The 70,706-nt window shown below is 47.6% G+C and overlaps 3 protein-coding genes across 4 annotated transcripts; 2 read left to right on the forward strand and 1 right to left on the reverse strand.

The window, feature by feature from the left end:
• Window positions 1–290: 290 nt before the first annotated feature.
• On the forward strand, window positions 291–32,571 carry LOC144167713 (uncharacterized). Its single transcript, XM_077696901.1, has 15 exons — window positions 291–412; window positions 6,456–6,584; window positions 8,115–8,212; window positions 9,254–9,314; window positions 10,267–10,509; window positions 11,300–11,459; window positions 12,067–12,197; window positions 12,290–12,598; window positions 16,213–16,482; window positions 18,098–18,178; window positions 19,317–19,522; window positions 26,738–26,902; window positions 27,359–27,607; window positions 28,623–28,814; window positions 32,234–32,571. The coding sequence occupies exons 1-15, from the start codon at window positions 296–298 to the stop codon at window positions 32,490–32,492; spliced, it is 2,670 nt and encodes an 889-aa protein (XP_077553027.1). The 5' UTR covers window positions 291–295; the 3' UTR covers window positions 32,493–32,571.
• Window positions 32,572–40,564: 7,993 nt separating this feature from the next.
• Cert (ceramide transfer protein) lies at window positions 40,565–62,744 on the forward strand. Its single transcript, XM_077699925.1, has 11 exons — window positions 40,565–40,967; window positions 43,149–43,265; window positions 44,603–44,792; window positions 45,860–45,961; window positions 49,162–49,304; window positions 50,944–51,042; window positions 51,868–51,957; window positions 53,768–53,842; window positions 57,589–58,017; window positions 59,034–59,160; window positions 60,149–62,744. The coding sequence occupies exons 1-11, from the start codon at window positions 40,740–40,742 to the stop codon at window positions 60,274–60,276; spliced, it is 1,728 nt and encodes a 575-aa protein (XP_077556051.1). The 5' UTR covers window positions 40,565–40,739; the 3' UTR covers window positions 60,277–62,744.
• Window positions 62,745–66,023: 3,279 nt separating this feature from the next.
• Window positions 66,024–70,559, reverse strand: LOC144170254 (uncharacterized). Of its 2 annotated transcripts, none has more exons than XM_077699927.1 (5): window positions 70,052–70,559; window positions 69,688–69,747; window positions 69,008–69,533; window positions 67,552–67,749; window positions 66,024–66,167 (listed from the first exon to the last, which is right to left on the reverse strand). In XM_077699927.1, exons 2-5 carry the CDS (start codon window positions 69,735–69,737, stop codon window positions 66,081–66,083), a joined length of 861 nt encoding a protein of 286 aa, XP_077556053.1. In that variant the 5' UTR covers window positions 69,738–69,747; window positions 70,052–70,559; the 3' UTR covers window positions 66,024–66,080. The 2 variants fall into 2 exon arrangements, with proteins under 2 accessions (XP_077556053.1, XP_077556052.1); XM_077699926.1 differs by having other exon boundaries at window positions 69,008–69,511; window positions 70,052–70,558.
• Between the last annotated feature and the right edge of the window lie 147 nt (window positions 70,560–70,706).

Here is a 70,706-nt window from a genome sequence, read left to right on the forward strand (position 1 = left end):
GTACTCTTTGTCTTAGTCGTTACCATAACAAGTTTTTTTTTAGGGCGCGGAAAGGCGAAAAGAAGCGAAATAGAACCAAAACACTACACGAGCCCCTATCAGTCACGCAGCGCAAATCCCGTCAACGCCGCGGAGAAGCGGCGGCAGGCGGCGCAGCGATCGCGAAGCTCGAGGCGTATGGTGTGTGCGAGGGACACTGGTTGAGCCATGCATGCTGAATCATGGGCTCCTTTCTGCCGGACCCGCTTGTAATCTTTTTCTGCTTATTTTTTGTTGTTCCCCCTCAGCGGCGGAGATGCTGGCCGTACAGATAATGCAGGCGGAAAACGTGCTCAACAACCAGTCCCTCTACTGGGCCTGCAACTCTTTCTCGCCCATTGACGAGGACCGGGTCATACTCGAAAAGACGAAGGTACGTGCCTGACGACCCTGCCGACACCACATCGCCTGCGATTCGGTCGAGTCTCTCTTAGGAGCGAAGCCCCTTGGGGCTCGAGATTTAGGCGTCTTCTGCGTCGTCGTCGTTTCATGTTGCCACGGTACTAAAACACCGGGACGCTCGTTTTCCAACGCCTCGCACTGGAAAGTTTCGTCTCCATGGGCAAAAAACGCGTTCTTAAGGAACCCACCGGGACAGTCGTTTTCCAACGCCTCGCGCTTGAATGCTTCGTGCTTCGATACACAAGACTTTTACAGCACAGATGTATACCTCTACCCCCAACGGTTTCATTAGACAGATTTAGTTGGGCGTTCCGGGCGTTAGCGTATTGGTGGGCGTAAAGCGGAGCGTACGCTCGTCGCGACGCGCCCACGGATAGTTTTAGTACAGCGTTTTTCGTAGCGTGAGCTAACGCTTGTGGCGCAACCTGTTGAACCCAACGCGAAGTACCCATGATGATGATGATGATGATGATCTGTGGTCGTACCCTTTGTATCGGGCGGGCTCCAACATTGGTGCCCAGACCGTATAAACTGTTCACACACAAACCTTAAAAAAACAGCACACAAAAACACTCGAAAGGACAATTTCGGAGAGCTCAGTTTCGTTCTCCGGGGAGCCGGTGCGTACGGTGACGGTCCATCACTCACTATGACTCATGTGCACACACACACTGTCGTTGAGTTCAGGCTGCCTTTGCGGAGCGGTTGCTGCAGGTTCAGTTCAATTACCGGCGCACTATGGTCCACCACTCGCTCAGGCGTTTCTTGGCCACCGTCACCAAGGCCCCCGTGGTTTGCTGTTCCGAGCCGCCGTGAGAGGGGCTGTTCTCCAGTGGCTCAAATCCTAGGAGCTGCGGGAGCGTAGCGCCCTCTGCCAGCGGGGTGAACAGGTTTCGGCAGCAACGCACGACGTGTTCTGTGGTCTCAGCCTCCTCCCCGCAGGCCCGGCAGAGCGTGCTCGTCACTGATGCGTCGAACCGGCTCCGATATTCCAGTGTACGCAGCGCGCCGGCCCGCGCCTCGAAGAGGAGGGCGCTGCCCGTACTGTTGTCGTACAGCCGTTCAACTTTTATGTCCGGTTTGCATCGTCGGTACAGCTGGAGAGTGTCTTTTTTCTCCATCGCCTTTCTCCAGCTTTCCTGTTCCTGCTGTTGTACCTGGGCCCCAACCAGCCTGGCCCACCCGCGTGCAGTGTCTGCACGTACTTCGTTCGCGAAGAAGCCAAACTTATTTCGCAGGTGTTGCACTCGTTTGGTCCAGGCCGTGCGTATGCATTTCTGGTGCACGTATGCAAAGACCCGGCGTGCCCAACGGTGTGGCGCCATTAGGCGGAGCCTGCCATCGTAGGCCAGCTTGCTGTGAGCCTCTCGCGCCTCAAATGTAGACCAACCCAGCTCCCCCTGGATGGCTTCGTTGGCTACGCGCCCGTGGCAGCCGGGGGCCAGGCGCCCGACAGCGCGCTGGCCGCGCTCCAGCCACTCGCGTGTTGGAGACGTCAGGCAAATCACAGCGTTGGCGAAAGTAAGCGCCGGGACGTGCACTGACTTCCATAGCTCCCGCACCATGAGGAAACGATTACATCCCCACAGGCACCGTCGGCGTAGGACGGTGCTGGCTCTCTTGGACGCTTGCCTCAGGTGGTCCTCATGGGCTGTGAGGTACTTCGCTTCCGAATTTAACCTTGCGGCGCCACCTGTTGAACCCAACGCGAAGTACCCAAATTAAACTCTTTTACGTGGCTAACCAAGGCAAACTGTAACTGGACGGCGTTTTTTTTTTTTTTCAATGCGTTAACGCTGGTTTCGATTGTAAAAATCTTGCAAGTACGATAAAATATACCCTCTTACCTTGATTCAGTATTAGGGAAAAATGATACACCCGTCGCATTGTTTTGCTCAACCGCGCGACGCCGAAGTTTTGAAGCAACACGCAGTGCTCGGGATACTCACTTTATTCAGCGATGAAATACGGCAGGACCATGCGACAAATACAACTGAGCATGGCATGCGACGCTAATGCGACGCGCAAAATGAAACAGCGGGTAGGCTGGCACGGCGGTTTAGTGATACACTTCACCCGGGTGTAGCAACTCAATAAGATACACGATGCGTTCCTATTACACACTTCCTCTTATTCGTGGAGTCCAACTACAAATCCTTCACGTTTCACACGGTAGCGCAACGTCCTCGGCTCGCACCCGAGGGCGCGACGACGGCGCAGGCGAAAATTCTCGAATTCCCTAAATGGAGGCCGCCGATCTGCACCAACACTGCGCGCATTCCACCGCCACGACACGCACACAAACACCGCCGCCCGCTTCGGGAGCCATCCAGGTTGTCCTTGGTCGCTCATTTCTGGTCTGCATGCCTGTTGGAACTGAAACGTTGTCGCCTAACGAGAAAAACACGCGACGGTCCGCGTTTTCAGTCGCGGAACCTCCTGCCACGACCGGCCGCCGACATCGCCGAGGCAGCAGCCATCTTGAAAGCAAGGGGCCTCCCAGCAGGTCCGCAGCGCCCCGCAAGCGCCCCGGAGCATACGCTCCCAGCCGTTGCGTGCGTAGCACCGCATCGCCGGGGCGTTTACGTAGCGTAATGCGCATGCGCAGTCGCGAGCCGCCCCGCCGGGGCGTACGCTCGTCCGGAGCGCGCGCCCAACTAAATCTGTCTATTTTCGTGGGCAAAAACGCCAAGGCGCCAAGAATACACTGATACACTGCATGCTTCGCCCATCCTCAGGTTTCACGTAAGTGGAAAGACCCGTTTTTTTTTTTTTTTTTTTTGCACTATACGACATAAATCGAATGCGTTGCTCGGCTTATACAGCAGAAGCATTATGGTGACATACTCGAACCCACATACCGGACTTATTTAAGGGCGAAGCACCTTAGGGGCTCGGGCTGTCGGCGTCTCATGTTGTAACGGCACTAAAACACTGGGACGCTCGTTTTCCAACGTATCGCGCTAGAACGTTTCATCTCCGTGAGCAAAAATGCGTACTAGAAGAGCACACCGGGACACTCGTTTTCCAACGCCTCACGATAGAACGCTTCGCGCTTCAACGACACGAGACTTTCACAGCAAAGCTGTACACCTCTACACCCCAACGGTCTCATCTCCGTGGGCAAAAGCGCGAAGGCGCCAAGCGCTCAGCATCAAAACCGCATTATACACTTCATCATAACTTCGAAATGGCATCATACATCGAAACCGCATCATCTAAACCGCATCATACGCTTATACACTGCATCCTTCGCCCCTCCCAGGGTTTCACGTTAGTGGAGATGGTCCGGTTTTTTTTTTTTTTTAAGTGAATCCGTTAGGTGCCATCACTTGGTAGAGAAAATGTACCGCTGCTGTAATGAGTGTAAACACCCTGTTTGAGTTCGTATGAGAATTGGGCCCGGATAGAGTTACCACCACCTTAGATCAGCCCATTGCCAGCGGCGGAACAAGGCTTAGCTAGTGTCACTACAGATACAGAGTACCGTCACTGCGGCACGCAAGTGAGCGACGGCTGCCATTTTGTTGTTTATCACTGTTGCCAGATTGCCGCTTCTGTTGACTCACCGCTAACTTGTACGTGGTCATTTGTAAACAACACTGCCGGAGACGCAGCAACGCGGTACCTTCGGGCACACTTCTGCAGCTGAAATGCTGCGAAACGCGTTATCTTTGATTCGCATTCGGAACGACGCCTGTCGCGCGTAGCCGCAGAGCAGGGAGGTCAAGCGTAGGCTACCACAGTTGACCGGCATAAAACGCATAAACAAGAAAATGGCGGCACCCAGGAACCGTCGCAGTGTAAACAAGTGTTTCGTGATGCGAACTAAGCAATGATCACGGCGGCACGGAACAACAGGAGAAAAGAGTGCCGATACTCTTTAACCCTATTTAGTGACACTAGGCTTAGCCTAAAACGAGTGGCTCTGACGTTATTTCGAATGGCAGCTGAACGTGACGGCAAGTGTGTAGAACAGGTGCACCTCTGCCACGGAGAACGGTAATTCTCGTAAAGCTGTGGCATGAAAGTCGCCGGTCTGCGAGTAGACGTAATTCGCACCAAAAGACGAAAAACGAGAGCGAAGAAAGAGACGCCGACACGACGTAGCAGCAAACAAGTCTTTAATTAGTAATTACCTTGGGGGAATCATTTGGGCCTTCACGTTGAGAGCACGAAGGAGACCTAGGTCCCCCGATTATTTTTTCACCTGGGACGGTTGAAATTTGTTTCTACGACCTGGAAGCTAGCCCTTATCTCGTAACTAGGTGCAAGCTGTTCAACTTCCCACATAACGTACTCAAAATTACATTTCGCAACACTTCGAATGAGGAAGAGGAAGGCACCATAAGTAACGGTACTTTAATTATAAACTGTAATACATTTGGCTTCCTTTCAGTGCTGGTGTGGTCTCCGTACTACCCACAGCAATCGGGCACTTCAGTAAAATGCCGTCATTAACACCTGAAATCAACATGTCATCAAAGAGTTGGATAACGTTTCGCTGCTTTAGGAGAGACGGGAATTGTGCAGCAACCTAATTTACTGTTCTCGCGCAAATCACTTTACAAATGCATTCTTTTCGCAATCTGTAGAGCGAAAGCTCTACTACGACACAACTTTCGAGGTCATTCATCGCGTCGCAATGACCTTCAGTCGCTGGCACGCAAGCTGCGTCTTCCATCTGCGGAAGCTGCGCCTTTCTTATCACTTTGCTTGCTCGGAGCGTCACTGCTGCGGTATACTGCGTAACTATAAACCTTTTCATCCAATAATCTGTAATAAGATCAGGACATGTACTTGGCCGTGTTGCGCATGCGCAGTTACATTTTCCTGCCCACTGCGCCAATCACAGAGTCGCTACCACCGCCCACTGATAAAATGGCAGCTCCTAGGACGAAGAAATTAAAAATGGTCTATAGGATAGTGCGGAACGCCTGCTTCACGTGTGCCTTATCCTCCAGCGGCTGGGCCGCCTGTACGTGCGGTTCAGTGCAAGCGAACCACGTGTCCAGGGGAGGGTTGAACGACTGATGTACGAAAACACTGCGCTGACTGAGTTTACAGGAAGGAAGAGTGGAGAACACACGATGCACGAACACGAAAGCGCTGCTTGGCGGGCTCCTTTACCTGCCCTGGGTTCCAGTAGATATAGCTAGACGACAGGCTGCGGAATCTCAAGCAAAGGGAAACTTCCATAAAATGGTGCACCCCTCTGTCAAACGACGGCGATGGCTGAACGCGAAGCTATCTCGTGAGATATTCCTCTGTTGATACAAAAAACTAAAGCAGGCTTCACCTGTGAAAGAGTATATTTGAGGCAGACTACGCTTTACAGGTGGTAGTTGGCTTCAACGATTCCAATCACAGGAATCTTTTTTTTTTTCCACTTCACCCACGGTATAATTATCATACGTAGTTCGAGAAAGTTGACTTTCCTGGAGTGGCTTTTGAGGGGGACTACAGACAGACGCCATCAGTGAGACATAAAGCTTCGCTCTAAGAACACTCTGAATATGGCCTTTGCTTTCTCTTTGTGATATCTAGGTTTAGAAGTGTCATACCTGAGCCAATTTTAACACGAAAGTGTTTTATTCCCGGATTCAAGAAGATTTCACTTACGTCATATCCGTCACAGAAATGATGCCAGTACAATGAAGCAAGCGGCCTGTAAAGGGTGCAGCCATTGCAGCCATTCTGCTTTGCCGAAGCGACCCGCCAGCAAGACGTTGCTCGCCAAGCACACCCACAAGGCAGTCGCCGTCCCGCAAATCATGCTCAGCTGCAGATTTCGCTGCACATTTCACTTTCGTTTTTTACCGATTCCTATGACAGATGAATCAACCACAGTTTTTTCTTTCCTTCTCATTGACGCCGTTACCGATTGAGTGTAATGATATTGGGCACACTGCGATTGGTGCGATTAAAACGCGAATGAGTAACGGGCATCATGCCAGTGGGGGATGTGGGCTGCTTCGCGCGGTGGGCAAGGAGCGTGCCCTTCTTCTCCATAGCTCAGGTCCCTCTCGATCCGACGGCTGGAAGAGATCCTGTCCAAGCACTACCAGGCCTGTCCGCTGGTCACGGCCGGCACGGTGCTCGCCATGCAGGGACCCCTCATCGAGGTCGACCACAAGGTGCACGTAAGTGTCTGCCGACTACCGTCTTCCGCTGCTTGAAAACGCGTAGAAATTCTGATAATTGTCGACCATTGTGTAAGCACTCCTAAGCCACTTCCTTATATATAGTCATTTTAAATTTTTTCGCTCTACAAGTAATGTACATTTACACTATTATAAAAATGGAATACGTTAACTTCAGCAATTATACGTTTTTGCGCAAGTGCAGGGCTAATAAACTAATTCTGAATTCTGAATAACGCCATCGGCCGAATTTCGCTATTTTTTATTCGTATTTCGGTTTGTTTTGTCGGTACTATTTATTTTTATCGTCGTTTCGCGAGGACGGTGTATAAAATACATATTTTTTATCTCGTTAGATTTTATATTTTTTTGGTTGTCGTATTTTTTAATCCCCTCTGACCAATTATCTCTATTTACGTCATGATTATCAGCCATGGAGCATTTCTCAGCAAATACAGGATGTTACATGGTTGTTCGGGCGTGGTAGCCGGCAAAGAATGCTTGCGCAATAATATTTGCGTTTGCAAGTTTGTTCCCTCCATCTGGCGGCTAGCGCGAGCAGTTGAACTTTCAGGCCCGGTTGCTTTTCCCTCCGTGGTGCAGCGCTGACGCAATGCTTGCCGAGCCTGCATCTGGTCGCAATCATTCAACTAGGAAGATATCGTGGCGCCACACAAGGGCTAGTGTACGAAAAAACCACCCTTTGCGTGGTTGTCTAGGGCGAAATTCCGAAGCAGGAACGTACGTTCTCAACAGTACACGCGAGTGGCAGGCAACGGTTTCGGGGAATGTTACTGATGAGGAGCTACATAATCAAAAATAGATTGATTAGCTTTATACAAATAAAGTAAATCAACTTCTTGCTTGCAATAATGCAGAGCACACATTGGTTCAGCTAGTCTTGTCGGTTGGATTTGCCCTAGCGAGCCTGAAGTGCCTTCCATTTTAGAGCGCAAACACTTTCGCGGTCACTACTGTGGTTTGGCGGCGGTGATGGCGACAGCTACTACCTCGGCGTTGTAATCAGGTGAGCGATTACTGCGGAAGAAGGTGTGGCGAAAGTGTGAGGGGGAGGACGGCACGCGCTGCTATGGTGTCATCTCTCACTGCCTCCCCCTCACGCTCTCGCGCATCTGCTGTGGTGCGACGACTGCAGGGCAAGCCCCGGCTGGCTTATTTTCACGGCGGACTTTTGCGCATTGCTAAATTATCGGCAGGCGAGCGCCGCGGCCGCCGTAATTCCGATGCCATGGTATACCTGCCGGGGTGCTCTTACCTTTAGACATCGAATGAACTGCTTGTAAAATGACAGTCCCGATTTTACAAGTTCTCAATTTAACGAAATAAGTCACCGTTCCCGGTCTAGATCGGGTTTTAACACTATTCGAAGTACATTTTATGAAACATTTTGCGCGCATGAGCGCGGGTGTGTGCACTCGTGTGTGCGTGCATCCTTGCTCACTAACAATACTATTCGGCGAACCAAAGCGTCAAAGAAACCCCGCATATGTGCTCTTTGCGCTTGTGCAGGAAGCAGCTATCGAAACCCTTCGCAAGAGTGTCCGCGTACTGTCAAGGCTACCGACTAAGATGAGGCGTGAAATGCCTCAGCTTCCGTCCATCATAAGGTTAGCCATTTTTACATTCTGTTCGTTACCATTTGGACAAGTGCAACGTCTTACGGACGATGCACTAATGCGAAAGCATTAAATTCCCCACAAGCCACAAGCCGAAAAACCCTGAGTGGCTGTGACCGTCCACAGCGGATAGTACCAAAAGAGTCGACGGCGCAAAAGGTAAAAAAAAAAAAAAAAACGCCGGAAATGGCTTTGAAAATAAAATTTGGTACACTTCGGTCTGCGTGGGAAATGAACCAGGGCCTCCGGATTGCGAGGTGGACGTGTCATTCGGACGCCACGGCGTCTCCGCGGTTTTGGTAGGCTTAAGATGGGTCTAATGCGTGCGTAACTGGGCACGTGGCGATGCGGCCAATTTCACAGAAAGAGAAGAAGGTCGCCGACGCTCTTAGTACAGCGTTTAATCCCCATAGAAACAGAACAACAACAACAATTAAATTGAGTATGCACTTTCGTCTTTTTGTATGCGTTAATTCCTAGCCATTTCTCAAAGGGTGGGCCACTGCGCAAGGTTTTATAATCAACACAAAACCGCAAAAACATTTTGAAGAACAAAACTTAGTCTTTGGGCACTTCTGAGAATGAATTACACAAACATTTCACAATGTACTCCAGCATGTTTTTGCGGTTTTGTGTTGATTGTAAAACCTTGCCCAGTGGCCCACCCTTTGAGAAATGGCTAGGAATTAACGTATACAAAAAGACGAAAGTGCATACTCAATTTAATTGTTGTTGTTGTTCTGTTTCTATGAAGAATAAACGCTGTACAAAGAGCGCCAGCGACCTTCTCCTCTTTCTGTGAAATTGGCCGCATACGCACGCTACCAGATCCGTGGAGACGCCGTAGAGAACCGTGGAAAGCCATGACGGCTTTCCCATCGGTTGGAACGTGATGTCCCGTAAAATGCAGTCAAGAACTGGAATGAATCGCAATGCTGCGCCAGCGTCAAGTAACCGCCGATGAATTTAGCTGCCCTTCTCCCCTGCCTGCGTCGTTTTCCTCGAAGTGCACCTGTTGCGCTTCTCTTTCAGGTCCGTCTTGAAAGGAGAGGCGCTGCTCCTCGCTCACAGAGGCAACATGGAAACTCGCGAGGTAAGCGGGTAAAGCTCGTACTTTGGGATTTCAGGTTGCCCTTTCCACGAGAGCTCAGTGCGTAACACTGAGCGTTCCGTGCTAGCTCTTGGACCTGTGAAGCACAGAAACGAGCCGATTAGCAGGCGCTCACAGGCCCACGAGCTAGGCAGTCCAAGGGGGCTTCACGTAACCTGAAATTCCATGGTTGTTTCTGCAATTTCAGGTTCCTTGAAGCGCTCCTGGACTGGCAAGCACGGACGGGGGCCCGAGCTAGTGCGCATCGCTCGAGGTAATGCATCCGAAACGCAGTGTCGTCATTGCAGCCTCCTTTGGTTACTGAACTCGAATAAACATAGCACAAAAGCTAAGGATTGCTTTAGTGCTTACATTTCGAGATTTATCATTTGTTATTATCATAAGTATACTGAAAAGTATTTCTCATTCTACTCGAGTACGAATTTCTAAGCAAAGTGGTATTACAATGGACAACACATAGAACTAATTTCCAGCTGTCTGAAATTCTTGATTGAGTCCCATTTGTTGTCTGCCTCCAGCCAATCAGGGCTCACTCCACGTGGACAATTGGAAACAGACAAAATTCAGAATTCTGCCCAATGTGTATACTTCGGCGCGTTAAACCTTGATATACACTTAATACTGATTTTGTTCGGGCTCACTCATTTCTTCGAGTGATACTGTACTATAATCTTCGCTGCTGGCATAATTCGATTCCTGCATGTGTTGCGCGTGTGTGTGTCCCTTCCAGGGACGGTATCTGTATAGAACTTTGTAAGTACAGTCTCCTTGGTCTCCTTTCGTCTTCAGCCCATCTGAACGCTCCTTTTTTGCCACAGAAGTTTCAGACAACTTAATACGGAAAACGTCCTCTCAAAAGCTGCTGCCCATCAGCGAGGTGTACCTCGCCCTGAGTGACGTGAAGGCTGATGTTGCCTGGCGCAAACGTGCGCAGCAAATCTGCGACCTGTCGACGAAAGCCATGGCCGTCATGGACGACACGGTGAACCTGGTTATCCAGACGCAGCAGGGTTCAGGTGGTGGCCGCGCAGTTTACGTGACCGAGGGCATCTCGCTGTGGTACTCGCGCGTTGACGTGGCCCAGCTTCGCCGCAAGAGTCGCCAGTACGTCAAGCCCAGGATCATGCTCTCGTACGACGAGTCGCTCTACACCTATTCCAAGGGCCTCTCGGTCGTCGTAAGTCCCGTTCTCTGATACCTCACCCTTATTGGGATACACGTTTGAGAAATATATACAGGACGACTCCAAACTGCTGTTCCTGTGTCCTGGCGTTCACATTTCCACATCCTAGCCCAGACGCGAGTCAGATCTGACAAAAAAAAGCTGTGAATCCACTATGGTACGATTGTTCACACCGGCGCGACGTCAAGCAGAATGCCTTCACCACCGCGCGGCTGAGCTTGGTTAAAAAAAAAGTAAAGAAAGATTTTCGAAATTTGAGTCAGCCATTCGGATTTCGGGTAAGCATGTATTCGAACTTAAGCTCGTTGTTCAGCATTGGTTATGCATGACTGGTAGGGAAAAGTGCGTATAAGCACTTGAGGTAGCGACGAAGAACAGGGAATTAAAAGAAAGAAGATTTCAGCAAAGTCAGGGGGGAAATAACGAGAAAATTAACCATAACCAGCTAACGCGGCGCACCCCGGACCGGAGTGCCACGATTAGTTCCTCGCAAAGATGGGCCTGTAGTGACAAGAGAGAAGTCATCCCACCATTTGGACCTTCGGCATGGTTATGACTAGGATGGGTTGGGTAATTCTACGAGAACAAGGTCGGTGCTCAATGCGTGACGTGCACTGCTACTGGAAAATATTGCCAAATCTGTATGAAACCTGCATCACAACGATCTAGCAAACTTTACAAAGACGCGGCTGACAAGTGTTGTACCAGAGAATAGTCCTGACTAGAGTGAAATAGAATCAACTTTAGTCCTGACCGTGCGTGAATCTGCGGTCCTGCTCCTCAGGTTGCGGTGTACCAGAAGAACCCGTTCCAGTGCGCCATGAGCGTCGGCCCCATCACCACCGACGTAGTGCGTCCCTACATCCGTGACGAGGCCACAGGCATGAGGATACATGGTCCAGCGAGCAGAGGGCGCACCATGCAGGTCGCTCTTCAGCCGGACGGTAAACACCATGCATGCGGAGTGACAGACGTGGAGCATGCGAGTCCGGCGTCTGGCAGCAAAGCTGTCTTGTGGGGATCTCGGAGATTGTTCTTCTGTTCAGCACATTAAGTGCACATAGCCCTAATAGTGTCGCATGACGTGCTTCAACATGCTGCGTAAAAATGCCAGTGAGCAGAACACCCCACCTGTCACGCGTTATATACGCGCACCTGAAACACGTTTCCCGCGCTTTGTATGTCCAAATGTAGTATCAGTTGTTTCTACCATTGGAATATGACCGTAAGAATTATCTCGGCGGTTCTTGCGTCGCTTTCTCTTCCGTTGCTACACATCTTGTAATACGCTGATAGGTGTAGCTTTTTTAGCTAGCCCTTGGCATAGGTGTGCTCCGACTGCTTGTAGAAAAGTACGAGGAGTGCACTAGATCCGTTCATAGTCGCCAGTAAGGTTTCTCTTCCTCTGTGAAGGACACTAGAAGTCATGGTCGCTTCGCAGCGCCTTTGCGTAAACGATACGCCTGTCAGTCCACTGGTGGACGATATTGCGCAATACATGCATCCTGGTCACTACACAACTCAGTGCAGCGTCTTGACCCATACTTGCAGCCATGCATGGGGAGGACGCAACAGCGCAGCTCACAGCGACCACCATGCTGATCGTGAAGTTTCGGCCCGATAAGAATGATGGTGCCATTGTGGTCAAGATCCACCCAGAATTCGTCAAGTACTTCTTTATGGTACGGGCCGAGCTACGCCCTCTCGCGGGCCTTTGCATCCACAGCAGTGTACTCGTGGGAGCGTTCTGAGTGTTGACGTCGTGTTACCCCAGGCCTTCGTGCACAAGGACTCGGAACCGAGCACCAAGGACCTGACACAGGACCAGATGTACATCCTGCACCCGCTGGCTAGCTTCGTGGTCATCCTGCTCGACGAGTTCCGCGTGCAGGAGGGCAAAGATATCTGGGTCATTTTCGTGCCACTTGTCGAGGCCTCGGTCAAGGCACTGGGCATGAAGAATGTAAAGTACCCGTTTTGGCATCGCAACGACATGAGCGTCTGGTACTCGGTCTCAGTGTACCAGTGGAACTGCGTTAGCAGTTCAGATGGGTCCTCTGTAAGCACAAACGAGGGCTGCGTGGTAAGTTTAAACAGTTTTTTTTTTCTTGAGCAACTCTTCTTTTACCCTTCAGAGGCTTGGCTTACCTGTAATTGTGGCACTCCAAGCTGTGTTAAGTGTAGGTCGAAGTGGCATCAAAGTCAAAAATCACAACAGGAATACCTCAAAAACCTAACAGGACTGCCTGTCCTATGACAAAAAACTTTTTGACAACAGAAGTCCTGTTGTTACGACAAAGCCATCTGTTGTTACGACACACATTTCTGTCGTAACGACAAAGTCAATTTCCTCAACGACAAACACTCTTGCAGTCACGGCAGATCTGCCATTGCCGCTACTCTTCACAATGGGCAATAACATTCTAAACATGTGCAACCTCTGATTGGACATCAGGATCACGACAAGACAGGAATTCGGCACGACGGGACATCAAAATCAGGACAGGAATGCGACACACGACAGAACATTAGAATCACGATGCGACAAAAATACGATAAGACGATAGTACGACACGCAAAAATACGACAAAACTACAGAAATTCTTCTCGTCGTCTTTTCGACTCGGATATGCCGTTCTTGTTTCACATGTACCGTTTCAACAACTCTTCATTGCGATAATCACCTTGATAATGATTGTAAAATACCGCGCTTTACTTTGCTTCAGGTGCTGCGTGGCTGCCTTGTTTGTCAGAACTCTGTCGTCTCTCAGACACCACACTGCAGCACACAGACAAGGTGGTGTGACGAAACCCAAACCCCCCCCCCCCCGAAAAAAAAAACGAAAAACATCAAACAAATCTCAATTGCAGAATGCCAAAACCACAAGACGTTAAAAAGGAAACCACTAAATTATATATATATATATATATATATATATATATATATATATATATATATATATATATATATATATATATATATATATATATATATATATATATATAATGATTAAAATCTAACGTTTGATCAAATATCGTCTGGTTGCGTAAGAGATTCATAGTTAAAAGTCTTTATTCTGCCTTCTTAAAGAAAGTTGAGACAAGCGCGAAAGCTTTCTCACGTCAAAACTGCGCCAAAAGCGGGTCAAAGCCGTCGCTGAAAGTGTGTCCAGTCGATCGTTAAAGACCCAAATCGCAAACGAAGAACGATCCCATACGACGATTTTTCGCTCACTAAGTAAACGCATCCACGCACGATCCGAATGTACACCGATACATGGGTTACGAAACAAAGTTACACCATTGCCCTCCTCCTTTCTTCATGATCAATGCGTGTATTGCCTTATCTAGAACCGTTCCTTTTTAGCGAGTTTCAAGTAACCGTTTTGACGCAATGGAAGCCAGGTTTCACGCATGCGCTGTATGTCACAAAATCTTATCAGAGCTTTTTGGCCGACCAACAGGTCTATGGAGAAATGCATTAGTTTTTTTTACAGGACGCCATCGTTCGCACTAAGAAAGCTTTCGCTTTGAAACTCCTGATTGCCGAACAATGGTACACAAAAGGACGTTTCGGCTTCTATACGGAAGCGTTGTTCACTAAGCTGAAAAGCAGAAGCCCGTAGAAGTAATCCCCCCAGGGGCCCTATTCTCGACGCACTAAATTCACCGTGAACTGCGAATTCGCCGGAAGTCTTTTCTGATTGGCTTTCAGTTTTGGCCACGTGCTTCCGGTTGACAAAGCGGTTGTGTGTGCTGTCATCACTTTGACGTTTCATGACGCTTACTAGAACCAGTTTTGAAGTTTGCCTCATTTCTCTCTACTGGGAGCGCATAATTCTTGGCCAGCAATGAAAAACTAGACGAAATGCAGTGGACATTGCAACGTAGAACTGTCTTTGCTATTCACCAACAACACGGTTTGTATGTCACGCCGTCTCTGTGATGGGCTGAGACGTAATTTAAACAGTCGGCTGGAACGCTTACGCCACACATTGGCAACTTCAGCCTGCGTAAAAGTGATCTGATGTTACGCACCAGCTTGCAAATGGCGGTTGCCGTCGCCGTGAATTATGGCAAAAAATTTCACCGACTCAGGCATCCCCGTGCGTCGGCGGGAGATCGCCGGCATTGTGGCTCAAGGCTTGCTCTGTCGCTTGAATCATCAGGGACGCAAGATATCGGCGTGACAGCCATTTCTTTTCTCTGGCAATAACTGGTGCATCGTCCCAGTCAATTTTAAAAATGTGTTGTGGCTTTGACGTGCTCCGCGAGCGCGTTCGGTGCAATCTTCTTCTTGTTCACTGCCTTCTTGTGTTCGCGCAATAGTCTTTCGAAGTTGCCGCTCTCGCCAATGTAGAAACAGTCGCATTGCGCTAGTATTATTTCGACGCACTTAAAAGCTTAGAGCTTCAGGGCATTTTCACTCAGTGGAAAAGGCTTCCGTATGAAAGCCGAAAGGTGTTTTTACCTTGTTTTAATAAACCTTTGGTCGTTGATCACAAGTTTAACAGCGAAGCTGTTCTTACTCAAGGCTTACATGGGACGAAATATGGTAATGCGGTCGCAGCGATGTGAAGAGGGCATAGCCTACGGAAGAGGAGAGCAAGCGCCCAGCTTCACACGTGCAGCAAATTAAAGGAATGCTTGATCGAGACTCCTAAATGGCAAAGCTTGTCTGAACTACTAAATCTGCAGGTGACAATGTTAATACTTGAAACATTGTTTAGCAAAAAGAACATTAAGAATATTTGAGGCAAGACTTCAATTCATAAGGGATATTTGCGTTGTTATTTTAAAAAAACCTGCTGGAGTTTGTCGATGGCAAATAAATAAAATACGCTGTGAAAAAATAAAAGGCACTCACGGCGCCCTCTCGTGGCAGTGTTCTAAGATCAAAAGTAACGAAAGGTTTCAGTAGATGGCGCGAGCAGTGAAACATGGCAAAATGAATTGGCGCGAACTTGAACCGATCTGCTGGCTTTGAGATGTTCTATAAAGCTTAGCCTTGCGATTAGGGAACGCCAAGCAGCTTCGCTGTTAACATCAGCGTTCGCGGCGTTAAGTTTGTGAAGCTGGCCTAATTTTTAACACAAAAGTGTTTTATTCCCGTATGCACGAAAATTCCGCATACGTCATATCCGTCACAGAAGCGACGCCAGTACAACGAAGCAAGCGGCCTGTAAAGGGTGCACCCCTGCACACAGGATCCTCTTGCGGGGAAGCGACCTTTAGCGCTAAAGAGTACGTTATACTTCGGGTTGATCGTTTTCGGGTTTTATATTTTAACACGAAAGTGTTTATGCTGGGATACACCAAGATTTCATTGACGTCATATCCGTCACGGAAATGGTGCGAGTACACCTTTGCCGAAGTATCTGCCAGCAGGACGTCGCTCGCCAAGCACACCCACAAGGCAGCCGCCATTCCGCAAATTATGCTCAGCTGCAAATTTCGCTGCACATTTCCCTTTCGTGTTTTACCGATTCCTGTGACAGAGTAATCAACCGCAGTTTTTTTTAATTATGAATCCACATCGTGATTTCCCGTAATTATACTTCTCATGGTAGGGAGGATAGAGACACGATAGGGATGATGATTTCGCGATGGTGATGTCATGACGCGCCCGCGCATGAGCGTAAGAGCCAGGCACAGATCATGTTGTATGACAAAACGATACGACGATGTCTGGTGCAGTTCTCCAACGTGAGCCGGCTGGGCGAGATCATGTGCGAGTGCCACCAAAACTCGACGGCCGTCGCGGGCACCTCAAAGAAGTTGGCGTTCAGCACACACCTCAAGCCGCTCGAGAACGTCTCGGCCGAAGACCAAGGCCGCGCTGAGAAGAAAGAATTCAACTTTTACTTCCTCCAGTACCTCATCCCAATCCTGCTGGCGGCCCTGTGGGTCAACTTCGTCGTGCTCTTCTACTGGACGATGAAGATTGCAGAAATCGACGAACAGACGGTACGTTATACCCACGCTTTGGTCTGTCTTGAGAGGTCGCCGCGAGTCGTTCCTTGCGATAAATTGCCGATGATCAAGGCTTACCATCATCACTACCATTTGATTGGCCTCTGTAGGACTAAAACCTCCCTGAATGGCTTGACAATCGTAGAGTAACAGCCGCAGTTTTTAAGCATATTGTGTGACTCACCTGCTCCCGCGGTCGTTCGGGAATTTCGAGTTAACAGACATAACGAGTCCGGTGATGCAATGAGCCAGGAGTTGCCTAAACGAATGTCTCGAATCGTTGGATATCTTAAGCCTTTGCACTCCGCTGACTATGAAGCGTGTTATTTCGTAAAGGCCGCACGAGGTTTCCATAAATGCAGTAATAATGTGTAATGCGAACTTGCCGGAACAAGTTTCAGTGTGTTTGCCAGCCGTAACAAGATAACAAACCTACAAAGTTCCACGATGCTGTTTACCTCAGTAGTAGGTATCAGTGAAACTGTGAAGAGATCATAATTCACAATTTCGTGTCCGCCTGATGACGATCATTACTGCCAGACCACTGAGGTAATCGTGCGACCTGATGTCAACTTGCATAAGAAGCTCCCGGTGCATCGAGAGCAGTAGCCCACTACTCCCTGCTCAGTGTAGGGTGACTCAAGCCGACATTTCCGTAAAAACTATGACCTGCTCCCTTCTGTGTGTAGCTTGCGGCAACATTCCGTCTGTACTGTACGTCAGATGCTATGGGGTCTCGGGGGAACTGCTAGTCATCTCCCGAGACCTCAAGGTCGCGCAGCCGCCACCGCCCTATAAGGGGGAGCTTTTTGGATAAGTTGTTAACACGAAAGCGTTTTATTCCCGGATACACAAAGATTTCGCTGACGTCATATCCGTCATGGAAGTGACGCCAGTACAACGGAGCGAGCGGCCTGTAAAGGGCACACCCCTGCGCACAGGGTCTGCTTGCAAGGAAGCAACCTTTAGTACTAAAGGGTACGTTATATTTAGGGTTGTTCGTTTTCGGGTTTTATATTTTAACACGAAAGTGTTTTATGCCGGCATACACTAAGATTTCACTGACGTCATATCCGTCACGGAAATGACGCCAGTACACCTTTGCAGAAGTGAGCTGGCAGCAGGACGTCGCTCGCCAAGCACACCCACAAGACAGCCGCCTACCCGCAAATCATGCTCAGCTGAAGATTTCGCTGCACATTTCACTTTCGTGTTTTACCGATTCCTATGACAGAGAAATCAACCATAGTTTTCTCTCTCTCTCTCTCTCTCTCTCTCTATCTATCTATCTATCTATCTATCTATCTATCTATCTATCTATCTATCTATCTATCTATCTATCTATCTATCTATCTATCTATCTATCTATCTATCTATCTATCTATCTATCTATCTATCTATCTATCTATCTATCTCTCTCTCTCTCTCTCTTCTGAGATGATACAGTCCTCACCATGCTAACTTATTTGCCCTTTTATGCAGGAGAGTCTGCGAATATCACAGTTGACCAGCTGTTAATGCAGAACTTTGCTTTACTAGGCGAAAAGAGACGCCCACTTTTTTGTTTACTTCGTGAACACATCCAGCGCACTTGGTTGTATCTATGCAGGGAGCCATAGCCATCGCACCTGAAAACAAGCCTAACAGCAAGGAGGTATACACACTTATATTCCAGACGAGTTACGTCCAGGTAAGCACCCATCGTCCATTGATTGCTTCCCCTACAATTCGCGTCGTCTTCAATGAGTCACTGAAAAAGCACGGTTTTTAGGGGCTAAGAACCTTAGGACCTCCCTTTGTCCGTGGCTTGTCCCTTGGCGTCCGTATACACACTGTTGCGCATGCGCGAGGAGCACTGGATTGGATTGGATTGGATTGAATTGTATCGAATCGGATGGGATTGAAATTGTATATACTGTACAACGCGTTGTCACTCATTTACATGCGGGAGTGGGCAATGCCATGGGTGATTTACGGCAAGAACGATCCCCAGTGCTTCGCCCACTGGTCATGATTCACTTCGTGGAGATGCGTGAATTTTTTCCCAATTGCTAAGTGAGCCACGGAGACAACATATAACTTTATTTCGAAAGAACTATTCTTTGGTAGTTTGCTCAATTCCCGCTCCAAAAGAAGATTTTGATTTAACCAACAAAAGGTTCAAAGTATTGACAAATTTTTAAATCTAGAATTACATGAAATCATCAGTGATGTAAACGGGGGGACTACTAACAACTTAAGTGTCAGTGTATTAACTGCAAGTTAAGTGATGCGATCAAACGCAACTAGAAACGCCATTACAATTGCACAGTCAATTTCTTGGCGGTTTCTTTGGTAGGCGACCACCAATTGCACAACCGAGTTCCAGTTTTGTCGTGGTTCTTCAACCAAGCATGGTGTGCGCGGGTTTTACACCATTTTTTAATACTTCTATGGCCAAAAAAATCTACCTAAATTAAGTTCGCTCGTTAAAAGCTGGTTTTGACATTTTCTCGGGAAGTGTAATGCCATAATGAACCTTTATAAGACCAACGTCCATGTAGTGAACTTTCGACGGCAACGGTTTCATGACAGGAGCAGGAAATGACAAACTGCCGAACTGGCAAAAGCGTTTTTTTTTTTTCTTTTCTTCATATCTGCGCTTAATGTGTGAACGCAGGCACGCACGCGCAAGACTTTAAAGTTGAGTTTCACGCTGTTAAAAACATTTCCTGCCGCTGCAAGATGAGGTCAGTTTTCGCTGCCTCTCGAAGTGCTTCGGTTTCCGTTCAAACGTTCTAGCGACCGGAGCGTGGCCATTGAGGTGGTCGTCGTATGCCCCGCTGCAGTACGCCGAGACGACGGCCAAGATTCAGGTGGAGCTTCACGGCACCGAGGGCACGTCCGGGAAGTTCACGCTGCGCGACCCCAGGTGCAACCCGTACTTCCTACTCGCCGGAAGCACCAACGGCCTGCTCCTCACGACACCGGCCACGCTGGGCAACATCATCGTGCTCAGCATCTTCTCCGACAGCGAGGGCACGAGGCCCAGCTGGTCAGTGGTGTATGAGTCATTGCAGTCTGTGAACGTGGATGACGGGCGGAGCTCTTAAGAGCATGGCTGAGAGGTCAAGCGGAATTTGGTCTGAAAGTATAGGCAAATTTTATTTATCTCGAGCCTTGACGGCGGTCATCCCTCAGAAAGAGTTTTGGGCCTCGGAAACGGTACATACATGAATCGGTAGCCATAAATTTTGCTTTGGTTTAGCACGGTCACACCCTGTTTGTAGAGCACTGTGAACGCGCACACAATTGGACCACAGTCAGACCGTAACACAGATTCGTGGTGGTGGTGGTGGTGGTGGTAAAACGTTTATTGAGCCAAAGGGAAGGGGTAGAAGGGTGCGGTTTGCCTCTAATCCAGGAGGCCTCTTGTACGGCCTTCCTTCAGGGCGCGCCGCACCACGGCGACCTGGCGCTCCGGTGCGGAGCTGGTCAGCTCGGACTCCTGCTGTTCAGGGGAATAGGAGGGGTGGGGGTGCAACTGATAAACCTGCTTGTACCTAAAAGTAAGGAATCGTTTATGAGGGCAATAGATAAGGGGATAGAAAGCAAACAAATGCCAGAGGACTGGCTAGAAAGTAAGCTGAATTTAATATATAAACGCAGAGGAGACAAAGCCAGTATTGATTCATACAGACCGCACAGTAACGTCACTGGTGTATAGATTCGTAATGCAGGCGATAAAATCAGAAATTCAAGCATGGATAGAAGAAAATGAAATACTTGGGGAACTGCAGAATAGATTTAGACAAGACAGGCGACTGGATGACAATTTGTTCGTGACAACGCAATGCATTGAAATTGCGAAAGCACAGGATAGACCATTATGGATTACGTTCTTGGACATTAAAGGGGCATATGACAATGTAAACCGAGAACACCTGTGGAGAATGCTGAAACTCCAGGGATTAGATGACAGTTAATACAGTTCCTTATGGCGATCTATAAAGATAATAGAGTACACCTTACATGGGAAGGACAGAAATGCGTCCAGCAGGTCAACATCTATCGGGAACTGAAACAGGGATGCCCTTTGAGCCCAATACTGTTCATGCTTTACATGGCAGGGTTAGAAAAGAAACTGGAAGAAAGTCAAATGGGGTTTAGCCTAACCCATATGCTGCAAGGCTAAGTGGTACAACAGCATATTCCGGGAATGTTATACGCAGACGACATTGTTCTTTTAGCTGATAACCAAACCGATATGCAACGGCTAATAAATATTAGCGGCCAGGAAGCCACCGACCTCGGGTTAAATTTAGTGCAGAAAAATCAGGAATAATGGTTTTCAATGGCGCTACCACTGACGTAGTGTCTATGCAGCAAGGCGAATTACCTAGAGTGAAGGAATATAAATATTTGGGAGTGTGGATAAACGAAGGGGATAACTACTTAAGAACTCACGAGGAGCAACTTAAGGTTAAGGAAAAGCGAAACGCAGCTATAATGAAGCATAGAGCTCTGTGGGGGTATAACAAATATGAAGTAGTAAGAGAAATGTGGAAAGTAGTAACGGTTCCGGGTCTCACGTTTGCGAATGCTGTACTGTGCTTAAAATCTGACGTTCTATCAGGCCTTGAAGTAAACCAGAGAACGGTAGGACGTTTGGCCTTAGTCGCTCATGGAAAAACAACTAACGAAGCAGTTCAGGGACATATGAGCTGGGCGTCGTTTGAAGTTAAAGAAGCACAGAGTAAAATATGCTTTGAGATGAGGTTGAGAGCAATGGCTCAACGAAGGTGTGCAGCTGAGATTCTTAGGTTCCTATACTTGAAAAGCGTGGACACGCAGTGGTTAAGGAAGACCAGAAGGCTAATGATGAAATACGGAAAGAACAGTGGAGAATCCAAAACAGCCAAGGTAACCAAAAAAAAGAGGCAAGGCAGATTGAAACGAATAAATGGAGGAAAAAAATGGAAGCTAAAACGTCGTTAGAGATGTATAGGACAGAGAAATTGGGCATAAGAAAAGAAAATTTCTACTATAATTCCCAGGGCAGTGCTTTGCTTTTTGAGGCTAGAGCAGGTTGCCTGAGAACTAAGAGTTTTGTGGGGAAGTATTGACAAAATGATGGGGTATGCGTGGTCTGTGGAAAAGAAACAGAAACTATGCGACACATAGTGTTAGAATGTGAGGGTATCCATCCAAATCTACATGAAGGGAATATTGGGCTTTCAGAAGCCCTAGGATTTAAGGGTATCACAGAGGAAGTTAACTTCAAGGGTGTCGAGGAGACGAAAAGAAGATTAGAATGCTGGTGGACGAAAAGCAGAGAGGGGGATATTGCCTAGGACAGGTACCACCTGTAACAGGAAAAAAAAGTATTTTGTGTCTAATAAGCTTTTTGTGCCTGCCCTAAGCAGCACTAGAATTAATTTAAACCAAGAGTGTAAAACATAGGTATATTAGTCCTTTTTGGTAAGATGACATGTCATCACCCCGCTACAAAGGGGAAACCAATAGCAATCATCAATCATCATCATCATCGGCAGGAGAATACGAGGTGGTAGGTGTCGAGAGGGATGTGACAATGTGGGCAGTCGGGTGGAAAGAGAGAGGGGAAATGTGGGATAGGATGATGTCGTTAAGGTAGGTTTCGGTCTTTAGTCGGCGGAGGATGTAGGCTTGTTGGGCGGTGAGAGAAGGGTAGGGGGTGGGTACAACGCCACCTCTCTACTAGGTGGCGTTGGTGGGTATCGCCGTCGGGAGTTGGTGTAGTGGGAGAGGATGCAGTTGTACATGGGGTCGAAAGGGGTCAGGGCTGCTGCTTCGGGGGGTGGGGGAGTTGCTTCGGTGAGGCGAGGCGAGGGAAGTGCCCGGGTAATGAGAGCGCGGGCTGCGGCTTGGCGCAGACGCCGCTGTAGGCGCGAATTCGCAGTGAATGTAGATGCATTCAGCGCCTTGCATTATTTTATGTTGGCACTCGCCCATACTCTCTCACTTTATTCCACTATCCACACACTTTTCCTCGGAGCGAACGAGCGGTTAAACACTTTCACTGTGCAACCGCACGAGACGCAGGCTTGACCTTGGCTGAGCTTGTTCTTACTATTCTCCCCTAACCCTTCTAACCCTTCTCCGCACCCCTACCATCGGAACAACGGAGCGATTAGACACTCCCACTGCGCAACCTTACGATGCGCTGGCTTGACCTTGGCTGAGCTTGAAAGTTAGAGTGGCGCTACCAGCAGCGAGCCGTTTTCCATCGGCTAAGCAGCGTTTCTACTTGTCAGTGCCAAGCGTTCACTTCACTTCACTTCGATTGAAAAGCATTGGGCGCCGCGAAAAATGTCACAGAAAGAAAAATAAAGCGACACAGCGGAAAAATGCACGGAGATCATGACGGAGATTCATTTTATGTGCGCCTCAGTACGGATCAGCTGATTCCTTGGCGTCCTCCCGCATGCGATCAGTCGCATTCGAGCTTGCGCGCAAGTGTTATGTGAGCGTTGCCACGTCTTGCTCAAATAGTCTCACTACGTATAAGCAACACGCTAAACCGAAAACACGTTGGTTACCTACCCACAGGAAATAAGCTACGCAATGCTGTTGACGCCGCCAATACAAAATCCGCCTGTCCAGCGGGCCGCCATGTTACAATTATTCCCGGCATGCATGCCAGCATGCTTCGCTAGCCGGACGCGGAAACGCCACAACATCACGTTGCAATATTAATGCCTATCGCTTTCGCCGTTTTCAGTAAGCAAAACGCGGCTGGCAACTTTCAAATCGTTGTATCATGTCAGCCACTGTGTGTCGTACGGTTCCAATCCATTAGCTCAGCGGCGCGCTTTCCCTCTAGAGTCAGTATATTATCTCTATGGAATCCACCTTGGTCGTTTGCTCTTTTATGCATGGCGGCAAAAACAGACCGCGTCGCAACGCGTAGGAGACGGATCGAAGCCATTTGATAGCGTAAGGCCAGTAAGGCGGAATCCCTTCGAAAACTCTGGGCGGAATCAAAAAGGCGTTCAAGCGTGTATTGATTTTTTTTTGCATTCAGAACATTTAGGGGTACCGTAAGGGCATTCCAACGGTGTGCGCATCCCTTCGCGAAACTGGCCTCCCTGTCCTTTTTTTATTGCGGGAGCAGTTCATGGCGCATGTCACTAAAAAACTGCGCCATGTCTTCAATTAACGTTCTTCACCATCATCATCATTACCCATGGAAAGACAGCGACAGAATAACGGAGAACGACAGAGCTCGTGTTAAGTGGGCGATCGCCGATTGGTCGATTAACCTCCCGATTAATCGAATAATGCTTTATTCGCGATTATTTTTAACCGGTTAATCGGCTAAAGTACTGTGAGCAAATTGATTGATTGATTGATTGATTGATTGATTGATTGATTGATTGATTGATTGATTGATTGATTGATTGATTGATTGATTGATTGATTGATTGATTGATTGATTGATTGATTGATTGATTGCAGGGTTTGACGCACCGACGCAACGCAGGCGCGCCGTAGTGGAGGGCTACGGATTAATTTTGACTACCTGGGGATCTTTAACGTGCGCCGAAATCTCGTACACGCGGGAGTTCTTGCTTTTCGCCTCCATTAGAAAAGCGGCCGCCGCGGCCGGGAATCGAAGCTGCGACCTCGTGCTCAGCAGCGCAACGCCTTAGCCACTGAGCCATCGCGGCGGGTCTGTGAGCAAAATGGACCAAGAGTGCCACGTTAAAATACTGCGCAAGCATGTAGAGGATCATACTCGCGTTCAAATAAGCCGCCTTAACGTCACAACAGTAAACGATGCAAGCATGATCCAAGAATATAGTGATGAAAACCGTAAGGTGATAGCCAAGACAGGCGGGAAGATGATACAGGTTCCAACAAACATCGAGCGGGCACTCACACCGCTTTAGCATTGCATCATCTAACTCTGGTGTAACTAAGGCACGATTATTCGGTACCCCCTGCAATTACGGCGAGTGCATGGTATCTTTATTCAATAAACAGTGCGAACTACGAACGCGGGGATAAGCGTCCCGGCCACATTAGCACCATGCCGATGACCTGCTTACCTCACCAGGATTGTTTGTGGCCAGGCTTAGAAGCACAGTGATATTATTTTTATTCGTGCAATATTATATTTTTTTTATTTTCCCTCACAAGCCGACGCAACAGATTAATCGATTAATTAACCAATTAATCGAGTTAAACTTTTAATCGATGCTCACCCCAGCGAAGACGGGTGAGCTCAAGCCGAGCCAACAATGAGCCCGAAATACTTTTGTGTATATTGCGCAGGAATACATGTGAACAGGCTTCAGCACAGGCTTCAGCACTTCAAAATGGAAGCTAAAACGTCGTTAGAGATGCACAGGGCTGAGAAGATGAAGATCAGAAAGGAAAATTTCTACGATAATTCCCAGGGCAGTGCTTTTTGACGCTAGAGCAGGTTGCCTGCGAACTAAGAGTTTTGTGAGGAAGTATTCACAAAATGATGGGGTATGTGTGGTCTGCGGAAAAGAAACAGAAACTATGCGGCACATAGTGTTAGAATGTGAGGGTATCCATCCAAATCTACATGAAGGGAATATTGGGCTTTCAGAAGCCCTAGGATTTAAGAGTATCAGAGAGGAAGTTAACTTCAAGGCTGTCTAGGGGACGAAAAGAAGATTAGAATACTGGTGGACGAAAAGCAGAGAGGGGAATATTGCCTAGGACAGTTACCACCTGTAACTGGGAAAAGAAAGTATTTAGGGCCTAATAAGCTTTAGTACCTGCCCTAAGCAGCGCTAGTATTAAACCAAGAGTGTAAAACATGGTTATATTAGTCCTTTTTGGTAAGATGACATATCATCACCCCGCTTCAAAGAGGAAACCAATAGGAATCATCATCATCATCATCATCATCATCATCGCCGCCGCTACACGCTTTACTAGCTCTTTCTCATAAAGTGTTCTTTACTCTCTCATCACTTCTGTTTTATGAACTGAATTGGAAGCGGTCTCGGATACTTGTGTCTTACGGGAATACGACTGCGGTTATTTGAACATAAATCCAACGAAGTGTTAAGGGAAATTTTTAAAGAAAACAAAGTAAGAAATTATACAAGGTCTGGTGTACTGACTCCCCGATTCCTAAAAAATCCCTGCATGTATTGAAGATTCCCTTTTTCCCATTAGGCCAAAATTACAGTCAAAATTCCCTGAAAAAGAAAAAATTGCCGAAGCTTGAACTACGTCGCGCAAAGTTTGAACCATAGCGGAGCTGGAGGATTGCTTTCTACGTAAGCATTGAAGGTGACACCACCTCGCATTGCGTTAGGTTTGAAATTGTTTATTTACATGTTCCATCGCCATTTTTCACTGCGGTAGTAGTAGTCATCGTCACATCCATCTATGTCGTCGTCTTCCTCAGGCATGACCGGCGGGCCCGGATGGTTTTGTCCGCAGGATTTCACATTTCTCCCAAAGTGAAATGCATCACCACGTGCAAAAACCAGCGGAAACTGGCTTCGCGAACTGGGCGTCTGTAGCGCGAGCTGTCTTGTTCTCCCCGTGAGGCACGGGCGCACGTCAACTGTTTTCTTTGTATTATTTTTGCGAGCGCCACGCGCTAGCCTGCAAGACGCCGGGCGCTACTCGTATGACGCGTGCTCACGTGCATGGTAAACAGCGAGAGTAACTAGGACATGGGGTTTTCTGATGGCGCCACACACATCACGGCCAGCAACAACAGCTCCACTGTTAAAATGGAAAATTCCCCCCGCGGAACATCACTGAATACGTTTGCATGGTCTATGTTGCACGCATTGTAAAGCCAGCTTTTTTCACAACATTGCAGCTCTGCAAGAAAGCCAGACACAGAAAACGTGGACAGTGGTCACTTGACTTCACAGCCGACTTCAGCCGGCAAGCGTAAACTGTGAGGTCCATAAACTGTGAGGTCTTGAAACCCTTACAAAGATCCACGGCACAGTCATTGCTGAAAATCACCGGTATAAATATTTACTGCCGAACTCGACTTGACGGGCGTGCACGGCCGGCTTCGCTCAACGTGGACGGTATACCTGACTTAACACAGCTTGCGGTCTGACGATGGAGCTTTCTCTCCTAGTGTTCTATTTTCTGCCGAAAATACATCAACTGGCGTCTTTTCTACCACAGGGATTAACTCACAACGATTTGTGGCACCCAAGCTGGCTGTCGAACAGCTTCGAGACGCTCACGAGCTTGACCTGTGCGCATGCAGGCATTTGAAGAAGATCGACGTGTTCCACGAGGGCACCCCAGAGAAGTTTCTGTTCGTGGTGGACAAGTGGCTACGTTTCCAGGGCCAGGACCATGCCGACATCCTGCCCTTTGTCGAGGGCCATGGCAAGAAGATGTCCATCATGTTCTCCCTCATCTTCCCGAGGTATGCCACGCGCTAACATTGCGCATATACCCGCCCGAATCATGTGCGTTACAGCCTATGTTGGGGATGTTTAGTAAAACCCAGGTTAATACGCAAAGCTTGCTACAATTGCCTCTGCCCAAACCTTAGAAAACAGTCACAATATTCCATCCTACTTTTACAGAGGCGTCAAAATGTTCCTGCTGCATAACTAGCGTATCTAGTTCCCTATCCCTCTGACACTCCGTAGTCTTAACGTGCAACTCACCACTGCCCGAAGACGTTCTCAGCTTTATAGCAAACCCAACTTGGAACAGGAATGCTGCTCTGCGAGAAACATTCCCGCGTCGTATCTATATAGTGGCGAAGCTGCAGGAGGGCACTGGTATACCTACAGTGTACAAACTCCGGCGACGTGTGTGTACCCGGGCGGTATGCAGAGTGCACACGCAAGAGGTCGCCTGTGCGTGCCCGCAGGGTGTTCCGGCTGTGCCACCTGCTGGTGAGCGTGTTCGCGTGGCCCAGCGGCAGCCGGTACACGCGGCTGCAGCGGCTCGTCACCATCCTCTTCCTGGGCGTGCTCACCATGTTCCTGGTGATGCTGCTGCAAGGCTTCGACCCCACCAGCCGCTCCGCGCCGCTCACGTTCGGCCAAGAAGTCGAGGCCGGCTGCATCACGGCCGCCGCGGTCTTCCTCGCCGGCGTCGTGCTGCAGATACTCTTCACGTGAGTGGCCGTCGGGCGTGCCGCTGTTCGAGATGAAATGGTTTATATATTTAATCCGCGAGGGAAGCCGAATTTGAATAAGGCCGCTGATGCATTGTGAGTATGAGCGATTTCCAGCAGATTCATGCAGGGCTAAATCTGCCAAGGCAAACATTTACTCTCTACTTACCACGCATGCTGAATTGTGGGCCTATCCCATGGACGGTGCGTATTGGTCTTTCCACCGCTGGGTAGACGATGCTGTATGTAATGTCAGCTTAACACTGTCCTTTCGCACCCATTTAACGGCTGATTAGCACTTGAGACGCAAATGTCGTGCTACGATCGGAAGGCGACTTCACGTCATCAAACAGGCCCTCAAACGAGTCAGTGTGAATGAGCCTTGGGCCTTTGTCCTTACTTAATGCTGCAGTTAGGATGTGCCGTATGTACGTTTGGTAGAGTTTCCTTCATTGCTATATTTTCCTGCGTTTTTGCACCTCGATGTTGCGTCTTGCCTTGGCTCCAATGAGCTGTAATGAGCATGGCGATAGCCTTTTCTGTTGACTATTTAATATCTACTAGCAACAGTATAAAAAAGGCACAAATAATTGTTTTTGTTTACTGTTGCAGGTTATGTACTTGCATAAAGCTGGTTCATAGCTAGGCACACGCAGTGGCTTTACCGTTAATGCACTCTATATCAAGAACTTTGGCGGGCGTCCGAAGACCGAGACTTGAAGGAAAAAAGAAATATATGCTGTTGATGCTTGGGCAAATTCCTTCCCGATTTATTTGAAAGCGCTTCCAGGAATATATGCCCTTAATAAGACTTTACATTGGGACAAATAAGGTATAGGAACTTGAAGGTAAACCGGATCGCATGGTCCATTCTTTTTCATCCCTGTCCAAGTACACGTTCACCGTTGCTGAACACCCTTAGCTTCCGCACTCGAAGAATTCGTTGGTTTAGTCAACAGTGCTAATTCACCCCTAAAACCCAGCGAGGTAAGTGATGTAGCCTGCCCAACTGCAGGTTCTCGAAGCAGTTGCCGCCGGAGAAAGTGCGACTGGCGTCCCGGGACAGCCACGCCGAGGCGACCAAGACTGCACGCGTGCTCACAGTCACCAAGTACACGCAGTACACGCGAAACCCGGAGATCAAGATCGCCTACGAGATGCCCGAGTACCGCGACGAGAGCGCCGCGAACGCCTCCAAGGATGCCAGGTAAGCACGCCCTTTTCCTCCCGCCATACGACATCAATCGCAGAACACATGTGAGGGACTCCTTTTTTGGGGGAAGGTGGTGTGGCCTTTTCTTTTGCGGGTTAAGGCATTTGTCAACTGCAGGGGCTTCTGGCACGACCAGACTGTAGATCCCGAAACAACAGGAACCTTTGCGCCAGAGCCACTTAGAATAGTAAGACTACGAAATCATTGCTGAAGCAAGGAAGCTGTAAGAGCGAGCTCTGGTTGTATCAAACTTGTAGAGAGGGTATAGTTGGGTCATGATTTGCTACAAGGAATAATTAGCTCAAGATAGGACGAGCCAGAGGAATGAGTACCCCATCATCTTCCTCTAGGTCTAATTTTACGCTATTAAGGCGAAAGCAGTATATGTCTTCCTGGAAGGTGAGTTTGAATGATCTCGGCGTAGACACGAATGCTACAAAACCGAAAGAAGACCCGAGGTGCAGCAAAGCATGCCATTCGCGTATAAGACACGATTAATGAGGACCAAAGTTAGTGGTTCATTAGTAATTAGGGCGAATTTAGATGGAGTAAAATAAAGATGGACTAATGATTAACTAGAGATTTATAGTAATAATTAGTACGGTGGGATTATGATGGATTGAGGTGGAATAAGACAGATTAGCATGGTGAAATTGCGTGGCTGCTGCGTCGACGGGTGGACGTGTATATAAAAGGTACCCGTCACAATAGTACGCCTGGCTTTCACCTTCAAAGCACGTAAACAAGCTCAAGTGCCCCGAGAAATATTCACTTAGTAATTCGGCTTCGGTGCTGTCATACCTCACACTATAGAAGTTATTAAAAGAAATCTGCCGAAATTGAGATAATTGTCTTTGCCGCCTGTCTAGAGTGAGAGTTCTGTACAGCCTAATATGACTATGAGTAGAAAAAGACGTTGGATAATTCTACTCTTTTTAAATTTTCTTCTGTTTTTTTTTTTTCGCCAATGATGTAAACATATACCATGACAACCATGGGCCTAGCCAGGCGGGTGTTTCGATGTCAGAACACCCCCGAAATTTATAAATTCAGAAAAATTACGAACACAATGTTTTGGCGTCCGCCGCAATCTAACTTTCTCTATATTATAATTTCCCCGGTGGCGTACAACAACCCCAGGAATATATATAGTTGGCCCATTTAGGCTATTTTTATACGTATTTCCGACGTTCTTTTCTGAAATTTTTTTTTATTTATTCTTCATTTTTCGGGGGAGATGTATAAGACGTATATTTTTAATACGAAAGTGTTTTATTCCCGGATGCACAAAGATTTCACCGTCGTCATATCTGTCACGGAAATGACGTCAGTACAAAGAAGCAAGCGGCCTGTAAAGGGTGCACCCCTTCACACAGGGTCTTCTTGCGAGGAAGCAACCTTTAGTACTAAAAAGTACGTTATACTTACTCGTCTTCAGGTTTTATATTTTAACACGAAAGTGTTTTATGCCGGTATACACCAAGATTTCGCTGACGTCATATCCGTCACGAAAATGATGCGACACGCCAGCAGGACGTCGCTCGCCAAGCACACGCACAAGACAGCCGCTGACCCGTAAATCATGCTCAGCTGAAGATTTCGCTGCACATTTTACTTTTGTGTTTTACCGATTCCTATGATAGAGAAATCAACCACGGGTTTTTTTTTTGTCATTTAAATTTCAGGAAATTTTTTTGCTATTTTTATTTTTGGGGTTTTCAAAATTCTGCCCGACCAATTATCTCCATTTACGCTATTATAACGATTACATCTAAATCTGCACTTTTGTGGAAATGCAGGGCATTACACGATTCGCCATTACCGCTATTTTTTCATTCGTATTTTGAACGTTTTTTGAGGACATTCCTTGTATATTCTTCGGTTTGGGGGTAGGGGGGGTGAATAAGGGGCATATTCTTTATTTTGTCAGATCATTTTGGGGGAATTTTTATTTTTTCTGATTTCATTATTTTTTTGGTTTATCAAAATTCTGTTTGACCAATTATCTATATTTACGTCATTACCCGCCGCGGTGGCTCAGTGGCTAAGGCGTTGCGCTGCTGAGCACGAGGTCGCGGGTTCGGTTCCCGGCCGCGGCGGCCGCTTTTCTGATGGAGGCGAAAAGCAAAAACGCCCGTGTGTTCGAGATTTCGGCGCACGTTAAAGATCCCCAGGTGGTCAAAATTAATCCGGAGCCCTCCACTAGGGCGCGCCTCATCGCCTGCGTTGCGTCGGCGCGTTAAACCCTACAATCAATCAATCAATCTATTTACGTCATTACAACGGTTACAGGTGCCACTTCCGCAAAATCTGCATTTTAACACGAAAGTTTTTTATTCCCGGATACACGAATATTTCACTGATGTCATAACCGTCACGGAAGTGTTGCCAGAACCACGAAACAAGTGGCCTGTAAAGGGTGCACCTCTGCACACAGGGTCTTCTTGCGGGGAAGCAACCCTTAGCACTGAAGAGTACGTTATACTTAGGGTTGTTCGTTTTCAGGTTTTATATTTTAACACGAACGTGTTTATGCCGCGATACCCCAAGATTTCACTGACATCATATCCGTCGCGGAAATGACGCCAGTGCATTTTTGCCGAAGTGACCCACCAGTAGGACGTCGCTCACCAAGCACACCCACAACACAGTCGCCGACCCGCAAATCATGCTAACCTGCAGATTTCGCGGCACATTTCATTTCCGTGTTTTACTGTTTCCTATGACAGAGGAATCAACCGCAGTTTTTTGTGGAAATTCCGGGCGTTTCACGGTCCTGGCTGTGGGGGTACTCGGTTAAGAATGCTAAGCATTAAAATCTGCCGGTTGGTGATACAATACAGACGCAAAATATATTTAATTAATCAACCGGTTGCCCATGCGTTCCTATGTTGTACCTACGAGATGCTAAGTATATGTACGCCTGTCGCCAGATAGATCCGATCCTTCTCGTATGCGTACACGCATGTGGCCGCTTCCGGTAATATTCGCACGGTTCACCACTTCTGGACAAATGCTTTTAGTCTAGACCGAGGTATCTACGCCCCTAACATGGAGGAAAGAAAGCCCAGGAAATGCCCTGACGTCACGTTTTGGTGAAGCCACACCGCCATTTTCGGAGCTCACCCCTGCTTGCTTGTATTTCGCGCGCATCCGCCACCTCCTTCGTCTTCGCTCGCTCCACTGTCGTCTACTTTGTCTCCACCTGCCGCCCGTTGGCTGCTGGCTGGGACGCGCAGTGACGTGGGGCCTCGGTGGGCTGGCCTTCGGCGCCATTGCTAGGACGCCGCGGTTGCCAGTGACCTCCGATGGGCGTTAAAAAAAACCACGTGACTTTTTCCGCACTTCTTCTAAGCTCTTTCTTCCATGACCCTGAACTAGTTGCAATTGTCAGACGTCTAAGAACCTTGCAGGTCGTCGTCCCTGGTGGAGGAACGCGTGGAGGAGGGGATTCTGCCCACGCCCTTCCTGTACATCGGCCTCCTGGTGGCCCTGGTGCTGTCCGTGGTGCTGTCGGGCTTCATGGTACCCATCGGTCTCAAGTACGGCTACGAGGCGAACATCTCCTGGTTCAAGTCACTCATCATCGCCATACTGCTCAACAACATCGTCATCGACGTCGTCAAGTCTGTCGCCGTCGCATTCTACGTGGCCAGCCGGAAGAAGAAGTAGCAGCTTCGCTTCGTGTCATCACTAATGACTCTTTTTTTCATTCTCATTTTTCCCTTGCATTTTTTTCAAGTGTCTGCTTTTGTCGTGCGTGCGATTTTGTCTTGTCAATAAAGTGAAATCATTTTGCTCCTCGATCTCTCACTTCCCATATGCGTGGCGGGACAGGTGATTTGAACTTCTTCAGGCACGTGCTCACATGGAGAGAGACGGCAAGTGGAAAGAATGAGCTGGGATTTATTTACACAAATTAGGCCCATGTTGTAACAGTCGTCTCCAGATTGCAGGGTCTGCATGGGCGTCATGGACGGCTGCCTGTAATCGGTCGACCTGGTCGAAGAAGGATTCATGCTCAGCCTGGACGTTCGCTTCCTATGTGGAGAGTAAGCTGGAGGTCCCAGTAAGGGATTAGAGTTGTGGGGAAAGGGGATCGGTGTGCACAATAGAGATTGGGACCGTGGTAAAAGTACGAAAATAGGCCTTGTGGGATGGTAGGTCAGGCAATGCCCCATGGATGCATGCGAAAATTTTGATAAAATGGTGTAGCACGTTTCAGAATGTGAAATTTCGTGCAGCTGTGCTCTGTGATTTTTCTCCTATGGTAGACAATTTCGCGAGCTTTGAAAAACATCTGTTGGCAGCCTAACTCAATTACATTAGAGAGTTTTAGCATAGCGGCTAGAGTCCGCTAACGCTACGGTGGCAGGTTACCACGACACGACTGCGCATGCGCGCGCGGAGAGGGCTAGGAGGTCGCCTCTCACCGGAACAAAAATGCGAGCTCCGCGAGGCGGGCGACCGTCCCTGCAGACCGAATGAGCATCTGCCCAGTTGGGGCCCCTCCACCCGCCGCCGTAGCGTTAGCGGACGCTAGCTGCTAAGCTAAAACTCTCTATTAGAAAGTTTCAGCATATCGGGTAGCGGCCGCTAACGCTACGGCAGCAGGTACCGGGACTCGACTGGGCACTTGCGGATTCGTTCCGGTACGGTGGATTAGTCCCGCCGGCCGGCCCTCGCCATACTCGCACATTCTTTCCGCAAGAGGTGACCTCCTCGCCCTCCCCGTGCGCGCATGCGCAGTCGGGTCCCAATAACCCGCCACCGTAGCGCGAGCCTCCGATAGCCGCTAGGCCAAAGCTCTCTATTTTAGTTACAAGAGCTTACGTGAGAAGTTCTGCCTCAATGCCAGCACTCTTTCTCCTGCTTCGTTTAACTTTCATTATTTGGATCATCGGCCTCCCTATGTCATTGTCATCACCATAACCACCAGGATTATTCTTATTTTTTGTTTCAGATACAATAAATTAAATTGGTAGTGTGTAATCCTGAGTGCCGCATTATACTTCTTGCCGGTGTTGGGCGCGAGCTAACCTTTTTGACCGTCGCTGTCTCACAGCGCAGCTTTGTACCCTCACATTGACGACACTGCGCTCCATCTGTAACAGTGACGTTATATATATGCACATCTGGCGCTCGATTACTTCTCAGTCGCTAGTACAGCTTCTTTTATAAACATGCAGAGCTTGCTTTAGGCAGAACCAACAACCTTGGTCCCCCTCGCTCATTCACTTGCTTCCTGGATTGTCGACCTCGTCTGATTAAGCGACGTTTCGCGGCCTTTTATGGTCTGCGTACATACAGACGCGCAATCTGCCCTCAATCACGCGGTGATATTTCTGGCGCACGTTCGAAGATCTAATCTGGCTCCGTTGGCTACAGGTTACTGTCCCATCACTATATGTGGGGAAGGAACCCTGAAGCATATTGGTTTTGGTTGCACCAGAGTGGTGTAGCCGTATAACATATATCTATCTTATTCGAATCTCCTGCAGGGTGTTTCGTAAATTTATTTTAGTCCGCCCTGACGAACGAGGTGGCACACGCCACCGCCCGAGCTCTCCTTCACCGGGCATTCCCAGAAGAGGGCAACAATGCAGCCAGTATTACAAACTCCCTTGCGCCCCTCTCCCAAACATACACCGACATCCTCTACCACTACAGAGCAACCCGACGCACCTATCCCCCTCCCCACCCTTCCCTTTCTACCGCTGACGCCCGCATTTGGCGCCGACTTCAAACCAACACTTATTACAATCACCTCCATCTCCACCACATATCCCCTACTAACTACCCACTCAACTGCCCCCAATGCGATGAGCCTAACACCACAGCTCACCTCGTCTGGACGTGCCCCACCAACCCTCCACCACCCAGATCCCCTACCCTTGAGCAGTGGGAGTGCGCGTTGCAGAGCTGCCAGCTCGAAGACCAGGAGGCCCTGATCTCTCGGGCGAGGATGGCAGCCGCGGCACGCGGCCTACCGGAATAGGATGGCCGCCCACAGCTCCTAACTCTTTTTCTCCCCTACCCCGTCCCTGCTTTTCAATAAACGTTTTTTTTTCTCTCTCTCTCTCTCTCCGCCCTGACGGTGTAAATTATATTTTTCGTACATCTTTGTCGCAGTCTTCTATTTCTCCCACTTCCTGCACTGCATACATGTCCAATGTTTGTGTATTTTCTTATATATTTGAGCGACTATTATATGGCTAGGGTTTCATGCAATTTTGATGTCCCGCACAGCACGTAGCAGGGCCACGTAGGAAGATTTGGTTCAATGGTTGAGTAAGCACCACATGCTTACAGTTTAACTCGATGTAACACCAGGGCAATAAGTCTAGATCTTTTCGGTACACTACGTTTCGGTACCGGACATTTTGGTACAGGGAGTTTTGGTACGGTCTTTTCGGTACACGGACCTTTCGGCACAAGGGCGTTTCGGGACACGGACATTTTGGCACAGGTCGGTTCGGTACAAAAACGGATTCTGGCGAGCGTTTCAGGTAGCAACATGCGCGCGCATTGTTTACGTGGGAGTTGCAAGCACGCAAATCGTACCTGCTTATTACAAATGGTCTTGCTCGTAATTCTGAGTTATTTTAGGCCAGTGAAAGGCTATGCGGACTTGCCAAAAAATGTCTATCCCTTTGCGTAACTTGCAGCTCTCAGATAATCGTGTTGTTCATTATTGTCTTTTTTTTTCAAAAGAACTATTATATAACAAACGCAGTGACAGGATGATCATGTTTTCTTATCTCCTTTTTAAAACCGTTTATTATTACTTTTTATTTTTCAGAAATCACTGATCGTAGCAACTTTTTTTTTTCTTTCCAGAGCCAGCGATAAGAGATGTGTAATTGAGCAATACTGCAGGGACAAAGGTATGTGCATTGCTTTCTCCTGATAACACAATGCGCATAATGCGTTATTGGGACCTGTCGTACGCCGTTGCACGCCTTCGTAATGGCATAATCGCTATTTGAAGGGACTCCAGTGGGTTTGTTGTGTCTGTGAATTAAATGTTGGAAAGGTTTTTGAATAATATTTGAAGCTCTCTGTAATGTTTTCTGCATCATACGTACACAAATATATCTGGCAAGTACTGTTTACTTGTGATTTTCAGCGTTCTGCAGAAAATTACACTTGTCATAATTGGATAGTGTTTTATTTTTATCTAAGACTAACGCCACCTCCAGCTTGTCCACCATCACTACTGTTCAAGGGGTTTGCGATTTAGTATAATTTGCAATTTCAGCGTGATTTTCAGTTCACTCTAATAATGAAACTTGGAACGGCTGCAGTTTCATCCTAGCGGAGAAACATGCGGTTGGTCGTTGCAATGGACGGCTTAGGAGCGGCTGCTTTATGTTATTCGTTTTACAACTGCATCTCGTACATAAACCTCACCAATTTTGCGTAGTCATGTTAACAGCCAAACGCCATTTAATTTGCCTCGCAATAATTCTAGTGAAACAAGAGTTACAACCGCAATCTGCAGCCATACTCCCTTCCCTCCAGTAGAAATTTTTGTACTGACAGTAGGCGGACTGTTTGCAACTCTGTTATAAGGCTAACTAGTTATGGGAAGCAAATTAATCTCGCCGTAAAGACAGAGTCGTTTTATTGGACCATGGTTTTTTTCTCGAGATGTCTCCGTTAGACTGAGAACTACAGAGCAGTCGCGAGAAAGTTGGCTATCTTGCAAAGCGTATTTCGCTGACAGGTTCTGCTGACGGACTATGAAACGAAGGAATATGTTATTATTTTACGCATAGCTTTAAAGGCCCATTATTTTTTTAACAGCGGAGATGATTAAATGGCGGCGTATCGAAACGCAGCAAAGACGAGGACAGGAACACAGAAGACGACACACGGAGCTCGTCTTATGTGTTCCCATCTTCGTCTTTGCTCCGCTTCGATACGCCGCTATGTACCAACTCGCCCAAACCAATACTCTGCTGCTAAAAGGGCCATGAAAACAAAACATAAGTTTGGTTCGTTCAAAAGATTGCCTCGTTAGAATCATACTGACACCACTTTTAACGTAAACTTCGCTTAAATAAGCTATATATTTAGGAAAACTGGAATGGTCATGCGACCCACTAGCTCATTTCCCGCAACAGAACCTTTGATGTCATACCAGCCAGCTCTGCGATTGGCGGAGGCCGGAAAAAGCAGACGCATATTAAGCAGAGCTTATAAGCTCGCCGAACGAGATATTTGCGCTTAAATTTAGGGAACATTATTTTTAAAGCAGTAAGAATGGTGGGACAAACAGTGGAAGTTACGAAAGCACACGTAAACATATATAGAAGTACCGATACGTACTGCTGTTGGCACTGCGCGCACTATGCTAGGTTTAGCTGCACAGGACTGCGGGGCTTTGGGGTTGTCTCAGACGACACTGGCCGATTGACGCAAGCAACGGTGTCTTACGTGACCATATTTGTCGAGCTAGCACTATGTTTCACGAAACGATTATTTTCTCCCTGAACAAAAACAAGCCAGGTAAAAAAAAAACTGTGAAAAACAAACCAAAGGCAGAAAACAACTTGCCGCGGTATGGTGGTGCCATCTAGGTTTACTTACTGTAAACAAGGATTGGCAATGGGCTGCAGAGAGCGCGGTCGGCTCCTGTGATGCCATTGCAAACCACAAAAACGCACGATTTAGCGGGATAACCAAACGTTTAACTTAAATTGATTAATTTATCCGTGAATAAAACATCGTTTGCATCAGGAAAAGCGCTGGGGGTACTATAAGACATGAAATCTTTCGAATAAAACAAACTTGTATTTTGTCTTCGTGGCCCTTTTAAGCTTGAGTTCCTATCCCTGCCTGGCGTCGCTCAAAACTCGGCGCAACAAAGTGGAGAGGAGGCAAATGCTATGCCAAGAAGTGTGAGCACTCCGTGAGTGTGAGGGAAAGTGGCGAGGATGCAAGGAACCCACGAGCAGTTGAGGGGAGTGCGCATCTCGGTGCGGAAGTTCGGTTGGGGAGGGCGTCGGGGATTGGCTGCGCCTAGCGATGACGTAAGCTGTGACGTGAAGGTGTTCTCCTATTTGAGAGAGACGGCCTGCGTTCGACGGCGTCGGTGTCCGATCTACCGATAAGATGGGCAAACCTAAGAAAGGCAAGTTAAAAATAGTGAAGACCACTATCTTCGCTGTTTCCTGTCTTCTCATCTCAATTGCGAAGGTGGACGAATTCTTTTACACTACGCATTCTTTTAAAGGAGCCATGAAGACAAAATACAAGTTGGGTTTATTAGAAAGACTGCTTAGTCCCGATTACAATGATATCAATATCATCGCAATCTTCGAACAAATAACGGAGATATGAAAGAAAACGTGTGAAGCAGTCGCGACCCCCTAGCTAATTTCCCGCAATTTTTCTATGACGTCCCAGAACCTTGTTTGTGCGATTGGCGGCCACCTAACTGACCTGTCGCGACGACACATGACTGGACGTCTGTAATGGGGCCCCGAGTTCCATTTGACCGCATCACTTGAATGCTAACGTGCAGTTAACGCACTGAAAATTATGTTTTATTGCTGGCCCGTATGACGTCATTCTTGCTCATAACACGTCGTCACTGTGGCGCAAAATTTGAAAGTTTCTAAATACTTCTTGTTTTTTTTTCGTTAAAAAACATCTTTTGTGGCTTCACGGGAGCATTGAATGTTGTTTTTTTTTGACATCGATATGATCTTGCACATCGCTATTTATATTTCGGCGCTATGGCACCATTAGACGCATCAACATTGCACACTGGATTACACGCGCCGGAACATTGCGTAAATCCGATTGAAACCCCAGGCGCGCGCAACCGTGCGAACGAAACCGAACGGGTTGTCAGTGAATCGTTTAGTGAAGTCACGGTCCGCTACAGCGAAAGGAGCATGGTTTGCGGGTCGGCAGCAGTCTTATGGGTGTGCTTGGCGAGCGACGTCCTGCTGGCGGGACGCTTCGGCAAAGGTGCTGGTCCTGCTCCGTGGCGTGGACGCCAGTCGCTTGCGTTGCAACGAGCTCAGCTTACGGAACGCAGCTTGTGGAACGCGGTGGCGGCGTTCCACAAGCTGAGCGGCGTTTTACATAGGCGGCGGGCGGATAAACACAGCAGCTTCCGCTGCTATACTATGGTGGCTAGCCACCGTAGCTATACGCCGTCCTACAGCGGCGCCAACTATCGGCGCTCATTAACGTCATGACGCACTACTTCGCTTCACCTCTCCTAGACGGCAGCGCCATCTGAATGGAGAACGTAGAGGAAGGACATAAGGGGCGTTCGTGCAGTTACCCGACCATGTCTTCATGGCTCAGTTCGCAAAACATTTCACACTTCCCGTTGCGGCCGGACTGATCGTGGGCTCGAATTCTGGCGCCGCCACGCCAGTGGAACTTTTTCTGGTGGTGCCATTTCCGTGACGGATATGACGTCGGTGGGGTTTGTGTACCCCGGCATAAAACACTTTTGTGTTAAAAAAACGAAATAATGAACAATAAGATTACCTGAAAGCTATACATATTCTGGCTGTCGTTACGCAAATGGACAAACATTAATTATTTGGCAAGGTCGCATAATCTCTCACTGGCTTAAAATAACGCGGAAGTACGAGCAAGTACATTTGTAATAAACAGGTACGATTTGCGTGGCTTGCAACTCCCACGTCAACAACGCGCGCACATGTTGCTGCCAAAAAGGCGCGAATCGCCCTGTACCGAGACGTCCTGTACCGAAACACCCATGTTCCGAAAAGTCCGTGTACCGAGAAGACCGTACCAAACGTCCTGTACCAAAACTCCCATATCCCGAAACGCCTTTGTCCCCAAAGGACCATGTCCCCAAGGCCGAACCGCCTGTGTACCGAAAAGTCCGTGTACCGAGAAGACCATGCCGAAACGCCCTGTACCGAAAATACCGGAGCCGCAGGGTGATCGCTCGATCGAAATCGACGATGACTCGTTGATCGAAGGCACCTGCAGTAGATGTCGGATGGTCCACTCCAACATCCAAAATTTATTTCAAGGATTCACACATGAAGAACATAACACAACACATCAGAGCCCGGATGGAGCTTGCATCAAGTGGGATCTCTCTCGACCAAAGCATATAGCTGTCCCGACAGTTCTGAACCGTCCAGTTAGAACATTTTGTGCGATCCAACGCACTCTCAGCAAGGGGCGGCATGCTACTACGCCACACAAAATTACGGCGAACTTGTCTAGGAAGAGCTACAGGTAAAGCAGAACTTCCGCGGGAAGTGCGACAACTATTACGCGTAGGCTCCAGCAGGAACAATTGTTGCGAGCAGCACGTATCCAACTTAAGTACCTCCTCAAGAGGCCGCAACAATAAAGAAGCAATTGTTTTGTCTGGAAGATACCGCAATAAAGAAAACTGATTTCTTTCTCCTTCATTCCTTCATTGAAGAGTTGGTAACTCTACCTGAGATACCGCCAACTCTTGACAAAACAGACTGGCAACCGAAAAGGCGCTTCAAAGGCTGCGTATGCACACCTCGCCCCAACTGGTAGCAATACAGTGCGACAGACTTCCCTGAACTCAGCAGCTACGTACTAAACTAACGCCAACGGAATATCTTTTCCAAGTGAAACAAAGCGTTGGCAAGTGTTGGCTTCAATTTTCCCGCCATGTGGCTCCCACTGCCCCCTTTCGTATCACCGGCCTTGAGTCACAACGGAAGTTTAGCAACACTGGAAGCGCATTTACCTTTTTCTCGTTTTTTGTTTCCAGATCTAAGATGGCGACCGATACAGGCGATACGAGTGTGCGAGGCATGTAAGGCAAGACAGAAACAGACGTCTCGGCGAGGAGACCCTGTTTGGATTGGCCTTCAACGCCGACGCCCTCTCTACCACCTCAAGACCGACTGCACCACGTATCCCAACATGTTGGACGACCACAGCATCAACTTGAGTGACGACGAGGACGATTTTGAGCACCCGACCAGCCCGCATGAACAGCAAGGAACTCTGTGTAAATGGACTAATTACATTCACGGCTGGCAGGACAGATACATTGTGCTGAAGGACGGCACCCTGTCTTATTACAAGTCGGAAAATGACACAGCCTTTGGATGTCGTGGTGCGATCAGCATTTACAAGGCTACGGTCAAGGTGGGTACATTACATTTAGGCCTAAATTTCTATCATTTGCTTCCGCTCTGTTGCTCTCTAAGTGATCCCGAGTTGTTGGCCCGCTTTATTTTGCTACCAAGTACGCCACAGGCCAGGGACTAACGTTCGCGCTACAAAATGGCTAGCTCGTCGTCCACTCGTGCGGCGACGCCCTTTCGCATCTCTGCTGTCGATCAGACGGGAGCAGGCTGTGGCAAAAGTGGCGTGGGTGACATTAATCAAATTGAGGAACTTCGAATTACCGCGCTGACAGCGGAGTTTTTCGTGGGTATCGTGCTTGCGGTGATGGCAAACATTGCGTCGTGGCGTCGCCTGCGACATCGGCGCAATCGTGTGGCGTGACTGTATACATTATCTGATGAAAATGCGACAACCGCGCGATAGAATGGCATCAGCGTCAGCGACTAGTTTCAGACTCGTTGCTGAGCTCTGGCACATCTGTCGGAGTAGCATCGCTAAACCGTCGGACTCCGTGATCAACGCTAGCCTGAGGTGCCAGTTGCGCGGCTAACGACGTTTTGCTTGGCAACGCCCCCTCTCCGTTCCTGCGTCGCATGACACTCGCGAGCGCACTGCTTGTTGCTCCGAAGCGATGTTCTTGGTAGCGTTTTAGCTACCGAGCGCGCACGTCTTTTGTTTTATTTGCCGAGCAAGGCGGCCGGCCTTTTTAGCGGGAAAGGTCGGCAGTTCGAGGAAAAACTGCGACCAGCGTCATGGTCTTATGAAACTGGTTCTTGCGCGTCTGAAGAGGGGGCAAAAAATCCAGGGGCGGTGTGGATGCGGGAGCTGTCATGGTGGCGATTCATAAGCAAACAAACATGTGGCTTCTAGACTAAACAGCCGGTCGTACGGGCGGCGTGTCTTGTTTCACGGGCATAATATTGCGGGAAAAGTCAGGTTACTTCGCGGCAATAAAAGCCGTGGGTTGAAAAGGAAAATTTTCAAAATATGAAGCATAGGGTTACCACCTTTTCCTATAAAAAAAAAAAAAAAAAAAACGGCCCTTCGGGAGGGGGGGGGGGGGGGGACGTGGTTATACAAGGTTGAATTTTTGTTGACAAAAAGGCGCCTTTTTTTTGTCATGCAATTCTTATTATTGTAGCGTTTTCCTTGATAGAAATCAACGTAACGTGTGCACTGAGACTGACTACAAATTTGGGTCATTGCTTTAATGTGCTGCACTGAAAATTACCCGAGCATACTTTGTTCATTAAAAGCTTTGCTCCTCCCCTTAGTCCCCCAGCATGCTCGCCTGCGTATCTTCTCTGCTTGCATGTCTTTGTGCAGCTTGTCGACACGTATTCATCGTCTTAGTTGCTGAACTGATGCTTATAAAATGCAAAAATGTAAATAATCGCGGCACAATGGCCAAGAAAACCAGCCGAAGACGGCCGGTTTTAAGTATGGAGTGGCAACTGGCCCGCTGTCTCAAAAACTGGGCAGGTGGCAAGCCTAATGGAGCAGCTTAATCTTCCTACCAACTGCAATAACACCGAGGCCTATGTGTCTTTTCTTTTCGCTTTCTCACACACACAGTAATTATGTATATTTGATACAATCAACTCATGTAATCGAAATTTTTCCTTTTGTTTGTGCTAGTTGTGATGCTGCTTGCAAGTACTAAGAACATTTTTGTCCTGGCACTGTTTCGGATGCGTAAATAGTCACTGCAGAAGTTGAAAATGATACGCTTCTCCCTTTCAGACACTCAAAAAGAGCCCAAGCTCGTATATTTACAATTGCTGTCTGATATGCGTCTTGTCTCCTTTTATTCTTTTTGTAGTTTTTGCTTTTTCAAGTACATTATGTAAGGACCAGTTCACAGGCAGCCATGCATGTTTGTTTGCCGTCTGCAGCCGTTTGTTGACCAAGGACAGATACCACCTGTTCACGTGTTACTCTTTTCACTAGGCACTTTAAAACTAAAAAATAAGGATTAATTTTTAAAAATTGATCTTGAAGGCTAGGAGAAGTGTGTTACAGTGTGTGGTTTCATAATGACAAATAGTAGAGTTATTTTTCTTTCACTCCTGTTACTCGTTTGTTAATTGAAACATGCGCGCTGAAGTTTGTCTTGGGTGTTGACAAAAAAAAAAAGAGTGTAGGTGCGAGCTAAGCTTGTTCACCTGCTGACACACCGTGTGGAACATTTCATTGCAGCCGCACGAGTTCGACGAGTGTCGCTTCGACGTCAGCGTTAACGACTGCGTGTGGTATTTGCGGGCAGACTGTCCTGAAGAGAGGAATCGGTGGGTGGAAGCTCTGGATGCCTACAAGGTACGACGACACATTCAGTGTTGTTTCCTTTGCGGCTCATTAAAGTCCACAGACAGCACTTGCACTGGTGAAGGAAACCTCATGTGCAACTTGTGTACGCTTGTGTACTTTAGTAAGGAAACATGACTTGTGGCTGCACCTTGTGCATGTTAGGCAAGTTCTTTTCCCAGAAGCCTTTCCCTTGGCATCAGTTTACCTGACCAACTGGCGGTCATCCGATTTGTTTAGGTGCGAGTGATAGAATGTTTATTGAAGAGTAAGCATACATAAAAGGCGGGCAAATAAGTGCGGTATAAGAGGTCCCAGAGCAAACTGTTGGTGGTGGCCTCCTGACACATTGCAGATTAAATAAGGCATAATATGCAGCAGACAACAGTTGCTAATGCAAAGATTTTATGCAATGCATTAGTACGCAGTAGTAAGGTGCACACAGGGAACGGAAACAGTTAACACAAAGTTCAGATAAAGGAACATAAAAACAAGTCTGCAATACTTATGAGAATAGGATTAAACTATGTTACATGAAGTAGTTGTATCTTGGAAAGAAAATTTGTTCTTGCACATTAGGAATAATATATGCCTGTTGTATGCAGAGTTGAGCTCAGAGCGTGTAGTGTTTTGACAGTGGCTACTGTGTGCGTGACATAGTACATTTCGGACTGGATGCTGTCAGTAGTCTGAACAACAGTATGTGGGAAAGAAATTGAGCAAGGTCTTATGGAGCCACTTCGTGCACAAGGAGAGGAATAAACTGGCAATCAAGAAGAATGGAAGTAACATATGGTAACAGTAAGGTAAGACGTGCAAATGCAAGAAGTGGGCTGAGGTATCGTTTATCTTGATCCCATGGGGGGTTATCGTTGATCTTGGTTAATCTCGAGCCCTTGGAAGGTTCAAATTGTATCACTGTAATCACTATCAGTCAGTTTGCATAGTCCCTCACAGATGCTGCAGTATAGGGGGAGAGGGGGAAAGGAATAATTTATTTTTTCCAATATACTGTTAGTTCTGTCTGAACATGGGGTGCAGAATTGGTGATGGGCTTATATGTTTGCAGGCAAACACAGCTAACCTGTGGCAGCGTTTTGTTTTATATGTCTCCTCTGTCACAAGAAGAAAACTAGAAACCAAAACTGAACCAGTAGTCTACGAGCTGTGTATTGAATGGGGAAGGGTGGGGGGATGCCCTTCCACAGGCACCAGATTTACTTCTTATGGGGCATTTGAAAGTGCCAATCATATAGGGCCCTATGGCCTCTGTGACTGACATAGTGGTGGTGGTTCATAATTAAATACACGCTGTTTCTGTCACTGCATCCTATTAACAATGCACCCAGGTCGATTCGGCGTATGGCAGTGAGAACAGCCTACGTCGCCACGGCTCGGCGCTTTCTCTGGGCTCAACGAGCGTCTCCTCGCTCAAGAAAGGTCGGGGCCTTCGGGAGAAACTGCTCGAGATGGAGACGTTTCGGGACATTCTGTGCAGGCAGGTTGACACCCTGCAGGCCTACTTCGATGCCTGTGCGGGTGAGTGAACTGCACACCTGCTTCCCTGCTGCTCTCATTTCTCCCAATTTTGCTTTCAACTTCTCTTCATGGCCAGGGTGCAAGAGTTCATTTGAGTTGACCGCAGAAATGTACAGCTGTTTATCTATGGCAAGTAGTTTCAGAAGCATTGCATTGAGGAGCCATACAAGGTTCTGGATAAGAGATGCATTGACTTAAACTGTGCTGAACCAACACTTTACTGGCCACATTACTTTTGTGGTAACTGATTTGAGCTATCTCTAGCATGTGGATGCAGTTCATTTGTATGTAATAGCTGGTATTCATACTTTGTAGTACAGTATAGCCCACTTATAGCGAACCTGGTTTTAACGAAATGCCGGCTATAACGAACAAATCTTCGTTTCCCGTTACATTTGTATACAGATTTTATCTCCAGATATAGCGAAAATTGGATGTAACAACTGATTTCCGTTTCCCGATGTGTTTGTTATAGGCGGACTGGACTGTAGTACAAATATTAGTAACCATAATTTTGTCTTATAAGACATTTACTAAATAAATTGCTGCCCAAGGAGTGCGGGGAGGTGGTGGGGAGGATCTCAGTCGGTAGGGCAGTGTTGTGTGGATAGGATATACTGTAAAGCATGATATATTGGCCAGATTTCGCAGCTCGTCTGGCATTTTGTCAGTAACTTTAACTGGGCCTCTGGCCATCTGTTATTGATAGTAGATGTCCTGCAGCTGCCGCTAGAAAGACTGAAAGCCATATTCTGGCATTTTCGTAGTTTAAATTCATCAATTCAGCTTGTGTTTAACTAATTGGGGTTCACTCGTTAATTTTTTAATCATTCCAAGGCACTTTCCTTTTTTTTTTTTTTTCCTTTAAATTGCCGCACACCCTGACTAAACCTCATTTACTTTTAAAAATATGGTCAAGGGGGCTCACTCCGAAGTCGTATGAGGTGTAACTTCACTTGTGTGTTTATATGTGTGGTAAGCTGCTGAAACACGTTTAAGTGAAAAAGGTGGAGAGTCCTTTTTAGTGTACTCAGGGGGTTTAAAAATGTGTTCATCTCTTTGTACAGCTGAAGAGCAGAATGGCGATGATGGTGGCCCACTGATGAGGGATGTCCTGGGGGAAGACACGGCATCAAAAAAGCTCGAGATCTTGACGTCTCGTTTTAAAGGTGAGCACAACTGAGGCCTCCTTCAGTCACCTTATTCCGCAGAGTTTTTCGTTCGTTTTTATGTCATGGCATTTTCAAAGCTGGGCCAAGGTCTGTCAAAATGGGGGAAACACTGTGTTTTAGTTCATGCTAGGGTGTTTTGTGTTCATAACCGCTTCGTGCAGTGAATAGTGATTTGGCAAACGGGAAGGGGGGAGGTGGCTGGCTGCATTGCGTATTCAGAGAAAAAGGGAAATGTGCACTTGCCTGAATATTGTCAAAGCAGTCAACGAAGTAATGAAATCAGTGTTTGTAAACATAACTACAAAAAGAAATTTTGTGTTTGTCAGTTTGAGGTGTCGTCTTTTGAAGTAGAACCCAAGAATTTCTCAATCATGTCGCCATACTTTCTTTGCAAATATGCTTTAAATTCCTTGTTTTTTTTTTTTTTTCCTCGTGAATAAGATGTTGGGTCTGCCAGTGATATGGAGGATATTTGACAGACCCAAGTTCACTCTGCGTGAGGCAGAGCAATGCGACCGTTAACAGGGTGTCTAGCGACCGGGAAAACCGGGAAAAGTCAGGGAATTTTGAGCCACCGGGAAAAGTCAGGAAATTGTCAGGGAATTTTTGAATCAAGTAGTACCAGTCAGGGAAAACCACTTTGGGGCCAGCCCACACACTTTTAGAATAGGGGAAACCAGTGTTGGAGGCCCCCAAGAAGTTACCGAACACAACACGTTCGCGCGCGACGAAAGCGTAAACCGCATGAAATGCTTTTTTGGTTTTTCTGCAAGGGAAAACGCGGCGCGTACGCCCGAGGCGCGCTGATGCCGCCGCGCAAACCACCCGCACGGTGCGTGCCGAGCGGTAGGCGTTGGCAACATGGCGGCAGCACCGGCCGCGGAGTCGTTCGGTAGCTCCAACGGCCGCTTCTAACCGCTCTTTAAAATGCTACTCAAGGCACAAACGCACTTGCTTGTGCAGGAAAGGAGCCACCGCAGGCACGAAATCGTCGACGCGGCCGTGAAAATACCGCGCACGAATCGCGTGCAGAAACTCGCCGTGCGGTTCACGCAGCTGGCTTAGGTTGCTGGGTGCATTTGCGGCAGAGGGACGTCTAGGTGGTGCCCAAATCGCACGCAAAACGGGCTTTTTTTTAGCGAATTTTAAAAGGCAGTGCTTTTTGGGAGCTAATCTTGAAAGAACTTCCTTATGACGTCAGGAGCCAGAATTGCATAATCAAAAAGGAACATGGTTTAGCGCGAACCCAGTGAACCGCATGGGGTGTTTTCTGCTCGCGAAAACGCGCCGCGACCATCACAGGCACGCTGACGCTGCCGCGGAACTAGAGTTCCTTTACATATAGCTATATATATAGCTTATATATATAGCTATATAGAGGAACTCTGCGCGGAACTGCCCGCACGCTGCGCGGGGTGCTGCCGGCGGCGGCAACATGGCTGTGGCTTCGACCGCGAAGTGGTGACGGGAGTTCGAGCGACCGCTTCTAAGCGCTCTCTATAATGCCGCACAAGGCACGCACGAAGTTGCTTGTGAGGTAAAAGAGCTTATAATGTGGGAGAAAATGGTACAATAAAACATCATCCGCGCCGCTACTGAAAGGGCCCATGCAATACCTGCCGGCGTGGTAAGCCTTAACATCTCTGGCGGAGCCAGCCGGCTGCCTCGAGAGCTTCGAAACTGCCGCCATGAGGCGCGCGGCTCCCCATTGGCGCAAGTCGTCAGGCTCGTCCCACTGCCGCGCGCGACGCGCGTCATTTTCTGAACGAGGCAGAAGCTGCCGCGCGCGCGAATCGTCGACGCGGGCGTCAAAAAATCGCACGCACAACGCACCATGCTGTTCACGTCGCATGTCAAGCCAGGACAATCAAGAAAAAAAGCAAAAGGTGCTTGCTGAAGCGCAACTTGAAGCTTCTATCCCGCAAGATGAAATAAACTATCTAAAGCCGTAACTGAAGGCAAGCAAACCTCAAACAACAAACTGCAATTAATCAAAGTGGATTTTGAGAATTAGGGCACTTGCAACAAATGTGTTTTTCCGTATGATAGAATGTGTTTTCTCTACGCTTTTTATATGCTTCACGGACCGTTTCCACAAAATAGCGCGTGTTGTATTGGTCAGGGAATTTCAACTAAAATGGTCATGGAAAACCTGGAAAAGTCAGGGAAATTGAATTGGGCAATTTGCTAGACACCCTGGTTAAGCGTCGACATTTTCTATACTTCATTTCATGCAGAGAGGGAATTAAGGTGGGAGGGAGAGGTGCAGTACCTTCTCTCAGACTAATGTCCATGTCCGTGAACATATCAGGAAGTGATCCTCTGCCTATGCTGCCAATTCCAAGCATGATTTTACTTTTCCAACAGTGGTTCTTTCTTGCTCTAAACACCATCCTGTTGCTACTTCGGAGCTTATCCTTATCTAGACAGACAAACAGCCGGGCTAACTACTGGCTCAAGATCATTCCCCGAGATTGTGAGATGGGGCAGTGCTTCCTGCGTGCTCGTCTACTGACGTCCCGCACCTTATCCCAAGGAAAACCAAACTCCATCACTGCAATGTTATCAGTACAACGTTGGCATGCATAGGAAATGTGGCAGTGACTGGAAGCCATGAGCCTTTGAGCCTGCTTACTTTGTCGGAGTTTCACTGTGCGGCAGTTGTGGGCTACGCATCAGTTCAGACCAGCTGGTGTTCTTTACCCTGTGTCGAAATTGTGTGCATATGCTATTGTTTACTTTGTTGCAGGGGGAGAATTGTAAACACAGTGCTGAAGTTGAAGTGGTTGGTGATGTAACTTGTGCACGGCGTGGGCGGTTGCGCGGTGTGGAAGTAGATGGTTTGTGCAAGTTCTGCCCTGTGATGTTCTGACAGTGAAGAATTGTTATGTCTGCAGAACTTGATGCCATCTGTACAAAATTTCTGGTGGCAGATAGTTAAATTTCCCTTCGATCTTGCTACTCATTTGCTACATAGCAGTGAAGCGTGGCTTATATGTTTTAGTCCTGTTGTTCTCTTACATTTTCTTCCTTGCTTCTTTTCTTTCGGCACGTTCTTGATCATATTGGAGTCTCCTCTAGTTAAGTGGGGCTACTGATGATAATCCACCCCTGCAGTGCGTGATTCATGGAGATTGCGTCTTTGTCGGTGGACCTGGGTAGTGGCTCATCGTAAAAAGTGGCTAACTCTCTGGCAGGCCTGGGGATGCTTCCCCCCGTGGATTTCCGGGGAGAGGCCATCACCTTCAAAGCCACCACTGCGGGCATCCTGGCCACCCTGTCACACTGCATCGACCTGATGGCTCAGCGGGAAGATGCGTGGAAGCGGAAACTGGAACGGGTGAGCAGTTGTCAGCAGCAACCTATTTCAGATGCGCAAGAACAGTGCACGCGTTTCCAAAGCAACCTTTTTGCAGGTGTGTTACCAGCCTGTTGTTTAGTTTAAAAGCACGCCACAAAATGACCACATTTCTTTTCTCTCTTTTTGACTCAGCTCAGAGGTTCGATTTCAGTCAGCTCCAACTGTCACTGCAAGCCGTGCAAGTCTGTTGCTGCTGCTGCTTCTTGTGCAGCCTGTTATCTTTGTTGGCCTCTCGGATTTCGTGGCTTTGGGGGAAAGGGGGCAGCGGCAGCTGCCTGATATGGCAGGTCAGAGTGGTGTGCGATCTGATCATCGGTGCCGGCTGCAAATGGCATCGCGGGGCTGCCGCGCACGCTTCTCGACAAAGCTGACAAGATTGTGTTCTTGTTTCTGTGTGTGCCAGATTGGCTGCTACCCGAGAGATGCAGAGGAGGCTACTTCCGCTGTTGTGTGAACTCCTTCCCATTTTACTCTCACTTGGGGAAAGTTTTGACTGTGGGAAACTGCTTCTCTATTGCTCCAAGCATGCTTAACATGACTCTGGCTCTTTAGTCCTCTTATGGTGGAATTTTTTTTACAATGTAATGCTATCGTTGATTGCACATTGCCTTTCTGTTTCCCCTTTCTTTTGACTGTTGAGGCAGACTGATATTCAAGCAAAAAGTGCCTAACGTTCTAATGGCTCCCAGCCAGTTGTACTCATTAAATGTTTAGGCATGCTCTGCAGCCTGTGAAATACTAGATATTTTCATTTTTGTGCAAAGGTGTAGGAGATAAAGGTAAGAGTCTTAACAATGTTAACAAAGTTTGCCTTTCTGGGGTTTTTTTTGTGCTTCGGTTCTAGCCAGTGGATATTATCCTTTGCTCAAAACGGCAGTTTGTAGAAATAATTTTGCCCAATCAGTAGCGAGCATTTTGTATGTGCAGTAAATAGACCCATAAAGTTCTGGTGAAGTTTGGCCATAGTTGAGGAAAACAGATGTGGCAAGATGTAACTAGAAATATGTTTGCTCGTGACTCGAGAAATTTTTTTTGGTGGAAGCTTTGCTGTACATGTTATTTTTCTCTGTTAGGTGACGGCAGTAGATGCCTTGCCGGTTACGGGAATGCAGTCTAGCATTTTTACCACTGTAGCATTTTTGCTGCTATCTAGATGCTCACCACTGACGGTGGTTGGTGGCTACACAGGTTGGGCTCATGTCAGTGCTGTCTTGGAATAGGAATTGCTAGTATAGACGAAGCGTACTATTTACTTGTATCGGCAATCTTTGCCATTTTTTTGGCCGTGTGCAAGCAGCTGTTTCCTGCGTGTAAAGCTATGTGGTCGACATGAAGCTAGTTGTTTTCCCGGTAGTTTTAAAGCAAAGCTGGCAGGCACATGGAACACTGGTCTGAGTCATGCTGTCGCTTTAGAGACTGTTTAGTGTTCACAAGACCCAAACAGGAGCCTTCTTGGTGCAAAAGTTCCTCAAGCGAAATCTTGTCGCTGTTATCACGTGGGATTTGCCCCCCTGTGCTTGCTTTGCAGTGAAGTGGTGCACCAACTGCTTGGCAGTGCACCCGTTTTAAAAGGAAGACATAGAGCAAGGCATGGGTGACTTTTTTATTCCCTTCGCAGGAGGTGGACAAGCGGAAGAAGATGGAGGAGGCCTACAAGCAGGCCGTGTCGGAAGCCAGGTCGCAGCCTCCGGCTGTGCTCGGGGGTCCTGACTATGAGGCAAGTGCTCCTGACCTTCTCTTCCGATGTGCATAGAACGCTGTCTGCCTCTACAGTAGCCGTAGCTTTGGCCAACCCTGTTAGGCTGTGGTAGCCAGGTTCCCTGTGAATGCATTAGAGCATGCTTACTGAAGCTGGACTTATTCGTTGCAGTGTGTGCTTTGCCTGTTTTTTTTTTTTTTTTTTTTTCCACATTTGTATGAGTTACTTCATCAAGCCTTATTTTGCCCAAATTTATTTCATACTCTATGTCCTTAACTAACAGGAGAAAACTATTCACATAACCATTCGGTCAAGTTTTGTGCATGCACACCTAGGCACAAACGGTACAAAGTAGTGATCAGCTCTGGTTTCACATTTGCTTGTGTGTTTACTGTGGCTGCATTTGGCTTATAATGTGCGGAACATCTCGAAAGCTCTTAGGGCATGGCAAACGTTTTTTGATTTAGAAAGAATTAAAAGCAGGAGCTTGAACCTTGAGAGCAGTCCAAGCATCTCTTGCCAGCCATTAAAAAGAAATGCCATCAGCTCTCTCCTGTAAAGTTTTGCTCTTGAGATTTAATCCTGCGCTCCGAATTCTTTGTGGCCTAAACTGTCGGAGCTGTGTGGGAACTTTTGAAAAACTGCACATTGTTACTATAATTTTTGCCCACCCCTGTAATAGCCAACAGGCCATCACTATTGTTAATTTAAAGAAAATTAAGAGGATCATATTCTTGTGGAATTGACCTGGGCAATAAATGAACGCGTGCAAGTGTATCTGCTGCACTATTCAACTTGGGGCTGACAATTTTTTTGTGCCTTGGTTGTCCCCCCGCTGCGCAGGAGGGCCCGCACAGCATGATTGGCGAAGACGAGTTCTTTGATGCCATTGATGCAGCGCTGGACAGGAATGAGCAGCAGGAGGAGGAACGGGTGGGTGCCTGGCTTGTGTGGCTGCGTTTGTTTCCCACTCGCCGCTTCAGTGGGCGGCTGCATGTTCAGTTGCCTCTTTCTTCGCAGGCCCGTAGCAGTAGCGTGCACATAAACTTAATTTGTGCTGTTGGGGGGCCCATTTGCTTGTCGTCATTGATTTGAAATTCCTCTATCAATGGCCCTGTTTTAAATTTTCAGTATTAATCTTGTGGTCTCTACCTCACAATATGCACCACCCTAGCATTGCATAAGGCATGCACTCATGCACATTGCGAGGAGCCACCGCGGGTTCGAGCTATTTGAGAACGCTCACGGAACTGAGACGCCGTCGCGCCAGCTCAACACCGCCTCTGTTGGGCAGGTGGAGTAGGGGGCGACGAAGGAATAAGCCCAGTGTAGTACATCAGAAGGCGTTTATTCGCGCCAACCCCTTCCTTTACATTTCAACATCCCCGTGGGTGAAAAGGGGCGATGGGCGATCTGGCGCCACGCGCAAGTGTGCGCGTCCTCGGCGCGCTGAACCGGTGGGCTCAGCAATAAGGGCAAAATCTGGGGTGCTGGCCGATGGGCTCGCAATAGAAAGACACTGTCCTTTCGTTCCCAGGCGCGTACCGCACGGCGCGATCGTCGAGTGTCAGGTACGGCTAATATGTGAGTGAACGGACTGAGGATCAACCGAAGGCACGGGCCGGCAGCCGGAAGGGCTAGCGGGCTTAGAGCCGGCGCAAAAGAGCTGCGACCGGGCGGTGAGGAAATAGTTACGCACCATCGGCTGTCCTCCTGAGCGTCTCCCCGAACGGACCCCCGCGCAGGGCGCGCGTTCGCGTCCCCGGCGAGAGTCGGGTTCGGGCATCGTTCAAACGGACCAATGAGGTGACGTTAGCTCCGCTACCAGGGCGGAGCGCCCGCTGCGTGACAGTGTTTTATCGCCGCAACGGTCTCTGCAGGCTTCACCTCACGCAAGAGTTTGAGAGACGGCTCGGCTCTACACAGTGGCGCCAAGGCGAGCCGGAATTTCGAAGGAGAGAGGGGAAGAGCGCCGCGTAATGACACAAACCCAGTGATCGCGCGATGGCTAGGGCGTCAGGATCCCCACAATCTACAAGAGCAATGAATGGGCGCTTTTTATTTGCATTGGCTTCCTTTCCTTGCAAACGTTACACCCATGTCGTAAGGTAAATGTGTATGCTTGCGTGATTACTTGACACCATGTATGTCTAAAAGCTAACTCACTTGCTAAATATCAGTGTGCAACCAAGAGTCCCTTATAGCAGGCTGTGCCTCTTGATTTCTTTTGCATTGATCATAAATGTTTATGCAATGATACCGTGCATGTTGTTGTCATGTCCTTCAACAAAACTTACCCACCTGGGTGCCCATGACCAGTCCCCAAATTCATTACTGTAAATGAAGCACTAAAATTGTGTTGCACACTTGATTTTCTTGGCTGGTATGAAAGGTTTCACAGAATCCAATGCCCTCCTTCCCTTGCCAGAATTTTACATTCCTCAATCACCTCAATACCCAACGAAAGCTCTAATAGCTGTTGGTAACCATATCTCCTGTCTGTCAGGAGCTGTGGCTTATATTGTAGCTTAATTTAAATTGGTATGCGTGGTGTGCCATTAGGCAGTTTTTGAGCCCAAAGAGTGACATGATAAGTACTGAACTTTTGTCGCAAAGAGAGAGGAACAGCTGGCGGTGCAGTCATGACTGTACCAAAATGTTCTTATCTAAATGTTCTTTACTAGTCCTTGAATTTCTCACACACTGCTCTGAACGTTTTGCCCTTCTCGTCTGCTCCCTTCAGCGCCAGATCAAGAACAGGGTACGAGAGATGCTGCGGCCAGCATCTGCATCTTCACAACATCCACTGTGGAACGAGGTATGTGAAGTTCCGTGTTTACTTGTGGGGTTCTTTTTCTTCCTTCCCTCTTTCACGGGGGTGCTTGCTCACGGTCCAGTACTGCTGGAAGATTGTCGTCCTTGCTGCTTTTCAGCTGCTTACTAACCTGCATGGCGAGCTGTCGCCATTGCTGTGAGTGCAAAGCAGGCCTCTTGCACCCGCCGAGTAAGGGTCCATGGGTTGTGTATCTTGAGGCCTGAGCTTGTTTTCTCTGGAGCCGTAGAAATTCATGTTGCACGGTATTGAGGCTACTGTTACGGGGCAATGTGCTCCCATATGCGCTGCTACAGTGTAGACCGCTTATAATGTACCGTATTTACACGATTGTAAGTCGACTCGAATGTAGGTCGACCCCCCAAAATTGCACCTCTCAAAAAAAAAAAAAAAATGTGAGCGCCGCCTAGAAAATTGTATCACAAAGCATGGCCTCCGCAATTTGCTGCCGGCGGCAGCACCGCCGGCAGCAAATTGCGCAGGCACCGCCAGCAGCAGATTGCGGAGGCCACGCACAAAGAGAACCTCTGCGCTTGCGGTATGCGCAGTAGATGTTAAGAAAGAAAAGCTTTTGTATAAGCACCCGGAATAACCATTCGCTGTGGGTTGAGCGGGAAGAACACATTCGCTGCGAGGTGACAACCATCGAAGCAACCAGCAGCGGCCACTGCCGCGCGATACGATACCAAAACAAACAACATGGCGGCTGACGGAAGCGGCCGCGCGCGATTTACTTTTGAGCGACTAACCTCTCACCAACGCGTTCGGAAGTGTACTGAACAATGTGATATGATATGGGCTACGTTAGCACCGCGCATTGAATCAAGGGATTCGCTAATACTCATTTTGTTTATTAAAGTTGAATAAAACACTTCTTGACGCGTTTTTGCACGCGATTCGTGCGTGTCGGCGTTGCGCGGGCGACTTTTTCACACCTGTGGCGACGATCCCGCGTGCGCGGCACCTTCTACTGCTTTTAAATTCTACCAGTTCTACCTCGGTAAAACGCGCGCCGAGCGCGGCAGCGGGAGGAGCCTGACGACGCGCGCTCTTCATGGTGCCGGAGATGTTTAAGCTTACCACGGTGACGGATATTTGATTGGCGCTTTCCCTAGCGGTGCGGATAATGCTTTATAGTGTCATTTTCGACCACATTATCAGCTGCTTTCCTGCACAAACATCTTCGTTTGTGCCTTCAGTGATATCTTAAAGAGCTGTTAGAAGCGGTCGCTGGAGCTATGTGCACCTCTTCCCGAATGGTGCCGCCATGTTGCCACTGCCGATCGCGTAGCGCGCAGCATGTGGGTGGTATTCGCGACAGCGTCAGTGCGGCGCATTTTCACAAGCAGAAGATGCCCCATGCGGTTCATAGTTTAGACCATAATTATGGGAACGAGGGTGCAAAGCTGTCCCCACCTCGTAGCACCCCCGATTTCTCGTTTCTCTTGCCGTTACTAGCGGTAGACGGTTCGACTTCGATTCTAAGTCAACCCCCCAACATTGGATTGTCAAATTTGAAAAAAGGGGTCGACCTACAATCGTGTAAATACGGTAGGTCGGAGGAGCCACGGAAATCTGAATGATAAAAAAACGTGCAAATTTTTCCATATCACAACCTACCTCTCAGGTAATTCTTTATGATCACTCAACGCGCGGCACTTAAAGAGGTGCGATCTTTACCGTATTTTCCGGTCTATAAGTCGCACCTTTTTATAAGTCGCACCCCCCTCAAAATGACCGTTTTTCCACAAAAAAACGTATATAAGTCGCGCCGGTGTATAAGACGCACCAGTGTACAAGACGCACCTGTTAATTAGGTAAACTCATAGGGAATCAGATCGCTAGGAAGTGCGGCAAAAGTTTATGGTTGCAGCTGCCGCCGCCTATGCACGCATCCCCCGGTAAGGAGGGCTAGACATGTGCATATACTGTCGAAATTCTAGACAGAACTAACTTCTCAAAAATTGTTTGATACACACAGATGGCATGTACCTACAGACGGCGTTTAGGCAAAAACAATCAGTCTTCTTCCTGCGACTCGCTAACAAATAATTCAGCAACTTCAAGTGGGAGTTCTGCCGACGCATCGCTGTCGTCCTGCGACTCATTGATGTCGTCTTCGCCAATATCGTCACCACTCGCGGACCAGATCACTCCGGCCTTTATGAACCCGGCTACAACTGTTTTTGTAGAAATGGAGTCTCAAGAGTCGGAGACACATTTGGCCACCTCTCCAAACATCGCGCGTCTCTTGCGTGCTTTCGTAAATCAGTGCAATATAGGTGTCATGGCGGACAAAAGTGACGCGAACGGAAGCGGCCCGAAAATCGAAACTTATCAGCAAGCTGTCATTTTAAAAATTAGCAGCATGTTTACCTCTTTCAGAGTAACTCTGTAATAATTTATAAGCTGTACATTTTGTTTTTGCAACTTAGTTTGATGTTACTTTTGAATTTATTCTGAACTGTAGGTACTGTGCATGGCAGGAAGTGGCGCGCGGCAGTCGCAGGCCATTATCATTGTTTTTGACTGGAAAAAGCTGCAAATTTCTTGGTTTAAGGTCCCAAAGCGACATATGGGCTATGAGAAATGCCGTAGTGGTGGGCTTCGGATTCATTTAGACTATAGAGCTGTGTCTTTTAACGTGCGCTGGCCACGCACGGTCACCGCGAACCGGATTTATTCCATACATAAGTTGCACCGGTGGATAAGACGCACCAACGAAAATTTCAGAAAAAAAAACCACGACTTATGCACCGAAAAATACGGTACTTTGTCTTTTTTTTTTTTTTTTTTTTTTACATCAGCCACTGCTGATGTAAAACAATGTCTTACAAACCGCAAGCGCAGTCTTACAAACAGCGCGTGCGGCTTTAGCTTCCTTTGTGTTTGGGTTTTGTGGGAGCACGGCTGCATTTCTGAGTGTCTATGAACGTATGTTATGGGACAACAAGATAAGAATGCAAGCGGTTTTTCTCTTTTTTTTTTTCCCCCCCCCTTCACTCCATTCTGCGTTCCCAATGGCGAAGGCGGGTGCTCATCAGAACAACGTACAGGTAGTGGAAGCCCCCAACGTCACAGTTTGCTATCTCCAAATGTTCGACAAGGGAAACACCGGTTGTTTAAACAACTTACCATGCGTGGGGGGAGACGAACAGGGGTGGGGGGGCTCGCTATCTTGCAAGTTGCATCAAGCAAGCTTCACGTGAGTGCAAACGGAACACCCGAACTAAAAGGTGCCCTCTTTTTTCATTGTTCTTTTTTTGTATGTCGAATTTAGAGGGGTACACAGAGTGCGCGCTGCATTAGATGGCTGATACCGTCTTCTTCTTCTCTTTTTTTTTTTTTTTTTTTTTTTTTTCCCTCGCGACCCTAAAACGATGCCCCAGATCAGTGAACCCACCGAAAAACTGCACTATAAACGGTATTGTGCCCGCATTATATCCGCGTTATATCCGGTCCCGCACTATGAGCGGTTACGTTATAAGTGGTCTACACTGTATATGCAACTTGCGGTGGCGCACGAAACCATTGGTAACTGAGCACACAGTGTTGTGCGGTACATGTGAGCTGCTTATTAGCCATGTATTTTTTTTTATCCACTTTGGGAGTGCACAGTGATACAGTGATTTCTTCACTTCTCGGGTACATGCGACTGTTTGGGCATTCAGTGCTGGTGGGCTCACGTCTGTGTCTTGTCCTTGCCCCCTCCCTTCAACTGTGGTGCACAGATTGAAGACATCACAATGGAGCAGCTGCGCTACGCCAAGATGGGGGTGGGCGAGGGCGGCTGGCAGCTGTTTGCCGAGGACGGCGAGATGAAGATGTACAAGCGGGAGGTGGAGGAGGGCGGCATCGTGTGCGACCCGCTCAAGGCGGTGCACGTGGTGCGCGGCGTCACGGGCCGCGAGGTGTGCCACTACTTCTTCAGCCCGGACGTGCGCTTCGACTGGGAGACCACCCTGGAGAACATGGAGGTGCTCGAGGTGCTCGAGCCCCTGACGGTCATTGTGCACCAGATCCACAAGCGGGTGTGGCCGGCCACCCAGCGGGACGCCCTCTTCTGGTCGCACATGGCGCGCGCACCCAACGAGGAGGACCCCGACGCCCACGACGTCTGGATCGTCTGCAACAACTCGTGTGACACCCCGCATGTGCCCGTACGTACAACACCCGGCCGTGGGTTTTGGTTGCGAACAGTGTGGTATTGCCACCACTTGACGAGTTGCACATCAAGTACTTTGCTTTGTATCATGGAGTGACACTTTGATGTTGGTAGCCGATATCCAGTGTGCCTCAGGGTTTTTCGAAAAGTATGTACCAGTTGCAGCTTCAGAATGTGATGCTTGCGTTTGAAAAATATACTGCTGGTGGGAAAAAAAAAAACATGCAAGAGCAGGGTGAAAATTCTTGCATGTGTTTTCACACGTTACTTCTCTTAGCCATAAAAGGCTGGCAATTTTGGTGATTTAGCAATTTTGAGCAATCAGGCAAATTTTCTAAATATAACTGTGCGTCATAGCTACAAATTTACTTTCCTGCTGACATATTTCGGGACAATGCACAGTTGCCAAAACCAGGGGGAGACTCGGTCTGCGATGTATGGGCTCTACTTGATGTTCACAAGCTCTGTGTTTTGTAAAAACACTGAGGTACCTAACCCGGGGAAAGAAAGATGCTCACGAGAGGCTCAGACGTCACTTCTTGTGGAGCTGCTGCGCCATTTTGGAATGTTCGTGCCGCCCACTGCGTTTTCCTACGAGGATGCTGCAGCCCAAACTCTTACACCGCTACTTCTGGTTAGATAGCATTTCATCAAGCGCACGGTCACCAGATGAACCAGCGGAGGACACCATGTAATCTGTCAGGAATCAGCCATAACAATGAAGTCACCCTGGCACTCCATGGACCATTGTTGGCGGGGCACTGCTAAAAATGACATGACTAGGACCGCATTTCTTCCAATGCGTGGGTGATACTAGGGGCCTCTGTTGAGTGTTCTTTCCTCCGTGGCCTCGCCCTACCAACAGAAGGAATATTTTGCAGAGTATTTACTTTTGTCACATGACGCTTTCGGCTCCGTGGACGCAGGGTGCACCTTGCACGTTGTTTGCAGTGGTTAACACCATCTGTTGACCGATTTCTTCCTCCAACCAACGCTGCTGTCCACTTGCAGCTTGGCAAGTGCGTGCGTGTGAGGCTGACCGTGTGCCTGATGTGCCAGACCTTCGTCGACCCGCCGCAGCCCAACAGCAACATCACCCGAGACAACCTCTCGTGTAAAATCACCTACTGCTCAACCAGTAAGTGCATCCAGTGCTGCCCCCTTTGATTCAGAAACTGACCATGGGTTTCGAATGCACTTGTGCAATGCCAGCAAACATTTGTCGTGCTTAATGAAATTGTTGTGTGATCGATTGACTTCTTTATATGCCTTGAACAGTGCGTTAAAATTATTACTACCTATCTGCTAGCAAGACAATTACGAGCCCTACTAAAGCTCTTTCGAAAAACTTGTAGTGCTTGTGCAAAGTTCAAGCAGCTGCATGATATCAGAGTGCATGCAGCCAGGTGGAAGGAGCGAAACACTGACAGTTCATGTTTGTGCTCTGTGGATAGTTAGTGTGTTCGTACTCATTCGAAATGTTCCACATGCATTTAGCTGACTGACCCTGATTGACTGTGATAGAGACTTTCGAAGAAGGCATGACCGTGAAGAAAAATTTGGGTTCCTTTTTTCCTGAAAGCTACATTTTTTTGCATCCGGTACTGGTTGTTTGGTGCTGGTAAGGTGTAGTGACCGGAGGGTTATAGCAGACTGAACAACGGCTCCTGGTGTAGTGCCTGGCACAAGTTGGCACTGCACTGTACGTGCAGAATTGGTTACAGGCCTCTTGCACCTGCACAATGGCACCAGTCAACTACTGGATACTGTATGCTCGACCAATCTTACATTCTGCTACAACTTTTTAACGTGCCAGCACCCTTTCTCAGTGTCGTGAAGGCATTTAGAAAGCTGGGCAATTTAGACAAGTGGAGATAATGCAGACTTTATTTGTACTTCACTTCAATTTTATCGTTTCTGAGGCACTGAAAAATTTGTTGTGGCAAAATGATCATCACTTTGAAGACCGTACAGTTTCTTACGGAAGCTGACCTCAGATGACAGTGTATGCTTAGTGTGGCCCTAGTGCTGCCAGTGTTTTAATTTTTGGTACTTCTTCCGCTGTCAGCTCCCTCCTTGTGGCATGTGTCAAGTCCTACATGCGCATGTCGTCCCCTTGTGTGCAGTCAACCCCGGTGGTTGGGCCCCCGCGTCAGTACTGCGTGCCGTCTACAAGCGGGAGTACCCCAAGTTCCTCAAGCGGTTCACCCAGTACGTCAAGGAGCAGACAGAGTCCAAGGAGATAATGTTCTGAGAGGAAGACTGCCCCTCTTCTTCCCCTGGGCATGTGTCCCACCCAGGACAGCACGGAGGAGGAGCCAGTGACCAGCGTGCTTGCAGTGCCCTCCCTCGCGACGAGCCCGTTTGAGACCCTGCAGAAAGGCTCTCGCAGCAAGCTCTGACAAAAGTGACATCACACGCGTTTAAAAACAAGGGATCCGAAAGTAGGGATGGGGTTGGGCCTAAAGCAGAGGGCAACGCTGGTGAGAAATTGGTTGAAGTGGTGAAAAGTGTTAAAATTTTAGTAGTAGTCAAGTAATGCCACAATGTACGCTGCGCATTTTAATAGCCAGGTGTGAAAATAGTGATTTTAAATGCAGTGTCCACAACAGACTCAAGAAATGGCCAAATCACTTCCATTGATTGATGGTTTTTAAGGCTGAACTAAATTGGAAGATTGCAGGGCAAACAACAATGAGGTCTAAAAAGCAGGGTATCCTAGATGGATTGCACAGCGAAATGACTCTTTATTTTTCCATACTAAGAGCTGTGAACGTCACGTGAAACATGTTGCTTTGCTTGGCAGAATGTGAGAAATGTCGTAGTATGCCTTTGCACTGCTGTGATTGTGTCGTGCTTAAGCGACTGTCGGGTGAGAAGCGATGGCTGTTGTTCAGAGAGAGGGACTTTTCCCCGATGTTTCTACGGCACCGAGGCACAGTTGTGAACCTTCAGAGCAAAGTACTGGATCCTGTGTCAGTTTATTGCGTGCCACGAAATTACAAAAATGGTGGTTGCGTAAACAAATGTGGCAAAACAAGGTCATTGTTAGGAACACCAATCCTGCATCACTGCCGTTGATCGCGTTAGTTAAAGTGGATGGAAATGGGGGGATTAGTATTACCCGTCGAGAGTTTTCATACCACTTCCAACTGGAATTCCGGCGATTTTTTAATGTCCTAGTTAGTACACGACTGTGTGAAGAAAAGCGGGAGCTTACCGCCATTTCAATGGTGCCAACTTCATTGTCGGCACTTTCAAAGTCCACTGTTGCACTTTTCCAAGTAAGAAATGAAGTTAGTGCTCTTAATGAGGTAACCAAAGCGTCCCTCTGTGTTCTCACAGTTCTTGTGCAGCATTATCTTTCCCATAGAGCTGGAAAATGAATGTTCTTGTAAGAGAGAAAGAAAAAGGTAACTGTAAAGAGAAAGAAAAAGTAAAGCAAACACTAGGCTAACTTGAGCGGCGAAAGTGTTGAGAAGGTTTATGTAAATGCCTCAATGAATGTTTGTGTCAGCTGTTCGTTCAGGATTGCCTGCTAAAAGTATTCCATATGTAGTTGGGCCCAAAGGCATTGCCTGCGTTCTGTTGTTTAAGTTCCCACACATGTAAAAGGGGTTTCCAAATGTGCTTGGAGCTCTCTGGGGTATGGTTGGTGCTAGGGCAGCACTCGTAAAGCCTGGTCACTCTGTGAACAAATGTGATGCAGTGGAACAGTACGTTCACTTGCAGACAGATTTTTTTTTTTTTTTTTTGTCTCCATTCCTCTACACCGAGCCTGTGTTATTTTCTTGCATGTTGTTTACCCACTCGATGCCTGCTGGTGCGGGCAGACGTTCCTCTGTCGGCCTTCCGTGCTTTTCCGATTTTACGACCTGTTTTTAATTAAGCTGCGGCATCTAGTCACCTGTTCATCTTGAGTTTGATTTTAGACGTTGTACTCAAAAGCCAATCAAAGTTGCCTCTGCGTTTTACGGTCTCTTCTTAAAGCACTTCTCCTCCGGTCCTGGCCTGTGCGGTTAGTGCGCTCACTTTGTGCGGTCCCCCACTACCAGTTTTACCTCATTGTCCAAGCAGTGTGGCGTACTGCTCGATTGTACAGCAGTTGTACCGATGCTTTTTTCATTTACTCCGGCTGCCTTGTTTAGGGTGGAGTACGTGTATCTTGTCTGTACAGACTGTTCTCTCGTGCGGTCCATGGTCATTTTAACACTAAGAAGCCAGCTTCACGCTGCCCTGCGGAGAAAGTTTGGGGAGCATTTGATACGAATTGCAACCCACAACCATGCGTATAGGAAGCGGGGAGGAAAGTTTTCTATGCCTTCTTTCCGTCTGCAAACTTTATTGCAGTTTTGCCAGAAAATCGAGATGTTTGCTGTTGTGCCTCTTTGCAGCATGGCCACGGTAGTGCTGTTCTGTTGGCGTTTGTATGTTGTTCGCAAGTGAAGGCCGCAGTGGGGCTTGGGAGGGGGAGGGGGAATCGAGGGAGGGGTGGTATGTGGCCTGCTCATGTTGTTTGCGCTCTCCGAGAGAGCTGTGGCACACTTGTCAGCGTCTGCTTATCGGTCATCCTGCGACAGCATCTTCCTCCTGTTGGCCTGCTTGTGCTTCAAAGTGGAACGCTTTTTGTATATAATATATATATATATATTATATATATAAATATATATATATGCGGGTTTGTATTACATGCACAGCTATTAAAATTGTGTTCTGATGTCAGCGTGCTTGTTTATTGCCTAGGCCCTGCCGCTGCTGCTGCAGGCAGGTTTTAGATATCATTTACATGCATGATAATGCTGCAAGTTTTTGGCAGCGCAAGAGAGTGGAAAAGTATTGCAGCCATGTCTTATGATGACAAAATGGCAAGCACTGCAAATTCAAGATGGGGTAGAAACACTTATAAAGTCTTGAGAAGTGCTGACTCGCGACTAGTTTCTTTTCTACACTCAAGCAGCCCAAATAACACGCTGATCAAGTGTTGCACGGCTGTCACACTTAGCCACGCATTCGAAAAGACCAAGCAATCACTGAAACCAAATATATGTAAACAAGAGAGAACATTCCCAACAGCACCCCAGGCGGGTGTCTCCCAGGCATGCTATAGACTAGCAAACAAATCACACTTGCGGGACATACCTCCTTCGCAACAAAGCAATAGACTAATGTCTGATTGGCCTCGGTAGGCTTCGACAATTTGCTATATCCGCTGGTCTCTTCGGCAAAATGAAACTGCGGTGCATTCGAACAGAGGAAGACCGTGTGCCGCAGTGGGAGGATAAGTGACTATTTTTTTCTTTTTTTCTAGGGAGTTGCTCTGTTGTTTGGCCGGGTAATGCCCCATCTTGCCACAGGGCAGGAATATAAAAAAAATTACCATACCTTTCTAAAAAATGTTGGGAGAAGCGGGAAAGCTTTCTGACATCAAAGCAGCATCAAAACCTTCACTAAAAGTGTGTCTAACCCACGGCTGGCTTTATAGACAGCAACCTGCCCATCGCAGCCAGCGACAATGGGTGCCAGTGTGCCAAAAAATTGCCGTGTAGGGAAGGCGCACTCCATCAGGTGGGGCTAAGTTTAATAACCAAACTCGCCAGCTTCGCTTCGCTCGCAGTGGGGCCTGTGGCTGCTCGTGTAAAATGTAGTGGTCGTACCTACCAATGCCGATTGTACCGATCACTACCTATATATAATACCGGCGAGCAGTGAGGATTCAGTTAAATCTAGAACCATTTCTTAACTATGCAAATGCCAACATACACAAGTAAACTACACTGTACCATAAACCCCTGCTCAACTATTATTCTTAATTTTTGAGGAATTTCAGTCATGTTAAACATGCAGAAACTTTGGCTTTTACCTTGTATTGAAAAGCTTTCTTTTCATGTGAAGCTCATCTATGCACGTGCGCAAGTTCACAGGGAAGGCTTGAATTTGTGTAAACACCCCTAACAGGGCCATTCTGTGTGTGAAAGAGCCGTCATCCTTGTGGGAAAACTGGTTTTTCGGCAAAGGGCACTAATCGACGACAACCTTTTCATCATAACTGGTGCACCACGCTTGTAGGAGCTTCGGGGTGGCTTACGAGCCCAACAAATGGCAAAGTTGGTTATGGCAGCTGTCCTAGGTCAGTGGTTGTGACGAGAAAGTTATCTTCGGGATATCTTTTTGAGCCACTGCCCCCGTACCGAAGCGATCGGAACATGGTGAAAACAAATTACCTTTATCGTGCACCTGTCGGGCTTGCTGAGTGGAACAAATACCATTGCGTACGATATGTTCACTGAAAGTGCGACACAAAAATATTGCAAGATCTTTAAGCATATTCTTTCGTGAACATGTTTCATTTGGCTGGGTTTCTCACCGAGTCTCTTGCCCAAGTCGACCATAACCTACAAATCGGCATCAGACTCACTGCACCTACTTTTCAAGAATAGCTATTCATGCTGCTGCTACACTGCCTCCACAGACGCTGAAGGCCCACCAAGATTGCCCGATAAATTTCCGACGCACGCTAGTTTTTTTCTGGTGTAACTTGTGCTCATGCCATGCGTCATAAGCCAGTGGGAATCGCGACCGCACGCCGAGTCTCTCTTCCTGTTTTTCCTTTTTCTTTCGATGCACTATATGAAATAGCGCGCACAAAGTGCTTCTTCCTGTTCATTTTTTCTGTTCCATGCTCTAAACAAAATATGATGAATATTTTTTGTTATTTTACTCTTTTGGATGTATGCGCGCTATCGAACGCGTGTAATGCCAGGGAATGCATCAGCAAAGGGTTAGCACATGTAGACAGTTTTTTGCGGACAATATCCGGGTGGGTGCGTGTTCGGTTGATGCCGGCTGGGTGCATGCTTTCGTCAGCCTAGCCAAGTAACAGTTTAGCGTGAAAAACATCTTATTTGAGCACACCGTTGAGCCCACAGAAGGTGTGCACTTCCCCGTGTGGGAATCTGATATCAAAGATTGAGAACCGAGGGAAAGGCGAAATAACAACGATGGCAGGCCGAGCAAACGTGTAAACAGCAGAGAAATGGGGATTAAATGCAATACCAGCCGGTGAAGTGGTGCTGAAAAGAATTTAAAAAAAAACAAGCAATAATAAATCAGTGGGCAGGTCGATATCTACAAAGCCAGTCGTGATCTAACCTTGGAAAGTGCGTCCAATCGATCGTGAAACCTGCAAATGCCCAAAATGTAAACGAAGAACAAACCAATGTGACGATTGTTCATGCACCAGGTAAACGCATCTACTAACAATCCAAATGCGTACCGATACGTGGTTTATGAGGTAAAGGTATACTATTGTACTCCTTCTTCATGATTGATGCATGTATTGTCTTATCTAGGACCATTCCCTTTTCGCGATTTTCAAGTAACCGTCTTGACACAATGGAAGCCCAATGTTACACGCGCCATGTACGGAGATCTTGCTAGAGCTTTTCGGTTGACCAACCGGTCTTTGGGAAAAAAATGCATTAGCTTTTGACAGGACATTATCAATTCCAATAAACTTTCACTTTAATAAGCCACCCTTGTCATGGAAGAGGCTTGCTTGTGCTTAACACAGCAGGCACCGCGATCACCCTCTACAATTTTGTTCACTTTAGGCTGATTAAGTACCGAGAATGACTTTGCACATCATATGCTCCTGCCACTTTTTCGATTTTGCGCCACACCTCGTGTACTGGAAGCAGCCTGGGACCATGCTCCAAGAGTGAAGACGCACTCAAATGTTTTAACTGACTGCATGATGCAGGCTCAGCCGGCAAAAACAATTGCTGGAGAAGGTTCTGCTGCACTATTATTGCCACAAGGCTGGGTTTCTACTTTTACTAGTGCCTGCAGTGGAAGAGCATATTGGGGAGAAAGGTAATCGTGAGAAAACGTGTAGGGCACTTCCAGAAATTAATGTAGACCGGCAGTTGCACTCTCTGCCTGGTGCAGCTTTTATATCCACCAAGCCATAAACACTGCAAGGAGCAAGGATAGAAATAAAAGTGAAGTTACAACTTGTCTTTATTGTAGCCAAGGGTGTGAAACCAGTGACAAGTAATGCTAAAAGCCGTATTTTGCTTGTGTCTGGCGCCGAGTCATCCGGTTTTGGGCCCAAGTGTTCTTCAGGTCCTGCTCGCGTGCCTTTGCCTAAAAAGAAATGATGGCACTAGTGAGTACGTTCATTGATGACCAAAAACACAGGGCATCTGGTTGGTACACACACTCCCAGCCAGTTCAACCTAAGCACAATGAATTTTTGATATGAGTGCACCTTAAGTTACAGAAGAACTGAGATGATCACATGCCATGATGCAAAATAACTGCACAGCTGTGGTGGGGGAATTAGAATGCCTCTCACAGTTACTGGTATTTAAGACTTCATTCTGAAACCAGGAGAACTCATACACTGCATAAACGGAAGCAAACGCCTTCTCAAATACATGACATGCAAACTATTCTGCAACCTCCGTTTCATGTCTCATTGTTGGCACATCTCATCTGAGAACCAACATTTGCCTGAAAGAAAAAAAAAAAATCAACCTGGCTGTAAGCTATTTTGTTCTCTGCTCCTCTTATCTCGGGGAATTAACATCTTCAGACCTTTAACTGCTGAGTGCTGCCAATCTTAAATTAAAGGATGTTCAAGGGCTAATGTGACTTTGCTAAGTGAAGTAGATTGCGATGCAAGTGCGGAAAAGTCTGCATGTGCTTAGGGAAGTTGGTGCATTCTTGGCCAATAACAACCCTTTAAATTGTGATGTAACAATTGGGTAAAATAAATGTTTCCGTATACTGCATTTAATGTTACTGGCTCACAATTCTATTGCAACCTGTGTAAGTACATCAATAATTGCAAAATGCAAAGCAGGTCTGCTATTCTAGCAAGGATCAAAAAAGCAAATAATGTTTGAAATGCATGACCTCTGCTTTTTAATTTTGGTTTTAGTTTCGCATAACATAAAGACCTACACAACTCAGATATATTTGTTGTTTTTGCCACTTTGAGTTAACAGGGTTTTACTGTACACACAGACATACTACATGTATAGATATTGGACAAGAGTCGCCCCATATGCGCACCATGGATGCATAGGCAGCACACTAGGGGAGAGAAATGAAGTGTTATGGGAGTCTGCTACAGTAAAAGCAAGTTGAACAGGGAAATTCAAGTGTATCTGACAACATGTTTATACCATCTTTTGTCCAGCCTCGTTTTTGTGCTGCCACCTGCAGCCTGTTGGTAAGAGTGGGTGTCAAAACAAGGGAAGCAGGATGCTGGTTAGGAGCAAGGGTGGATCCAGGTTTTTTCTGAGGGGGAAGGGGGAGGGTCAGCTTCAATCAGTGATGATAATGGTGATGATGAGAAGGAGGATAGTAGCCTTTTTTATTCACTGAAATTTTTTACAACCAAAAATACAAGAAAAAGAAAAAAATGACCTAGACTTTTTCTACAACCCGAGGGGTCATCTTATCAATTCCAAAATTTAGGGGGGACCCTCCCTCTGGATCCGCTGATGGTTAGCAGGCTCACCTGCTGTGCCAGGTAGGTGATCTGGTGCTTGCGGCGGTGCTGCTGGCTCGTGTTGAAGTCGCTCGTGTCGCTGTGCGTCGAGTAGGTGGGCTGCTCGGTGAGGCCCCGGATGAGGATCTGCGACTTGTCAATGTGGTTGTCGGCGCACACGTCAATGATGTTGATCTCCTCCTGGCGCTTCCCACGCAGTCGCACCAGCTGCGTGCAACACGCCAACGGAGGGAGGGGGCATCAGACTACCACTACACAAACAGTAGCCGTCCATCCGCCTCAGCTCTGCTGACAAGCTCTGTGCATATGCATCATGGTTTGTGCGTCTTTTTAACCAGGTTTGCTGTTTGCCCTGCCGAGGCTTTAGACAAAACTAGCTTACTGTTCTGATCAACTGCATTGGTGTACATGTGATGATTGTTTTGCCACCGTTTCAGAGTTTTGTTTCTGCTGAAATTGATGGTAGCTGTTTTTTCTTTCTTTCTATTTTTTCAATTGTATTTTCACGCTGTTTCTTCCAGCTGCCATGCGGAATTTAGGTCCATTCACGTACTTTGTCTATCTAAGTACTGCTGTGAGCATGCCGGTTTTTTTTTCTTCCCGCTTGTATCGCTGCGTGGACTGCCAAAAGGTGGCTGGCAGTATTGAAGAAATAAATAATAAGATAAAAAGTCATGAGTACACAGGGCGACAGCTTTAAAATGGAAATGGCTGTCCAATTGAAGGGAATTTGAAAAAAGTACAAAACTCCATCTAATAACTTTATCATCTAAGAGTCCAGAATGTGCAGGTTATCTGAGTCCAAAACGATGCTAAAAGACAGGACGAGAAGCAACACACCTTACTGATAATGGATTTGATAATGGTCTTTTAGTGCTGTTTTGAATTCGGTTGGTATGCACCAATTAGCCCAAACCACCATTCGAACGAGTGTATGTGATCACTCAGCTTACAGCCAATTTACATTAACTTTTTTCACGAGAAAATTGCTGCCAAGAGTGTCGTTCACACTGCACCCCGCTCCTCTACGATTTCATGATGCCAAATGTATTGGCACGCTATCGTGTTGAATTTAGCAGATTGTGAGCACATTAAATTATGCTAGTTACCTAAACTACAAAGTGCAGCCACAAACACGGAAAATTTGGTCCTCAGGAATATCTGGCTGTAATACAAATACTCTGCATGAGCTGCTCAACATCGTGTGACCCCAAAACCCCGCTTCCGAGAATAAATCGTGCCAGTGTCGCAGATCAGCAAGACGGGAACACAGATGCATGTTTTGGTTTGTTTTTTCCTGTTCACATCTCCTGCAATTTGAGAGTACTTACATTAGATAACGGCGCTAGTATGGCCAGAAACGATAATGCAGTGAATGAACATTTGGCACCCGATTAGAAAACTTCATTAGTCCGACAATCCACACCAGCAAGCAAGCCATTCCAGCGCCACTGATAAGACTCACAGCTCCATCATCGAGCTCCACATCGAAGACTGAGGTCCCTGGTTCGTCAGGTTCCGCGTAGACAATTTTCCCCTTGCGGCTTTGTTCTGGATCCACCCGCAGAGGAACGTTGGGCACTGCGCTGGCACTCTGTTGTGGCTCTGGATGCGGCTCCGTGTGTGCGGGGCAAGAGGCCACCGGCACTGCCGACGTGGAAGAAGCTAGACCAGTAGTGGCACCGGCCTGGGGGGGCTCCACATCCAGGCTGACCTTGGGCAGCGGTGGTTCTTCGAATGTGAAGAACTTGGGCGTGTCCTCCGAGGTCTCCATGTCGTCAGCGTCCTCTTCTTCCCACACGTTCGATGCCTTTTGCACTGTGGCCGGCGGCACCTGTGGTTTTGGTGGCGGCCGTTTCGGAGCGGGCTTTGGAGCGCTCGGTCTTGACACTGCCTGAGGTGTCAGTTGCTTCGACGTAATGGATCCATGCCTCGGAGCAGGCAGCATGCCAATGAGGCCAGAGCCAGACTGCAGGAAAACGGCACAGCATCTGTTTATGACGTGAAAAAAAAGTGGCTAAGCAGTCTGTTTACTTATTCATAAATGCATATATACATAGTGATAGCGCTTCACTATAAACTAAGTTTGATTTACGCGCCAAAATGAAATTGCAAGTTAGACAATGAAGCACGAGGATTACTGACCTGTGCAGGCTTGAACTTTTTCTTTTTGTTTGCCTCCTCCTCTTCTTCATCGTAATCAAACTGGGACATGAGAAAAATAAGAACAAAGCAGGCGCCAGGAAGATTAGGAATGCAATAAAATAAAATGAAAAGTGTTTCCCTGTGCCTCCTACGCCGGTAGCAGTTACGTAACTCTTGCTTTCAAACTGCTGACACAGAAGACCACGGAGTGACATTTCTGGCGTGCTTGTACGTTTAAATACTACATAAGTCTCCTTGAATGTGAATGCGTGACACACAGTGGTCCAGATGTCGTGAACCATTTGTTTATGGTGTAGCCAGGTCAGTTAAGTAAGGTTAATGAACAACGAAAAACCAAACATACCTGGTTAAGCGAAGGTATGAGAATCAGCGCACGCTTTGATTTGGTGGATCTGTCAGACTGTTTCACGATGATGTCTTGCAATGATGGATCGTGCAGTGTTGAGTTCTGTCTAGGCGGAGGCAACTTCGCAAACAACTTCTGCGAATATTCAGGCGAATCACTGCTCAAAACAGCAGGAGCTGCGGCTGTCTCTTCGGTTTCCTGGTCCGATTCTTCCTTGTCTTCAATAAGGGAATTAGGCGCACCCTCTTCGATTTTTGCAGGAGCTACGTCTTGACATTCATCGTCTTCGGAGCCGTCGTCACTGTCGCCATACGCTACAAGCGACATTTCAACGGAAGTTTATGAACTAAATTGAGGACAGTGCAACACAGTGTACATATTTTTAGCTTTCTGACTCACTGTAATTAGACGCAACTATCAAGTTTAACGGTATCGTACCTTACTAAACTCTTACTTTGCCGAAGTAGGGCAGCGCCATATTTGAAGTTAGCTGCTGCGACGCTGCCTGCCGTTGTTATTAAGAACAAAAGTGATAGATAAAATAGTGTCCTCAATACTTGCCGTAGTAATATTACAAACCATTAAAAATTAAAGTTTCAGTCATTTGTGTTGCCTTAAATTGGATGTTTGTTTTTACACTTGTTCATCTATA

The sequence above is a fragment of the Haemaphysalis longicornis genome, unplaced genomic scaffold (assembly GCF_048455015.1).
Source record: "Haemaphysalis longicornis isolate Haplotype H1 unplaced genomic scaffold, Haemaphysalis longicornis Haplotype H1 scaffold_2, whole genome shotgun sequence".
In the NCBI taxonomy this organism is placed as follows: Eukaryota; Metazoa; Arthropoda; class Arachnida; order Ixodida; family Ixodidae; genus Haemaphysalis; species Haemaphysalis longicornis.

What these genes read in the sequence shown, in the direction of transcription:
- LOC144167713 (XM_077696901.1), top strand. Translation starts at nt 296, where the DNA reads ATGCTGGCCGTACAGATAATGCAGGCGGAAAACGTGCTCAACAACCAG. An exon ending in GGTCGCTCTTCAGCCGGACG is followed by an intron (nt 11,460 to 12,066) that starts GTAAACACCATG and finishes CCATACTTGCAG; the next exon opens with CCATGCATGGGGAGGACGCA. An exon ending in GCACAAACGAGGGCTGCGTG is followed by an intron (nt 12,599 to 16,212) that starts GTAAGTTTAAAC and finishes TGTCTGGTGCAG; the next exon opens with TTCTCCAACGTGAGCCGGCT.
- Cert (XM_077699925.1), top strand. Translation starts at nt 40,740, where the DNA reads ATGTTGGACGACCACAGCATCAACTTGAGTGACGACGAGGACGATTTT. An exon ending in AAGCTCTGGATGCCTACAAG is followed by an intron (nt 43,266 to 44,602) that starts GTACGACGACAC and finishes CAATGCACCCAG; the next exon opens with GTCGATTCGGCGTATGGCAG. An exon ending in CTACTTCGATGCCTGTGCGG is followed by an intron (nt 44,793 to 45,859) that starts GTGAGTGAACTG and finishes CTCTTTGTACAG; the next exon opens with CTGAAGAGCAGAATGGCGAT.
- LOC144170254 (XM_077699926.1), bottom strand. Translation starts at nt 70,381, where the DNA reads ATGTCGCTTGTAGCGTATGGCGACAGTGACGACGGCTCCGAAGACGAT. An exon ending in AAAAGTTCAAGCCTGCACAG is followed by an intron (nt 69,512 to 69,687) that starts GTCAGTAATCCT and finishes GTTTTCCTGCAG; the next exon opens with TCTGGCTCTGGCCTCATTGG. An exon ending in TCACCTACCTGGCACAGCAG is followed by an intron (nt 66,168 to 67,551) that starts GTGAGCCTGCTA and finishes ATTTCTTTTTAG; the next exon opens with GCAAAGGCACGCGAGCAGGA.